This window comes from Rhipicephalus sanguineus, chromosome 2 (genome assembly GCF_013339695.2).
Source record: "Rhipicephalus sanguineus isolate Rsan-2018 chromosome 2, BIME_Rsan_1.4, whole genome shotgun sequence".
NCBI lineage: Eukaryota > Metazoa > Arthropoda > Arachnida > Ixodida > Ixodidae > Rhipicephalus > Rhipicephalus sanguineus.
Window position 1 is genome coordinate 196,510,201 of NC_051177.1, and position 68,538 is coordinate 196,578,738.

The 68,538-nt window shown below is 48.5% G+C and overlaps 1 protein-coding gene across 1 annotated transcript; it reads left to right on the forward strand.

Moving 5' to 3' along the window:
• Positions 1-24,062: 24,062 nt before the first annotated feature.
• LOC119383965 (26S proteasome regulatory subunit 4-like) lies at positions 24,063-44,739 on the forward strand. The gene is given in 8 exon segments (XM_037652248.2): positions 24,063-24,200; positions 25,580-25,708; positions 27,344-27,505; positions 30,188-30,340; positions 30,342-30,383; positions 34,211-34,311; positions 43,968-44,274; positions 44,559-44,739. Coding segments are annotated over 8 exon segments (1,104 nt in total). The 5' UTR covers positions 24,063-24,125; the 3' UTR covers positions 44,694-44,739.
• Positions 44,740-68,538: the final 23,799 nt, after the last annotated feature.

The window sequence follows — 68,538 nt, forward strand, 5'->3', positions numbered from 1 at the left end:
CTCGTGTGCGCTGATCCCTGTGCCTGTGCAAAACTTCCGTCCTATCAAAACTGGGATTACACCCCCTTTTTCGACAATGAAGAGCCAAATGAGAACCAGTGCCGTTTTTAACATTTTGCGCATGCTCTTGGATCCTAATGTTTATGCATCGACTAGTTTGCCCTATGTAAATCTTACCGCAGGAACATGGAATTTTATATACAACGTTAGTTTGACAATCTACAATTTTTGCCTATGTTTGACCGCGCACCTTAGCCGTTTGTCACTTTTTTCTCCATTTAACTTTCTGTGCACGGCTGGACATACCTGTCGCAACTTGTGACCGACACTGAAAACAACGTCAACATGGTACCGATTTGCCACATTTTTAATTCCATGTGATAACCTATGCACATAAGGAATCACTGCTAAATTTTTTCTTGAGGTAGCGCGATTACCATCAGCTGGTCTGTTCGGTCTAGCTTTTACTGTTTTCGCCACTTTTTCACAAGCTCTCGTGATAACCCAAGTGGGGTATCCTGCTTCTTGTAGTCTGGACACCTGTCTTGCAAAACTTTGTTGCATCAAGTGGTGACATGATTTGCGTTCGGAATGCGTTCGGACTGCGTTCGGAATGGTGGCGCCAAGTGCGTTACTACCAGGGCTGTCTACGGGTGTTGTGTGGTGACCAGAGGAATCCAAAGAACAGGAAAGCTATCGAGAGTGGTGTCTCACGTCAAGCAAGATGACTGAGTTTCTTTGGAACTCGGTGCGACCAGGTTTACCGAGAAGCACGAAGGACGTGAAGGGAAGTTACTGCTGCTTGGACAATGCGACTTGCCCGAACCAGCCAAAAGGGTATTGCGTCTTGGTCCTAAGCATGGCTTCGCGCCTTCGCTGGATCCGGCGGAAAAAGTAGCAATGGCAAGATCGGTCGCAAGGACAGTTACTGACGATGAAAAAGTTTGTTGTGTATCAGAATGACTAGATGTGTGTTCAAAAACGGAGCAAAGATTAAGTGTTAAGAATCCCATCGCTTATGTCGTGAGGTGTCTTGTTGCTAGTGGTCTAAATGCAGTGGTAGCCGACAAAGAGGGTTATTTTGTGATTTTGCGTCAAGGGATGTTTGCTGAAAAGGCCATGAATGCTGTAGAGAAAAACTTCAGACAAGTCAGTATGAATGACGCTAAAAAGAAAGACCGAGCTATAGCCTTTTTGGGTGATTTACACTTGGAGGCGTTAGTAGCGAAGGTCAAGAAGGCCAAGATTGGCACGCTTGAGGTTTTTTTCACGACGAAAACCTACAAACCTGATGTCCCTGTCAGAGCCATAGTTTCGGAAACGAGCACATGGCAGCATGAAGTTTCGAAGTGGCTTCAGCTTCATCTCTCGGCTCTTTCATACTATGACCCATTTGTTGTTCCGAATTCTGGTGCACTGGTGAAATTTTTGAATGAGTCTAATCCAGGGCAGGCGACTGGCTTTAGCATTGATGTACAAGATATGTATTATTCTTTACCTCATAACACGTTAATGCAGTGCATCAAGAGTTGTATAACTGATGACAATGATGAGCAGTCATTCATTAACAAATGTCTCGTTTCCGTAGATAGTTTCATGGAAATTTTGTCTTTTTATTTGAATTCCATGGTTGTTGCATGGGACGGGAAGCTTTTTCTACAAAAATCGGGAGTTTGCATTGGGTCAAGTGTTGCGCCAGTCCTTAGTAACATTTTTTTTAGCTTATGTGGACAAAAAATTGAAAAGAGCATCGGAGACCTGGCTGTAAAAGTTGTGCGTTACGTAGACGATTTTTTAGTTACTGTATGTAGTTGTGATGTACAAAGAAGAATTATTGATGTTTTAAAAGTGTTCAGAGAATACGGTAAGGGCTTTTCTTTTACGTGTGAATTGCCTGTCGAAAAACAGTTGCAGTTTCTAGATTTAAGGTTATTTTTTTGTACGGGCGATCACATTTGTTGGGAGTATTCCCCTAGGGCAGATAACCCTTTACTAGCGTTTTCATCTGAACACTCGAAAGTGGTCAAAAGCGGTATCAGCGTTGCATGCATTCAGTCGTCTTTGTTTAAATCATGTCACCACTTGATGCAACAAAGTTTTGCAAGACAGGTGTCCAGACTACAAGAAACAGGATACCCCACTTGGGTTATCACGAGAGCTTGCGAAAAAGTGGCGAAAGCAGTAAAAGCTAGACCGAACAGACCAGCGGATGGTAATCGCGCTACCACAAGAAAGAATTTAGCAGTGATTCCTTATGTGCATAGGTTATCACATGGAATTAAAAATGTGGCAAATCGGTACCATGTTGACGTTGTTTTCAGTGTTGGCCACAAGTTGCGACAGGTATGTCCAGCCGTGCACAGAAAGTTAAATGGAGAAAAAAGTGACAAACGGCTAAGGTGCACGGTCAAACATAGGAAAAAAACTGTAGATTGTCAAACTAACGTTGTATATAAAATTCCATGTTCCTGCGGTAAGATTTACATAGGGCAAACTAGTCGATGCATAAACATTAGGATCCAAGAGCATGCGCAAAATGTTAAAAACGGCACTGGTTCTCATTTGGCTCTTCATTGTCGAAAAAGGGGGTGTAATCCCAGTTTTGATAGGACGGAAGTTTTGCACAGGCACAGGGATCAGCGCACACGAGAAATAATGGAAGCTTTTTACATGTCATTGGAAAGTCACATATGCGTCAGCCAACCTTCGGTAGCCTTGTCACAGGCTGAAGTTTCTTATCTCAGCGATAACTTGCCTCATGTTCATGACTAATCACTCACGTACGTTATTTTGTTATTTTATTGTTGTTGTTACTTTTGTTGCCTTGTGCATACGTGATGGTCGTTTTGATATCCTTTCCCAGATGCTATTTGTTCTGTTCCTTGTGAAATAAAGTTTTAGTTGCGAGTCAGCGCCGTGGTCTGTTGTTTCTTCTGTTCGTCCTCGTTCTTTCGTGCGGTTTATTCATTCAAGATGGAATCACACCAACTTGCCCAGTTAAACGTTCTAATGCAACACGTAGTATCACAGAACGATAGGAGCGCTGCGGGCGCACGTCCGCATGCAGCGGCGGGGTAATACAGAGACGAAACGCCGCTCCCGAGCCGCCTCCATTTCCCCTCTTCCACGTTGCCACGGAGACTTATGGCGCATTTTCTCCAATAATCGGATGTCTTGGCCATGTTCCTTATCGCAGATGCATCCGCAGGGTGTGCCAGACTCCGCATATTTCTACCAATTGTCTACAGGCCGACCATGCAGAAGGCGACAAAGAGCGAACGCGGGTGCGCTAGCGTGACGATGATTGTAATGCTGTGGCCATAGAGTTTCCTGCTGTGGCTTGGGTGGCTACTCTGGCGGCAGCCTCGGGCTGCCCGACGCTTGCACGAGAATTTCGCCCCTCGTGACAGTGACGCATAACTGACGTCATTTCCTGTCAGAAAGGATCGAGTCCTAGGGCTGCCGTCGGGCTGCTCGAGCAGGTACTATAGTGCCTAGAATATACTTACTAGTGTGCCGACCGCCGAGCGTTTCCAATGGGAGACGCTGGCACCGACGGTGATGCCTTCCGCCAGACGCCACCAGACGGCGACACTCGTAGGGACCATGCTAACCGAGCGGCGCATGAAGCCAAGCGCGGGCGTTGCACGCGCGTCGCTCAATTGCGCTTCGGATGCCCGTTCGTAAGCGCAGTCGGTTGTGATCACGGAGTTAGGAAATATTCCGTTGCGGTAAACTTGTGGGGCGTTGTCGCTTTCGAGCCAGTAGCTTATGGTGTCTCCGCATGCATAGGCGTGCGCAAGGTTGTCAATGTACCGGCCACACTCTGCGCGCCACTCTTCCTAGGTGACTAGGGGGAGGGCGGCCGCCCCCCCCCCCCCTCTGCGCACGCCTATGTCCGCATGTCATTGCTAGGTTTCTCTTCTGTGCGCGCGCTCCGCACTTGTTTCTGTTCACAGAACCGCGATGTGGTCGCAGAAAACGAGGCGTAAAGACAGCACCTCTTTTTTCCCACATTGTACGAGTGGCTACCGCACAAACAACAAACGGGTCTCATTATTCAGCGCTCCTGTGGACACAAAAATTTCATTAAGTTTAGCGAAGTGGGAGAATAATATAAAGAGCACAAATCGAAGAATAACTCCGGCGGCCGTCGTTTGTGAGAAACAGTTCGATAATTATTACACTGAGTGTCGTTAGGTGTTTACAGAGATAATTAGTAAAATATGCGTCGTTAGCTGATTAAATAAATATTTAGTAAAATATGTGTCCTTAGGTAAATAAACAGATCATTAGTAAATGTATGGCAATTAGCTACAAATTGCCGTGAATTTAGCATTTGTGGTCATGTGTCGCATATAATAGTATTTTTCGAAGAAACAGCTGGTATCGCGCAGCGTATTAATGATACGTGGGCCTGGTGGGCTTGACAGTGGGCTTGGTAACACCGGTTGCAGACGGATGCTGATCCCGATTCTTTTTGTCCAGATCGCCTGGCGGGCGCATTTCGCCGTGGGATCAACTCATCCCACATTCGAGCGGACCTCAGACGAGCATGCGCCGACTGACTTGGCCATCATACCACCGCCATGGATTCTTCAAGAAACTACGCCCCACGTGGATCAAACGTACCAGCGTATCAGCACGGTGACATCATCGGATAGCGGCCATTTCAAGCATAAATACGGGAGCCCCTTGCAAGATTCTTTCAGTGGGCTTGGTGACACCGGTTGCAGACGGATGCTGATCCCGATTCTTTTTGTCCAGATCGCCTGGCGGGCGCATTTCGCCGTGGGATCAACTCATCCCACATTCGAGCGGACCTCAGACGAGCATGCGCCGACTGACTTGGCCATCATACCACCGCCATGGATTCTTCAAGAAACTACGCCCCACGTGGATCAAACGTACCAGCGTATCAGCACGGTGACATCATCGGATAGAGGCCATTTCAAGCATAAATACGGGAGCCCCTTGCAAGATTCTTTCAGTGGGCTTGGTGACACCGGTTGCAGACGGATGCTGATCCCGATTCTTTTTGTCCAGGTTGGTGACAAGTATCAAATTTCTTCTATTAGAGATGATTCGGTCACATTGACGGTGTTGCCAAGCCCACAGTGTTTGCTCGGTCTATTGTGTGACTGTCTGCATGTGATTAGGCTACTACTATTAACGTCCGGTGACATAGAGTTGAATCCTGGTCCCTCTTCTGACTCAGAGTCTGAGACACAGTTAAGCAGTCAGTTGCTTCAGAAAATTTTGAAAGAGCAAACAAAGACAAATAAGACTCTGGCTTCACTGACTACTAATTTAAAACAGGTAGAAACAGCAGTCGAAAATATTCAAACCAGGATTACCAATATAGAAAAAGAACTGTGCCGAATTGAAAAGTGTGAGCAAAAGTTGGAGAAAATGGATGAAGCTTGCAGTAGCACGAACCAACTAGTTCTCGAGCTAGCCGAGAAGGTAGATGACCTCGAAAATAGAAGTCGTCGCAATAACGTTGTAGTTTATGGAGTAAAGGAAGATCAAGGGGAGGACTCAAAAGAACTGTAGCGGAAAGTTAACGAAGAAATTTTCAGAAAAATTCTAGGTGTTGAAATAAACTCTATAGAGCGTATACACCGTATAGGACCAAAACACGAACAGCGACATCGTCCTATTATTTTGAGATTTTTCAACTACATAGACAAAACTAAGGTTATGTCAGCCTGCTTCAAATTAAAGGGCACAGAGATAGCCATATCGGAAGATTTTTCAAAAAAAGTTCGGGACATTCGATCAAAGTTATGGCGCTCCGCCGCTGAGGAAAGAAGCAATGGCTCTAAGGTTTCTCTTCGTTTTGATAAACTCAGAGTAGATGGCAAGCTGTACATATGGGATGAAATGCGCAATTGCAGAGTGGCGTTGTCCACTGCGCCTTCTCAACCCGAACAATCCTCTTATCGTTCCACACGTACGAACACACGCAAACGCGATAAAAAATGACGAGAATCCGTCAAGACGCTCCGGCTTGTTTCGCTAAATGCTCGCAGTGTACTGAATAAGTTACAGAGCCTTGAAGATATAATTTTGACTTATCAACCGCATGTCGTAGTGATCACTGAAACCTGGCTGCATTCAGATGTTCAAAATTCAGAAATAGTGCCTCCATCGTACACGCTCATACGTAGAGACAGAGGATCAAGGGGTGGCGGAGTTGCAATCGCAATTAAAAATAACGTTAAATTCACTCGCTTAAATGACATCAGTGATCACGAAAGCATATGGTGCAAGCTAAAGTTTTTTGGTAAAACTATATTACTGGGAGGTGTCTATCGTCCTCCAAATGCCCCTCCGGAATACTTAGATGCATTATATGATTATTTGCTGCAAAATACGAATTCGCGCTCGAACATTCTTGTAACCGGTGACTTCAACCTTCCCGGCATTAACTGGTGCAACCTTTCTCATGACGGCAAAGATGTCAAAAGTGCTGAATCCTTACTACAAACGGCATTTACGTTTTCCTTAACCCAGTTGGTTTCCGATGCTACAAGAATTTCCAGTTCTTCTTTTCTTGACCTTGTGTTTGCAAGTGGCTCGCTTCCAGATTGCTCCGTCAGTGTTAGGGATGGCATATCCGATCATCAGTTAATTGTGCTAGAGTGTCCTATTACTAGTTTACGGTCCTATGTTAAACCTTCCGACACATTAGTGAGGGACTATACGCATGCGGATGATGAGGGGGTCATTGGTTACATGGAATCCTTATTCCCTTCCTTTATTGAGTTAAATGATGTTAATGAGCTGTGGTCAAAGTTTAAAGACATTGTCATTCATTGTGAAAACACGTACGTTCCTTTAAAAAAAAAGCGTATCAACAGAGAGTACCCGTGGATGGATCGTAACCTTATACATATGAAACGCAAAATAAAACGAGTTCGAAAACGTGGCGATAGGGAGGTACTTCCAAGCCTAGTACGCACTTTTCAGGATAAAGTGCGTGCCGCAAGAGACCAGTTCTTTTCTTGCACCTTGACTTCATTCATGTCGGAGCAACCAAGAAAATTCTGGCGATATTTATCTAAAGATAAGAGCGGCATCACAGAGATCAGAACGTCTGGCATAAGCATTGACGATCCTTTTACTATTGCAAATGAATTCAACGCGTTCTTCCAATCTGTTTTTACTTTGAAAGCATCGCATGCACACTTACAACCTTACATGCTTCGTACTTCGATGTCCGAAGTAAATTTAAGCAAGAACGGCATTTTTAATCTCTTGCGTAATTTAGACATTAAAAAATCACCAGGTCCGGACAACATATCGAATGTTTTTCTCAACAGGTATGCAATCTGGGTAGCAGAGTACTTATATATAATTTACAAAAAGTCGTTAGAATCCTGTGTGATACCTGATGACTGGCGCTCTGCAAGAATAGTTCCGATTCACAAGTCTGGGTCCCCTTTAGAATTAAATAATTACAGACCAGTTTCTTTAACATCCACAGCTTGTAAACTGCTAGAACATATTTTATTTAAAGCGATTATGACACATCTGGAGGATAATAATTTACTTCATGCAAATCAACATGGCTTTAGGGCTGGTTTATTCACTATAACACAGTTGGCTGAGATAACGGATGATTTTCTAAGTGTAGTAAATATGAGGGGTCAAATTGATGCAGTATTTTTGGACTTTTCCAAAGCGTTTGATGTTGTTCCGCATGCTGATTTAGTAACCAAACTGCATTCTATGGGCATTGAACCCAATATCATTCGTTGGATAGCATGTTATTTGTCCTCAAGGAAACAGTATGTTGCGGTCAATGATTGTGTTTCCGATACACTGGATGTACACTCGGGAGTGCCACAAGGCTCGGTACTCGGCCCCTTAATGTTCTTAGTTTATATAAATGACATTTATTTATCTGTTCATTCGCCTGTGAAGATCCGACTGTTTGCCGACGATTGTGTGGTATATGCTAATGTGACTGACCATTCCGACCAAGTTCGACTCAATGATACGTTGCACTCAATTAGCGTATGGTGTGAAACATGGGGATTGAAGCTTAATACTTCGAAGACTGCGTGTATTACATTTAGCAACAAAAAAGAACCCTTGGAATTTTCTTATACTATTAATACTGCTTACATTAAAAAAACCAATCAAGTAAAGTATTTAGGTGTTACAATTACAAACAGTTTAACTTGGGAAACACATATAGAAAATGTGTGCACCAACGCGCTAAAAAAGCTCGCATTTTTGAAACGAAAATTGCGTCGTACGTCATCAACCGTAAAATTAACTGCATACAAGACTCTCGTCAGACCGAAATTAGAATATGCGGATCTGATATGGAGCCCGCATCAAAAGTACTTAATCGGGAAATTAGAAAGAGTGCAAAATCTGGCCTTGAGGTTTATATACACCACATACTCGCGTTTTTCAAGCGTGTCCGTTCTTCGCGACAGGGCAAAATTGAAAAAACTAGCTCATCGCAGAAATGTATCTCGTATGAAATTTTTATATCAGCTGTACCACGGTCACTATAAAATTCCTCGTGAAAGTTACTTAACTGAGCCCCCCATGCGGTCGGGTCGTACAAACCACAACAAAACCGTTAAACAGCCATTTAGTAATCTTAAAATACACCAGCATTCCCTTTTTCCGCATGCAATATCACTATGGAATAAATTACCCGAAGAAGTAGTTAACGCTAATACAACAGAATCGTTTGTTCAGTTTTTAAATAACCTTTCGTTTGACATGTAAAGCTATGTTATGCTGAACAGCTATGTTGGCAGTTGACTCCCACGTTCATTTTTTTATGTATAGAGAATTTACCTCATGTGTTGAATTGTTGTATGTGCATGTTTTATCACTGTTATAATGTTGTGTGTTTGGAATTGCGAAGCATATGTTGATTGTAGTTGGCGTTTGCTTTACCGGTAATTTAGCGACTGTTGTAATCAGTATTGTTGTTATTGTTTATGTTAATGCTGTTCCCACTCCTGCTTGGGCCCGAGTAGGGCCTGCAGTATTTGTAAATAAATAAATAAATAAATAAATAAATAATAACCGTGCGTATGATCGCTTGTTAGTGCTACGAAATCACATTCCTTCGATTACGCTTTGCACCCCAACCAACGTTCCGCAGCGCAAAACTGGCTGGGACAGCCCGTCGGCGTCTCTCACAGGCGCGCGCGTCGGCTGGAGACGCCGCTCGGCATAGCATGGTCCCTACGGCTATCGCCGTCTGGTGGCCGCCGGTGGAAGGCATCATTCTTCGTGCCACCGCGACGCCCGCGGTTGGCACACTAGTAAGTATATTCTAGGCACTATACAGGTACATCGAAGAGGCTCAGTGACATCAATCTGCCGTCGCCGAAATGGTGAGCAAGTCATCGTGAGCTTATTCAGGGTGTAATCGAGATGGTACACTTCACTGACGCGTGTTATGTCCTTAATATAACGGCGAACATTCTAAAGTGTAGCCAACGTGCAGGCGCACTAACGTTCAGATTATACCGGAATGATAAATGAAGTGTGGGACAACTGGTTACCAAGCTTGCCTCGAGCGCGGCCGCTACACAAAAAAAAAAAAAACCTTTGCGGCCTGCTGCGTGGCGCCGAAATGGCGTCTCGAGCCTAGTTCTCCTTGTGCCCGCTCTGGCGCCACCGCTCCTGTACAGCCGTTCACGAAGAAGCGCTTCTACTGTCGCGTTTGTACGCGCGACACTTACTCCAATCAGGCCGTAGATAACGCGTTTTATAGCCACGCATTACAGGTTGAATATTGAAGTCCTTATTAGAAGTGCCGATCACCCCACATATGTGAACAGTTTGCCCTAGGAGGACCAATATTTTGTAGAGTGGGTCTCAATACTCTCCATGAATGCTGCCCGTTTGACTCACATAACATGAAAAGTGTCACTGAATCACTGATCCCGATAATGGGCAGGCAGTCGCCGGGCAGATTTTAAGGGCTGACGTATCGGCCCACCGAAACGCACCACGAAAGCACGCACAATTTAAATGTAGGTCCATTCAGTGCCCCAACGAATGACGGTTGTGGTCCAAAGACCGAGTTAGAGCCAAGAGTTGACAACACAAACAAAATGTATTCTCAGTTAGGGCAGTACAAGCATAACACAAACTTGCACACTCGGCAGGTGTCAATTAGAACTCACAACATCACTTAAATGGTGTTTATAACAACTGGAACAAACTTACCGCGCTACAAATGCAATCTCATCCATTCGGAACTATCCAAGAACACCTAAAGGCCTAGGCTTGAATATTCACCAAAAGTGTGCAGCCCACAATTCTTCGAACGTTTCTCGAATCTTCCAGGAAACACTCAGGCGAACTCCAGCTCTGATCACCGTCGCTCGGCGACACTTTTCAAAGCAGTGCTCCCACGGCGTCATCACTCGATTCCTCAAGATCAACTGACCGCACTACACGACTCACTCGAACAAGATAACTTCTTCGCCGACTTCACCATACTGTCCTACCGAGCTCCGTCGTCTCTCGTTTGGATCAAGCTTCCCGGTTTCGCTAGCATTCTAAGTGATTGTTCGGCGCGTATCACAGCGACAGCTAGGGGAAAGGGATTCGTCTCGCCGGCTCGTCTGCGGAAACGGTCGCTTCCACTTTGATTTCTCGAATTCTCCCGATCTGCGCGGGCGTTAGGCTGTCGCGACGGCGTCTTCGGTGGAGAGGGTAAGGGCACGCCCTGGGTGCCCTGGGCGCCTTGTGATGCTTGTTCTTTTTTTTTTTCGTTACGCGCGCCCGTTGAGGGTTAACGGTCGACGCGGTGACTTGATGCTGTCGTCAGGTTGCGGCGGCGCGCGCCTGTTTTAGCGCTCGTTTATGACAAAAAGAAGTGCTCTTTTATGAATATTACGCTTCCCGCCACTGTAGATCGCACTGGAATACGTGGTACTTCACAGTAGCGTATTTTCACTGCGTTCGAGGTGCACAGCAGGACACAGAAGCTTCACAACATCATACCACTGGAGAGAGAGAGAGAGAGAGAGAAAAAAACTTTATTTTTAAAATCAGTCAATTACGTCAGGCATTGCCCGTCGCCCCTAGCCGTCGGCCGGAATCCCTTGAGACACGGCAGCAGCAAGGGCTTGACTGATGAAGTCCCGCTGGACGTTGGGGTCTGGGTTGCGGAGCAGGGCCTCCCAGGATTACTGGTAAATTTAACGTTGCGCAACGTACACGAGGACTAGAAAGGAACACTTAAACAGACAAGCGCAGTCTATCAACTGAAGTTTATTTCAGGAAACACTGATACTTATACATGTAAAAACCACACGTCACATCATCACATGCTCAGGCTCTATCGCGACATAAAGGTAATCTCTTTTTCTTGGAGTGCTACTGACGCGCAGCTGATGCAGTTGTCTCCGGCACGCGCAATGTAAAACGCTTCGAGGATCTCCCTCTCTAATCTATCACTGGATCGTGCTAAGAATTTTGTCTGATTCAAAACTGGTCGGCAGTTGCAGCGTTTACAGTGCTCCGACATATGCCCTCCCGCGTTGTTATTTACAGTCCCCATGTAAATTTTCAGTGCCCCATGTAAATTGTCCAAGATATGTCCAATGATAAACAAAGTGAGACCGGATCCCTGCACTAAGAAACACGCGATACAGTACACCCAATGCAAAAAAGATGTAGTCTATGAAGTGCCGCTGACATGGAACAAAGTATATATAGGTCAAACGGGACGCTGCTACAATGACAGGGCACGTGAGCACAACTGGACTGTAAATAACAACGCGGGAGGGCACATGTCGGAGCATTGTAAACGCTGCAACTGCCGACCAATTTTGAATCAGACAAGATTCTTAGCATGATCCAGTGATAGATTAGAGAGGGAGATCCTCGAAGCGTTTTACATTGCGCGTGCCGGAGACAATTGCATCAGCTGCGCGTCAGTAGCACTCCAAGAGATTACCTTTATGTCGCGATAGAGCCTGAGCATGTGATGATGTGACGTGTGGTTTTTACATGTATAAGTATCAGTGTTTCCTGAAATAAACATCAGTTGATAGATTGCGCTTGTCTGTTTAAGTGTTCCTTTCTAGTACTCGTATACGTTGCGCAACGTTAAATTTACCAGTATGCTTCACCAACTCGCGCACGTCAAGCTCCTTCTGCCTCCCAGGATTAAAAAACCGTCTGCCACACACGCGCACACCAAGGAACCGTGCTCAAGCACAGGAAACATGAGGCAAGCTGCCAACACACAAGAAAAACACGAAGAAGCACACGGACACGCATAAATCCTGAGGCGACCACATTGTAACGCGAACCGGGGTCTGCTTTGTACTGGAGTAGTGGCGCCCTCACCCAAAACAGCGGCCGCAACTGTCAACTCAGCCCAGACGCGCTCGTCCATTGACGGTGCCGCGTCGACACAGGTCGCAGCTTTACGGGAATGACTAAACAGAGCGCATTAGCGCACTTTATAGAAGTTTATTGTGAAAAAGATTTTAGTTTCTATTAGTGTGTACAGAGTGGTCAGAGTGCCTTGTTTTCAGTACCTCGTTCACCGCCTATGCGCAACGTTTATGGGTTTGAGTGGTTTACTGTATGACGCTGTAGGTGTGCTGAATATTTTGTCTTCATTTGCAGGGTCAGAACCAATCTCTAGGAGGCAGTGGTGGAAGCGGCTCGGGCGCAGACAGGAAGTATGATAAGGTATTACTACGGGTTTTACATTCAAGTGCATAATTACGCGTAACATGTAATTGCTTTGTAGCCGGTTTCTAAGGGGGATTGGGACCCGAAGTGTCACGTTCTGCCGGAGGTCTCACTGGTCTCACTGGTAACCAAGTCGAGTCAATAAATCAATCATACAACTATTTGCGATATCAGCAAAAGTTAGAGATGTCTTGAGTGCAGGCTAAAAGCTCGGAAGACTTCGCTTGAAGGTACCTACGCCCATTTCACTATGCATATTCTCGAAGGCATCATACATACAGCTTTAGACGCATCACGTACTGCAGTGAAAGAATACGGACAAACTACAGTATACAAAAGCTGACGCATATGATCCCTCAACTACTGAATGTACATCCCACAATTACCACCATCGTGCAAGAGAGCTGCTCAGTAATTGCGTTCAAAAAGAAAAAAAAAACACACGTATCTATTAATGCTCCAAAAGTGATTTTTTTTCTAGGTGCCATCTCTCTAGTTGTTAAAATGGACGTGCATCTGTCACGTTTTCATTTAGTGAATAGTAATAGCATGGTTTTGTATGCAACAAGTCTGGATATTTGCGCATATTCCCTGCTTTGCCTCTATCACAAAAATGTTATAATACGCTATTGTTATCAACTGAGTCTTGCAAACAGGCCTCGAAATAATGTTCTTCTAACGATGTTTCATGTACTGCTATCGAAAATTGAGTAACTGTGGCTGCTTGTTCGTTTCTAATTTTTTAACATGTATACATCACTGATCCTTGTGCACTTTATTGACTGGGACGGGGTACGGCACTTTGTCAGGCATTAAATTGCCTTTTTGCTAACCCTGCTCCTTACCTTACATGTGTGATCAATGTACAGTACACTGTACTCTGTCACTGATTGATGATTGAATGAATAAAAGAAAGGTGCGAACACTACTAGTCACGTAGGGCACGTGCTAGTCGGGCAATATAAGGCAGTGAACTTGAGGTTAAGGGAAACCTTCATGTATCATAAATCTCACAGGATGTATGTGCAACGAGGCAAAAGTGGATGCGTAAAAAGTAAACAACAAAATAAGCAGCTGTACGGACACTCTATGATGCCAACATTAATTGTTGCAATGCAAGTTGGTCTTGAATAATGACTTGGTAATTTGGCGCCTATACATGACTGTTTTGTTTTGTACATTTGAGCTTGCAGTGGTGTCACTGAAACCGCCGTGCTGAAGCACAAGCGCAGGGGGACACGACGTTTGCGATGTCACAGTAATGTTATCGAAACATCATATGCAGGTTCTTTTGTTATTCACGCACAGAGGCATTCCTGCCACGTCGTTATCACATTGAAGCAGTTTCACGACAACTTGTTTGTCATCAAAGACGCCATCATGAAATGCCAGTGCAATTAGAAGCTGCAGCCGTGGCGTCATGTGCAAGCTGTCCGTTCTGAGTTGGCCGTAAGCTACCATAGTTGGTTAGGTTGCGTGGTATACATAGGCGTGCGCAGGGTTCCCCATCACGGGGGGGGGGGGGGAGGGGAGGGCAAAGGTTCATCGCAGTGCCCCCCCCCACCCTACTAAGTCAATGTATGGGGCAGATTCCTCGCCCCCCCCCCCCTCTTAGGTGACTAGAAAGGTCAATGTACGGGGCAGATATTGCGCCCCCCTCTCAGGTGATTAGGGGGGCGGCCGCCTTCCCTTGCCCCCCTGTGCGCAGGCCTATGGTGGTATGAATGGCGCTGCTACAAATGTACGAGGAGGACTAACGACCCCAGACGGCCTGGGCAATCAGTAGGTGGACCTACCTTTGTCAAAGGGGCCTTGTCTTCTTTGGAGTGTGAGTTGCGCTGTAGTAACAAATTTTCATGATGACGCGAAAACGAAATGACACGCAGGAGTGGGAGTATGCAAAGTTGTTTGTTTATCCTGCTTTGCAGGACAAGAGGCGCAAACACGAACCACCGATTCCGAGCCGTGTGGGCAAACGTAAGCGGACTAGGGGACCGGAGGCTGCAAGCAAGCTCCCGCTCGGTGAGTTTTTCTTATTAAAGGGGCACTAAAGAGAAAAACAGCTTTTCTCGTATTAGTGAATTACTCTTTCACAATACAAAATCACCACGCTTGGTGAGCGAGAAAACGCGCAAAAAGAAAATGCAGCTGGTAACGCCACCTTGAAATTCCCACACTAATCACTATGAGGTCATAAGCTTTCACGGCATCTACCAGGGACTACGTAGTTCCTAATCAGTAAAAATGTAGTAAACAGACCTGTGAGGGGGCCAGTGACTTAATAAAGGGGCTGTCTACCGTCCTACATCACTTTTCTGTTTTGTATCGAAATAGGAAGCCTACCATCTGAATTGTCCAATCTGGCAGCGGTTTCTCTAGAAAGCATGTAGAAATTTTTAAAACGGGATTTATTGATCTGCGTTTGGTCTTCTTCCATTGGTAGGGGGACGCCCACAACTCTGGTTGGTGAACGCGATGATAATCGTAATGCCGGTGAAAGTCGAAAACCGGAACCACGTGCAGTTTTTGCAGGCTTCGTCAGGTTTTGTTTGATAATAAACAAATACCGTAGTGGTCTTTTAAAGCACGCAAACTGTCAAATGAAGTATTATTACCACAGCCTCTCCAGCTTTGTTTAGTCAGCCTGAAAAACCGTCGCAGTCGAGCGGAAAACTTAGTCTGTTCCAGCAACACTGGTACGCCAGCATTGTGACAAGCTGTAGTGGTTCCACCCGTGCCAAACCTGCAAACGAACATGAGACGTGCTTCACAGAAGTACAGAAGGTCCCTGCTGTTTTAAATACGAATGCATTTCTTAGTCGGGCTATGTGAGGCATCCGGCGTTGTCCGCGGCGCCCTCTCCCATAGCAACAGCTGCGGGCGCGCGCGCTTATTCCCGTGTGTAACGCCTTCTTCTTGTGTACGTGTTTTCAGTGTTTTCGCTGGTACCCCCTTTTTCAAGTTCATAATGCACCAACTGGCCCAACAGCTAGCGCTTCTTCTTCAGTGGTTATTCAGGAAAGGAAGAAGGCACCTAATTTCTGTCTGCCTATAGGCGACACGGCGCAGTGCCTTGTAGGGGTGGGGGGTGAGGAGGGAATAAAAGAATAGTAGGAGAATAGAGAGAAAAGTGAGAGGAGCACATCCATCCAACGAAGAGAACAGAGGACAGGAAAGATTGGGAAACGGTCACGGGAGTTCAGGGACGGGTCCGCGAAACACAGCTAGAGGCACAGTGCACAACATCGGCGAAACGGAGAAGGTCCCGACGATGAGCGGCGCACGGCATAGCGGGCGAGGAGCCTGTCACGGGGCGCCGGTCAGCGAGAGGTACGAGGAGTAATCCAGGACATCGCGGCCGGCACGTCCGTCTTGCTTGAAATCCAGCGAGCGAATCCCAGCTAGCGCTAATGCACCTTATTCTCGCCCCTAGCAACCGGAGCATGTGGTGCGAGAGAGTGTAGGAGAAGGTAGGCGCAGTGCTTCGCCGCTCCTTCTCTCACCGTTCGCTCTCTCTCCTCCCTGCGCCCCACTCTCCCGTCCGCTCGCGCCTCACTCTCGACCGTTCGCTGGCTGGGCGCCTCTCAAGAACATCCGGAAATGTGTGCTCGAGACGCCGCTGTGAAACGCCAACGCCGAGCCGAGAACGCTGGCGCCCCAGTCTGCCGTCCGCTCGCGCCTCACTCTCGACCGTTTGCTGGCTGGGCGCCTCTCAAGGCGATGGCAGAAGTCGGTGAAGGCGAATGTCTGAATGCCTCTTTGTCTGAATGTCTGAATGCCTCTTTGTCTGAATGCCTCTTTGAACGCGTGAGAAAAAAAAAAGCAAAAATTACTCTTTGACGCAAAGGAAAGCTGCGAAAAGTGAACGAAATACAATTTTAAGTTATATACGTATTTGTTTTCAACAAAATAAGTCTACCTGCGAGAGTATTTTGCTCCTGCCACTAGATTGAACCACATCGCTGTTTGGTGACGCTAGCGGTCGTACTTTCGCGACTTTCAGAGCGAAATTAAATATATAATTGATTTTATTGCGATAGCAATTATATGGACAGTCTCCGCTGGTTTTTGTCCGTCCCCACCGCCGCCGCCGTCATGCACTGTATATGTATAAGTATATATATATATATATATATATATATATATATATATATATATATATATATATATATATATATATATATATATATATAAAAGGTCCAAAAAAAGATGGTTGATCCCTCTGTCATAGGAATCGGTATAGCACGAAAGTGAAACGTGTCGTCAAAGAAGTTGATTGCTTTAGTGCATTGGTCTATCAGAGCTGTACAATGTCTATTGTTGTTTGGCAGGTGTAGCACCGCCTGATGTGGACGCACTCACGTTGACGCCTAGTGCACATCTCCGTACCGACGAATAACGCCCATGATCATGATTTAACCCTTGCGGTAGCTGAAGTTCTTAACATATACGTGGACACCACATATGGTGAATCCCGCGCAAATATGACACCTACAAGAACATAATAAACACTGTTACTCGATATGCACTCCTCCAAAGCGTCGTGAGACGCGAAGAGAAACGCTACGCGCGTTTTGTCTTCCCTCTAGCCTGGAAGTTAATTGTCACAGAGCGAGCGGGGAACGCGGTGCGACAGCCAGGCGAGCGTCGGAGAGCTGTTTTTCGATATGGATGGACGCTATGAGCGAGGCTATAGGGCTGAAGCCACCACCTCGCGGCGTGTTAAACGAAATTACACTTCTATTGGAAACGCGCCGAATGGGACGGTCGCAGCAACGGCGCGTTTTTTTTTTCGTTTTGTTGTTCGAGTCTGGTGGCACACATGTCACCACCCCGTTATAAAGAGGACGCTCATAGCATCCATCTATCCATCCATGCAAGAGCACTGCGAGAGGAAGGTGCGAAAGATAAAAGGTGCGTTCATGTAGCCTCTGTTATGTGTTTGGCGTAGCTCAGTGGGCTAAACGTCGACAGCCATCGTCGCGGACCGAGAGGTCATGGCTTCGACTCCTGATGACGGAACATTTTCTTATTGTTTTCTTTCTTTGCCATTTGATGGCATTCCTTTTGCTGACGTACTTCCGTGACGGAAATACGTCATGAAAATCTTGGTGGACCCCGGCCTAAAACACTTTCGTGTTAAAATAATTCAGAAAAATGCTTCCGAAGCGCGGAATCGAACCAGGGACCTGTCGCTCGGCAGCGTGTGGCGTTAGCCACTACGCCACGAAACGCAGATCGCCCACGTAGCTAACGGCGAGCGTTATATACACACCCTTTACCGCTGGCCGGACTCGGAGACGGCAGGCGCTTATAGGCGTTTCTTCAGTACCAGCGCGCTGGGCTTCGCCGCCCCGCTCCTGCGAACGCCGATGCTTTTCGCCCTACAGGTCGTGGTTGCCTTCGTGCGCTTATCTGAAGGAAAGAAGGAGGGCGGGCGGGGGGTAGAGCGGAGGGTTGTATGTCTTGTGCTTTCCCCGCGATGTCCGCGCTGAAGTCACAGAGCGTACGAAGGTCACTTCGCTCGCTATAGCGGCCGCGTTTGCGAAAGGAGCGCGCTGTTCAAACAGAAAAAAATTCGGCAGATCCCACGTACCGTGGGAATCGATGTTATGCGAAGCACGCGCATGATGGTGACTGGCGTAATTTTTCACATTGAGCAAAACGTTACAAAATAACGCTAGACAAATGAGGAAGTAGTATACGCACACTCATATGTTCAAGGGTTGCATATGTATTATATAACCAGTTGTTTACTGTTGGGTAACAATGCCAACATGGGTGTTACCAACATCAGACGCGGTAAGCTGATATGTAGTGCTTATATTCTTCAATACTGGATAGCGCGAATCCGAACAGGACAAAGAAGGGACAGAGATGCACAGGACAGCCGTTACTCGCAACTAAGCTTCATTCAGGAAAGTTTCCCCAGATATACACAGAGTCGAGTGGCACGCGCAGGCACACTGCACGTACGTTACAGTCACAGATACAGTTGTTGTGCTGATACTTGTCGGCTATGACGGACACGCACGCACGTTTCACGAACCCGTGTGTATGTGCAGAAGGGGTTCCTGACAGTTCTTGAACAAGGTCATCATCACCGTGACCAGTGAGCACCAGCAGCTGGACCGGACTTGTTAATCGGATCCTTTTGTGATCGCGGCTATGATGGGTCTAAGTGTAGTGAAGTGCGAGGTAAAGCACAGATGGTGGAAATCCTGGGTGCATTATACGATGAAATGATCTATGATGCCTCCTCTCCTGGACGTGGCAGCGAGGTTTCTTGATGCCCTGTCCACATTGAAGCCGTAGTCCATGCAGTATAAAGACCAGACCTTGTTGGGTCTTGATAAATCAATGCTGAAGTCAATGATGAGAGGCCTGGTTCTCTCGGCAGATTTATTGTAGCAAGCATTCACCCCGGTTTTTGCATAATCAACGTGGTCCACGTTGCGGACCACGTGAATGAGTGCATCGTAGTTGAGCGTCTTCCAGGAGTGTTATGTCTTAAGCTTCCTCACTTTGCTTTCGTCCGGCGCGGTCGTGTAGCGGTTACGGTGCTCGGCTGCTGACCCGAAGGTCGTGGGTTCGATCCCGGCCGCGGCGGTAGCATTTCGATGGAGGCAAAATACTAGATGCCCGTGTACTGTGCGATCCTGGTGCACGTTAAACAGATGGTCAAAATTTGCAGAGCCCTTTGCTACGGCGTCTTGCATAATCATATCGTAGTTTTGGGACGCAAAACCCCAACAATTATTAATATTATCACTTTCCTTGCGTATCAGTGTGTCTGTTCGCGGTCACTGTGTTAGTTGAGACTTTCTATCAGCTGTGGCACATACCCGCATAACATGAATTCTGGTATGCGGGTATGTGCCACACGTGACTGAGAGAAAGGGTTTCATGACGTACGCGACAGGTATTTTGCGTTATTTATGTCATAACCAGTGAATGGTGTTCGTCATACACTGATCCCCTGCTGCGCCAATTTTGGTATATTACAAGTTATGGAGAAGACCAGGAGAGCGCCCAGACGTAGGCGGCTAGATAGATAGATAGATGGATAGATACGTAGATAGAAACGCCCAATGTGCCTGAGGTTCGCTAAGAAATGCTTCGCATTTAATAAGTAACAACTGCGACGTTTAGTTTGCGGTCGTCCTGTGTATACCTGTTCGTTCGTTTCGTGCGTCCTGCTTTATGTTTCAGCAGTGCGCTTCAAGTATCGAGCTGTGACGCGTGATAGTTCGCGCTCGTCCTGTGTGCGTCCTTACCGTGCGTCCTTTGGGCTCGAGCGACGCGCTGGCAATTTCGAGCTGCTTTTCGTTCTTCGCGTTACATTCCAATTTGTTGCTATCGCATTCATTGCTTCGCCGTTGCGGCGAAACTGTGACTTCTTTTATTGGACAAAAGCATGCTCGTTACCGCCGGTGTGACAACAATCTTCTCATTTTCATCACAATCAAAAATTTTTTTCTGAGCGGTAGACAGTCCTTTTACCAAACTTCAGGAAACTTCGTTGAGTCAATGTCACCAAGTACAAAAAATAAACTTTGAAATTCATGGCATCGCGCGCAATTATGGAGGCGCGAGATTTAAAAACGAAACTTTGACCTGATTTTCTCCTTGACTGATAAAGCTAGGATGGCAATATTAACGCATTATGGTTCTCAGAGTACAACTTATAAATATAAACTATCTCATTCTTTCCCTTTCGTGTCCATTTAAACATCTTGCAGCGTAGTGCAGTGATTCCAAAGTGCGCTAACGCGAAAAAGTTCTACAAATGTTCATACAGTAAAAGCTCGTTAACTTGACCCTCTTTAATTTGGAAAATCGAGTAATTCGGACGCGTTCCCTGGTCCCGGCCAACACATGCATTGTTTAATGGCATCAAAATTTCGTTAATTTGGTCACATTGGGCCGCAACCCGATTAATTTGGACAATCAATGGAGCGCGCTAAACACAAAGCGCCTAAAACGTGCGGTGCAAAAGAGCGAAAACTGCGTTCGCAGACAACGGAAATGAGGCCGCGCTGTCCGCATCACTGTCTTCAACAGTTAGTGGCCACATTCTTGTTCACCTGCGGATCCGGCACTGAGCAACTTTTTTTTAACACGAAAGTGTTTTATGCCGGGGTCCACCAAGACTTCAGTGACGTATTTCCGTCACGGAGATGACGTTCAAAAAATATACACCATCAGATGGCAAAGAAAAAAAGTTCCGTCAACGGGCATCGAACCCATAACGGCTCGGTCCGCGAGAACAGATGCCGGGAACGCTATCCACTGCGCCACAGTCACAGACCCTAGATGCTTTACAAACGCGCCTTTCATACCTCACACTGTGCTCTCAAAGTGCTCTCGGTCGGCTACGGGCGGTGGGGTGGTGTTGCCCTCCATGAGCGGTAAAGTAAAGTAATTCTTCGTTACTGTGGCCTCCGCGATTAGCACCTGCAACGCTTGTTGCTAAATGTCCGTCCCATTCGGTGCGTTTTCAATAAATCTGGAATTTTGTCAATGCCTTAACACACTGTGAGGTGGCGATCTTAGCCCAAGTGTCGTAGAAGCGTCGGTCTCGCTCATAGCATCACGCTAATCCAAACCAAAAATACCTCTGCCACGCGCGCCTGCCTCACCTGGTTGTAGCACCGCGTTCCCGGCTGACGCTCCCCCCGAGAAAAATCGCGGCCGGGCTACAGGGGCGGCGCGACGCGCTTTGCGTTTCCCTCTAGTGTTCACACTTTAGCATGCCGCGGGATGGCGACCAAGTTCTATGTCCAATATGCGACGCTCTTCTGGCTATCACACCTCGTTCTCTGATTACACTTTCACCGTTATCTACTACAGCTACCACAAGAGCTTGTTTAATCAATGAACGTGTACGTTAGTCGTCGGGACTGGGCGTCGGAACGGTGCTATAGCTGCTAGACATCTATATACATTGTGCAAACTCTCTCATATAAATGTATAACAAACATTCAATAATTCTGTAAGGACCCGTTTTACTTTTGTGTTATTCCGATTCCTATGACGGAGGAATCAACCATGTTTTTTTTTAACTTGATGCAATGCGCCCGCAATAGCACGAAACTCAAACATGGCGGAAGCTGTCCAAGATGTCGAGATTTCAGTCGCGGTACAAATGCTGGCATAAAACTTGTTTGCTACATCGTGACGGACAAACAATCAGTTGCCGGCCATTTTACCTGCAAAAGAACTGCCGTCACATGTGCGTGGTGTCGGTACATAATCAGGAAGGAGCACGTTTCGGGCTAATCAAACACGGGAGTCTGGCGCCGTGGTCGCATTGAGAACGATGTCGCAGGACGACGAAAATGCTCTTATGCGGAATAAGTACAGTATTTACGTATTCTTTAAGAAAATAAAAGTGTATTGGTTTAACAGGAATTTGTTTATTGTTTTCTTGACACTTTCGATAATTCGGCTTCGGTTAATTCGGGCACTTCTTCTGGTCCTGTGAAATCCGAATTAACGAGCTTTTATGTACTCGTAGAACGCTACGTGAATGCGTTTGGACGCATTGTTAAGATCATATGACAGTGCAGAAATTATGCACCATGCACTATGGCAGATTTAAGGGCTCTCTTAAGAGCCCCATGATGGTCAGAATTAGTATGCAGTCCTCTATTGCACCATCTGGGGCAATCAAGTGGCTTTTGGCATGAGAATGATATATATATATATATATATATATATATATAATATATATATATATATATATATATATATATATATATATATATATATATATATATATATATTATATTAGTACACTAATATTCATAATGGTGGATGAAAGAGACGAAAGCTGCCACAGTTTCATTCAACTCAATCATTAGAATTACTTCCGGTGAAAAAAATGCCTAATAAGAAAGCAGGTGGACGGAAAAACGAGGGTCTTTCTGTCCACTTGCTTTCTTATATATATTGCTTTTTTTCGCTGAGAATTATTCTAACACAATTACGGAGTGGTGTCGCCACTTTTCGAAGGCGAATTTATTCTCCCATACAAATCTCTTTTATAGTGAGACGGTTTTGAGCAAGTGTGAATTATGTTCAGTAAATGCTGACATAATATTTAATTCGACATTAAAGTCAATTTTCGCATGGCGCACCTACTGACATCGGCACTATCGGGACGTCCTGCTACAATGTCAATTCCAGTGACTTCGCATACCAGCATTACTGGTTGTGATAAGAGGAACCATAACTTCAGTATGGTCGCTTGTACATCGCCAAGGGAGCCATGGAGCGGAGCGGCCGTGGAAACGCCACGATACCGAGTTGTGACATCAGGGTGCAGTAGGAACCGAAACTAGCCTTTAAAAACATACTCGAATTACTTTTCAGGGTGCACTCATGCTAAGCAGTACACTTTCCTAGGTTCTTGACAGTCTGGTCTTTGATTTGACAAACACACAGAGAAAAAGAAGACAACGGAAAATTTTCGTGTCAGCACCCTTTCAATACAGAGCCAACCAGACCAGTATCAAGTTCCGCATTCTCATCCTTTTTACAGTGTTTTTATTGCGATAGCAATTATATGGACAGTCTCGACAGGTTTTTGCCGTCGCCGTCATGTCCCTCCCGTCCAAATTGATAAGATCCCCCTGCGCATCATATGTTCTAGCGCGGGTAAATGCGCGCGAGCGGGGGCGACTAACGCGGCCGAAGCGGAGATCAAACGAGCCGGCCCATTTCCGTCGCTCGGAGGTTGCATGCGATAACATCACCCCGCTCGGGAGGCCCGCCGTCGAAGCAGACGGGAAACACCCCGCTCGTTTTTAACGAGCCTTAAAACAACCGAGGGGGGGGGGAGTGTCGCGCGAGCAGCAACTTTGAACTTTGAATTTAAGGCGTGGTCGCGATCGCTGGCGCGCGCGCGCTATCTCGACAGCCATCACAGCGGGCGGCTCGTATACCCTTCTACGTGCTGCGCTCACCACGCGAAGTGACTATGCGGAGAGCATCTCTCCCCGGAGCGGCCGTATTCTCTTACACCAGCGTTTTGTAGTTACGCGAGATCGGATACAAAACAGTTAGCTGCCAGCCTCACTTTGTATAACACTACTATTTGTTGCTATCGCATTCATTGCTTCGCCCTTGCGGTGAAACTGTGACATTTTTTTTTCTTTCTCCTGTTATTTCTTTTGTGTCATTGTTTGTTGGCCTCATGTGGCAGTGCCTTCAAAAGAGAAAAAAAAATTGAAACCCTCAGTTGCACTCGTTGTCGTTGCCATAGTACGGCCATCCAAACTTATTACGGGATTCAAGTGGGTGCTTGTGGACCACTGTGATCGACTTGCGACCTTCGGGATTGTGCAGTGACGCCGCACACACGGTGCCGGCTAAAGTTGCTGAAGCTGGAGCGCATCAAGGACTACCTCCTGATGGAGGAAGAGTTCCTGCGGAACCAGGAACGCCTCAAGCCACAGGAGGAGAAGCACGAGGAAGAACGCTCTAAGGTGAGAACACGTGCCACCTCTTCTATTCTGCTCTTTTTAACCCTTTCAGGCACGTTCTACGAACAACTGTCTCTAAATGCATCACATTTACACAATATTTAAAAGCACTCAATATTCTATTGCAAAAAAATAACGTCAGGACGTCGATCTGTGTGTTTTGTAGTAATGAATATTAATTTTAATTAAATTAGAAATTAATACCTATTTATCCTCAAGTCCTTCATGTTCTGCTTTTGCCTAAATAGTAGCAAATTCCAGGCTAGAAATGTGGTGCAATTTCGTTTTAGGTTATCTCTATTTCGAACAAAAAAATATTGTAGTTTTGACGTGGCTCGTGGAAACTGGCACCTCAGACGACTCGTCAGACATGGTAGTGCCTTCAGCAAAGTGATCATACGAAAAGTACACTCAAGAACGAAGTTAAATGAAGGCCCATTTATTACCCAGGCGTTGCAGTTCATCCAAACCTTAATGTATTTTGCTCTTTCTTAGCCATTAGTATACACACCTTACAAAAACTTGTGTGCACAAATGTGTACAAAGCGCCTCAATAGGTTAAACAAGTTGGGCTGTAAAAGACACTAGTTGGGCTCAAGGTGCATTAAAGAGAAATGCTTTAATGTGATAAATTGTTCTTTGAGAACTTTACTGTCGTTAATCTTGATATCATGGGTTCACTATTCACAGGAAGTTTCATTTCTTGAAGTTCTCGCCGATACTTCAGCAACTTCAGCAACATCACGGATTTCAATGTCTGTTATTAGAATTTTGACCACATAGGCTAAAAAAAATTCATTTACATTTGCTGTGTTGTGTGACTGGCTGTCTCACGATGCATTGAAATTCTTTTTCACGGCCAAAGAACTATACTGTCAAACCCAGATACTATGTCAAATCTGAAGGAAATCGCAAAAGAGTTCTGAATATGGGTAATTCGATATATGAAATACTTTACATATCAAGAACATATTTAAGGGAATTTTACAACTGTCTGATATCCACAATAATTTGTTATACAGTAGACGCTCGTTAAATGGAACTCGAAGGGACCAGGAAAACATGTTCCGCATTAACAGGAGTTTTGCTTACTGAAATATGAACAGGGGTGCGAAATTAAAGTGTGAAACCAATCATGGTATTGGAGTTGTTCGAGTTAAGCAGCGATTCCATTTAAGAGATTTCCGTTTACTGAGAGTATATTGTATGTGGGATCAATACATGTAGGGTTCGACTGTATAGGTCCTGGCAAACGCTGTCAGAATCAATGAGGTCAAGTAGTGGATGCGTTATCAAAGGTCCTGCTTGTACACCGGAAATTGTGGGGCTCGTGTGTTTGCCCATGAGTAATTTATTGTTTGGCACTCCTGTCTCCTATGGAGGTGGACGACCTGAGAGGCACTCCAATGTCGGTCGGCACTCTAGAGGAAATCATCGACGACAGCCACGCGATTGTCTCAACGTCCGTCGGCAGCGAGCACTACGTCAGCATGCTGTCCTTCGTTGACAAAGTGAGTGCGTTAATAGGTCTTCGAGTAGCCGCATTTCTTCCTCCTAGGGAGCTGAATGTTTGACAGCGAAAGCTGTTATGAGAGTGCGATGACAATCGATCTTGGTGGCGTAGTTGTCCGCCGCCACCAATGTCCATAACAGCTATCATGCACAATGAGAAAAAAAAAAACACAGGGTTTGAGTGGGACTTGAACCCAGGTACTGTGTGCATGGTCGTCGAGTACTCCGCCACAGAGCCACGCCAGTGCTTGAAACTCCTTGGCAAAAAGACCCTATGCATGTACCACGTCGGACTAGGCGCATCTTGTTAACAGATGTAATATAGCGTGGTAGAAGAGTAAAATGACTCCATGCATCCCGCAATGTGAATGGCATAACGAGTGGGTGGTTTAAAGCTTCCCACTCATTACAAAGAGCCCAGCGGTAATTCTTCGTCGTCATCACACACAACAACAGCGTGCACAACAACAACAACAACAAAGTGCACATACTGCCTCACAGATGTGTAGCAGGTACCTCGCTTCTCTGCAGAATGATGAATAAAATTGCGATGGTTTAGGGCATAGTGGGTCCCTTGTAACGGTACTTGCAGTAGTCGCACCAAGGGATTTTACAACACACTGTAGAAAGGTCACTCCTCGAGCTTTTGCTGTAACTCTGCTGTGTGTTCCATGCAGGCACCGCGTTTTTCCTTCTTTTCTGAACAAAGTACTTTTGCTTCTAGAAGGTTGCGCTTCTTGAAAAAAGGTTTCCAGCTGCGTAGCATGCGGCGGGTGGTCCTATCGATCAGACTGTGCCACTAAAAAGCATACTGTTTTTGTGCCCTAGGATCCCCAGTAGCAAAGCTTTGGTTTGAGCTAGTTGGTCATTCATACTTATGCAAACATCTACGCACGAAGCAGACAAGGACAAAGAACACTGTAGGCAGGACAGGCACCAACGTGGTACACGTTGGTGCCTGCCCTGCCTACAGTGTTCTTTGTCAGTGCCTGCCCTGCCTACAACGTGGTATACAAGTGACGTGGTACACGTCGCTGTGCGGCTGTGCTGCCCTCTGCCTGCGCGCGCGGAGTTGGCGGGGGTCTGGCCGTTGCCCAGGCGAGCGAGACCGGCGAGACGCGTAGACGTGCGGACACAACGCGGTACAAATACAGGGAAGGTGTATAATGCCACTTGTAACAGATTGTCATTTTGAAAAATAGTTGAAAAGCTATAAATAAAGGTTGTTAAGCATAGTTGCAGGAACTGCTGCGAAATCAGAACAACGATAGCTTTCACAAACCGCGAGAAGGGCTGGCGGCACGCTATCAATTCTCAGCGTTGCTGGAGGAAAGGTGCATCCGTGTTTAGAGCCTTTCAGGTCGAAAAATACTTCTTGTAAAATAACTAAGTGCTTTTGGGATTAACAACCGCAGCTACAAACACTGCGAAGGGCGAGCTTTCTGTCGCGCTGTAAAAAAATGGGTCGAGAAAAATCAGTTGTCGGTCCCTTTAACATTTGAGTCACAGTCATAGCATATGCGTCAAAACTTCACTGATGCAAAACTAACTTGAGGTGGCATGAATAAAAGTATGCATGCTAGTGAGGATTGCATTCTGCGAGAACGGCTCATTTCCCTTGCTCATTTTTGCAGGACCAACTGGAGCCTGGCTGTTCGGTGTTGCTCAACCACAAGCTCCACGCAGTGGTGGGCGTGCTGTCAGACGATGCAGACCCCATGGTGGCCGCCATGAAGCTAGAGAAAGCGCCCCAGGAGACGTACGCCGACATCGGCGGGCTTGACCAGCAAATTCAGGTAAGAAAGTCGGGAGCCCTTGCCCTATTGCGAAAATGAGGTTAAAGAAAAACCTGGCATTTGTGTGCCCGACATACTGCTTCTCCGTCTGTCTCTCTTTTTAGGGGCGTAGCTCCTCTTAGTCTAACCTTGTCACGTCTCCGTTGTCCGGCGTCACCGGCGCAAACGGCAGTATCTCCCGTTTAATGCAATAGGTGGCGCTGTCTTATAGAAGTACATACAAACTGCAGTTTGGGGGCAATATTCTAGATGGCGCTGTACACAACCTGTGTCGTCATCACCATTTCTCGTCTCATTTCCTAGATGGCGTTGGTCCAATAGAATTGTGTGCAATATGGCGCTTGTGTGAATCGACACTAGATGGCGCATAAGTGCCGCTGCTTTCCGATTGGCTGCTGCGCGGGCTGCGCGGGAATGCGCGGGGAGCGAGCGCCTCTCTCATTCTCCTGAATCGTCGCCGTACGTGTCGGATCGTTGGTGGAGCATGAACGAAGCGCAGCGGTGGGCGCGCGCTTGGCGGCGGCTTCGCGGGCGCGCACCGCCTCGAGATCCGCCTGGCGCCGCGCTCGCTTGCTTTGCGCTCGCTCGACGGCAGCCAGGCGGATCCCGCGACGGTGCGCGGCAAGGACGCCGCTGCGAAACGGGCTCAACGAGAAACGGATCCCGAGACCATGATTGCTTCAGGAGCTTCGCCCAAGCTCTTCATTATTCACCCATGGATATGCTGTAATGTTTTTTCTGTCGCATTGCGCACTGGTTCCTCTTAACTTTTCCCATCCTCCATGCGGAGAATTAGACCTTCATTCTCATGCTTGGCAGTGCAATACTTCAGTTGCTACCGGCAATAACGACGATCATGCGTCCAATACACCGAACAATGAAATGTCGCAATAAGAAATTACAAGTCACCTCGATAAAAGGTCAGACTGCCACATCAGCAATGGCTGATCGCCGACAAGCACACGATCGAGCGAGCATCGGTTATTGGTAAACGGCGCATTCAAGCACTCATGTGACTGGCATACCTTTGAGGGCCGCATTTCCTTGCGCTCGCGAGCACCGGGTTTATCGCGTGCAACACCGCATGACGCCACCGAAGCTTCGCTGGGAAAAAGAAGCAGCCTCGGGCAATTTGGTATCTTGTTTCTTACAAAAAATGCCCCCACCTCCCCGAAGGGAATAGTGAGGAAATGCGAATGCATTTCTTGCGCCGAGAGTACACGGCGTAGTAATTTTAATGGCGTAAAGCTGGACACATCGACGCGCTCAAGTGTCTCCCTTTTGGGCGCCTCTTTCAACGAACGCTTCTTACGTGCGTTCGTAATCACCTCAGAGATGTTGCCACTGCCTTTAATGCAGCACAAACGCGTTTAGAACGCGCTGTTTTCAGGCTGTGCCAAGGCAGCACAAACGCGTTTCAAACGCACTGCATTGAAGCGGTGGCGCAGGGAGGAGAGAGAGCGAATGGCGAGAGGAGCGGCGAAGCACTGCACCTACCCTCTCCTACACTCTCTCCACACACGCGGGAGCTCCGCCGAGCTCCCTAGATGCGAGCGCCCTCACACGCCAGAGCGCGCTCCTCCTCTCCACTCACTCTCCGCTACTCCTCCCGCACCACCTGCTCCGGTTGCTAGAGGCGATGATAAGTGCGCGCGCCCGCAGCTGTTGCTATGGGAGAGGGAGTTAGAGCGGAGAGGCGTGCGGACACCGACGCCTGACATAGCCCGACTAAGAAATGCATTCGCATTTAAAAGCAGATTGCGACGGCGTGTTCACAGCAGCAACGGCAGTGTGAGAAAGGGCAGGAAGCTGTCGAATAGGGATGTGTAAAGAGAGAAATTTCATCTCGAATCGAATCAAATAGTGGCCAAAAATATTGAATATCGAATAGAAAAGATGTTCTTGAAAAAATGAAAGAAAGAACAAAGAAATGAAATCTGCTCATGTCCTCAAGCACATAACGCGGTGAGTGACTGCTACCGAAAGACTACAAATTGTCATGCAGAAACACCAGCTGTTCCACATCACCCGGCTTCAGGCTCTCTCGCCGTGATGTTCGGTGTTTCCTGCAGTTGAAAACATGCACTCACTGGGCACCTCAGTAGTAGGGATGGGAAGGTATTGCAAAGCAATTTTGGTGATACCTGGATAAACTGCAGCTCCATGCTCTTTCCAGTATTTCAAAGGATCATCCTTTCTTGGTTTCAGGGGCTCATTGAAGTATTTTTGAACCTCTTGACTATAAGGTCTGAGCTCAGTGTGTTGGTTATTTTTTGATGTTAGCGGTTCGATCCTCCCAGACCCTGTGTTACGCAAATCTGCACCAAGGCATCCTTTGGTGCAGAGCAAAGTTTTATTGCCCTGGCCAGACTTAACGTTGCATTTTGTGTTTATTTAGAGGTATAACAAGCCTCATTTGATATCCCTTTTGTCTGGTATTGGTTAAAAATAAAGATTTTGAGCCTTATGACAGAGGTTGTAAACAAAGCAGGTCAAGGGAGTTAACCCAGAAAATGTTCGGGTGTCCGCCTTTGTACGTGGGGGAAAGGTTGACATGACTTGTATTGTTATGTTTAGTAGCTCCCTCATAATCTCAAAGCTGTGCTTTTTTCAGTGCTACTTTTCAGTGACGAACGAGCAAACTTGTCACGGCGTAAAATATTGCAATGTCTTTCCGTGCAGGAGATCAAGGAAAGTGTTGAGCTTCCTTTGACGCACCCCGAATACTACGAGGAGATGGGCATTCGACCACCGAAGGGAGTCATCCTGTACGGACCTCCGGGCACAGGAAAGACTCTGCTTGCCAAGGCGGTCGCCAACCAGACTTCGGCCACGTTTCCTACGTGTCGTCGGCTCCGAGCTTATCCAGAAGTACCTGGTACTGTGACGAGATTCCTCACGCGTCGTGCATGCACAGTTAGTTGAGAGCCGTTAATTGGAAAGTCATTAGTCCATGCTCACAACGAAACCAACGACGTCCCACTACCTGGTTCAGGAGTGAGCTCCTTTGTAGGCGAAGAAATGGTAGGCCACAATTACTTTGTAATTTTTAATGAAGGCCTGTCGGGCCGTTTGTTGTGGCATCCGCGCGTTTGCCGTGGAGTGTTTTTCGTGCCGCTCTGCTCCAGACTATGCGCGGGTGTGGCGAGTAGCCTGTTGTATCAATGTGGTGATGAGCATTCTGCAAGCGATGGACACTCCACATTTCCGCGATGTTCTAGTTATGGAGGTGCAGCGCACAGGTGGAGGTGCAGCGCATTTGTGTTGTCACCAATGAAAACACACAGTACGCCTGCAACAGCACTACGCTTGCCGTACTGTATGTGCGTTGGGTGTGATAGTGTCAGTGCAGTGATGTTTTCAGCGCCCACACTACGGCATTATAAAGTGGTCGCGCATCTGGCGGCAGTCAGTAGCGGCAAAGCGCACTTGGGTTGTCACCTGTTAAAAGCGTCCAATACGTTAAAAGAGCACTATGCCACACTTGCAGACAAGCAGATAGCTGCAGATGCTTATTGTGATAGGGTTTTCTCGGCGATAAGTCATACTGGCGGATTTGTCGATGGCCGCCATCTCTCCTTCTTTCTTTTCTGGTGCTTATACCCGTAAAGGCATCACTGCGGTCACCCGGAAGTTCAAATCATTGATCGACCTGTTTGCAGCTACTGCAAAGACAGAGTACCTTTTGTGACACACTGTGACGTCAATGTGGTGAGGGGTGCGGTTAACTTACCTGTGTCCAAATGTTTTCGCGGTACGCTCTGATTGATAGGAATAAGACGAGCCACTATGGGTAAGCAGTCAGCGAACATATTAGTCTCTATGAGACACGGTCAGGGATTTGTCGCAGCTACGTTTCAGCTGCTGATACATATTAAAGGGGTACCGAACAAAAAATTGGAAAAACTGACGAGAACATCGAAACTCTACTTGGAAGACGCAAATGATCCGATAAACAGAGCTTATTTCACGTGTTTTTAACAGTTGGCTGTATATTTGGTGGATTGTTAGCGCGCGGCAGCTGCACGCGAGCATGAGCTGTGACGTCACGTTCTCCGAGGCGAATGCTGGGTACACGTGTTCCTGTCCTCCTCTTCCCTTTCTCCACCTCTCATTTTATCCAGCTTTCCTCCTTCCACAAAGCCCTAATGCTTTACCCCAGCCGGGAACATTGATCGCTGCCGGTGCTGTTCGTAGTGGTTCTGGGAACATTAGCGGGAACTGAGTGGGTTGAGAGACAGGCTGGCATTGTTGTCATGCCCGTTTCAGGTGTATGTAACGTCACCAAATGTTACCTCCCCTAGTTCACGGCGCAGCCGCTGGATGCGGCAGTTATAAAGAACGCATTGAATTCATTATTTTCCTCTATTTTCTGCGTGAAATTAAAGTTGTGTCGGTCGATTTCAGCACCCAATCTTTCAAATTGGCTGAAAATTTTGGCGACAAAAATTTTTTTCAGTATCCCTTAAAGGAATGGTGACACAAAAATTCGGACTCAATTTGACTGTTGCATCACATTAGTGGGTGCTTACAGGTGCCATCTGTACAATATCAGCCACAAATACAGCCTAAAAAGTATTTTAATTGAGTTTTGAAGTTCGTGAAAGTGCCGAGTCGGAAAAAGAAGCAAAAAGCGATGATCTCATCGAGCGGGGCCTTTCTGTAAACAACGTACGTCGTGAGTTCTGGCCGGGTTACCGGAGGTGTGTACGAGACGGACAACGCTGGAGGCGACACTTGATGGCGTTTACCTAACCAGAGACATACAAAATAACCTCGCAGCGAATTACCCGCTCACTGACTCTTGTGTAAAGCATTAGCAGTGAGATAATTAGCAACTCACAGTATTCTGATCGCTTTTTTGGCGACAAGAACAGCAACGCGACGGAGAAAACAAAAAAATTGTTGTAGTTGGACAAAATTCCACAATACGTTGCTGCCGGCTCCACGGCTGCTGCTACTGCTGCAGCAGTCAACAGCTCCGGTAAACAGGTATCCGCAAATGTTAGGAAGTCTACAGACAAACTAAAGCTCTCTATTGCCGGGATCGTATTGCGTAGTGGACAGATAACTGCTTCGGCGTTACGACGTGCGTACGTGGGATTGGTATGACTTGACAATGCAGCGTTGCCCAATCTAAATACGAGTCAGTAATACGTACATCACGTCACTTGCATGTTACACATAAACACTGTTGCAAAGTGCCAATGTTGCGATTTCACTGCTTCCTTCGTCACTTCTCAACCTGCTACTTTACAAATGATCGAAGGGAAGATGTTTCAGCACGTCTAATGCTGCGACTGCTCCAAGCCTACCGAAAAAGGTCGCCTCAGTTGGACAACGACTACAAGAACAAAATCGCAGCCACCAGCGAGATTCACGAAGTGAATAGAACTTTTCTCACTGATTTTTACTCTGCTCCCAGCTCTTTCGTCCACCGCCGCACTAGGTGGTGGTGGTGAAAAACTTTATTATAAAAGAGAGTGTATGAGCCCCTGAAAGGGCCCTATAGACTAGGTGATATCCGCTGTATTTGCTCGCGCAATGACGGCTTGTTGGGCCCCTAGGTCAGAGCAGCTAAGCAGCGTCGCCTTCCAGTCCTCTCGCGTAGGGTTGGGGAGGGGTGGAATGGCTTTCTTCAGCTGGCAGGCCCATGCCATGTGGTAGACATCGGCTGTCTCCCCACAGTGCTTGCACCTCCCAGTGACTGCAATAGATAAGCAACGTTGTTTGACGATTGAGGAAACAAGCACTCGCAACGCTCAACACAGCAGACGAAGCAGCACCGCAGACAACATGGCAGAAGCTGGCCAGTGACGTCACGGGCTCTCGTGGTTACCTGATAGTATTTGTTAACGAGTAGGCCAATTGCGTCATGGGACCACCGAGTGCTCTTCAAAATCGAAACTGCCTCGTTGCCGCTATTAACTAGTCAGTAGCCATTGATTAAGAGCAAAAAACGGAGGTTTACAAATTTTCTGTCAACATTCATTTAAAGAGATTTCACTGTACAGCTGACTCTCGTTAAACGGAACCTCTAGGAACCAGGAAAATCTGTTCCGTTTACTGAGAGATGATCGTGAGTGCACAATTCAAGTACGAAAACAATTATATTAGGGGCAGTTGTTCTATTTAATTAAGCAGCAGTTCCGTTTACTGAAAGCCTATTGTAATTGTTTCTCTATGGCGTTGAAACCTCTAGTACAAATAGTCTATTGCTTTAAATGCCCCTTGCTGACATACTGAAAGACACGTGCTGTCATGGAAGACACCGGTCAAGCTTGAAGATTTAGTGCCACATCTCTTTTCTGAACAAACTTAAGTTGCTGATGCACAGCGACGTTAATAACATGGTTGAAAAACATCATACGGAAATTGTGGGGCAAAATCCGCACCTTGAGAAATGCACCTTCACCTCTTTTGATTAACGGTAGTAATCAGTGCTTTTGGTGACATAAAACTGTCACTTGGAGCATTTGGTGTGAAATAAGGAAATTTTCTTGCACCACCTAGATGTCAGGACGACTCCTTTAGGCTTATGTAACCACAGATATCAACTTCACTTGCATATTTTAATTTTTCTGTGCCGAGTCAAAATTCGGGAAACACATGACAACAAATTAGCGTTATGCAAGTGTGACAGTGCATTCTTCTTTGCTGCGCGTATGTAGCAGACACCTGGTTTCACTGTTTTTATGCATGCAGGGAGATGGCCCCAAGCTTGTTCGAGAGCTGTTCCGGGTCGCTGAAGAGCATGCACCAGCCATTGTGTTCATCGACGAGATCGACGCCGTAGGAACGAAACGGTGTGCATCTTTCCCTGGCTTGTGTTTCTTCATCGTCATGACTCACAAGCCTCACTCTCAACTGCTAATTCAGCAATTAACTAAGTTCATTAGGTCACCTGCTCAAGGCAAAATTGTGTGTGCCCATGTGTAAGTGAAAATGACAAGTGCGGTGCTGTTACCTTGGCTAGTGAAGTTGCGTGAGGATGGTTATTGCAGCTGGGCCGTTTGTATTTGTTCAAAAAGAACCGATTTGTATTTGTTTGAAAGATGCGGTCGCTTTCTATTCGTCAGCACTCATTGCGAGTCCGGCTAAATTAACGTACATTAATCATACCACTGGTTGTGAGAATATTATTTCGTCTATATCACTAACCAGCGTTTACATTCTACAGTCGTTGTCAATGGCAGAGCGCGGAAGAACGGAACCTATCTCGTCAATATGTCATGATGACTCATTACTATCCATAATTGTTTCGCACATCATAAGTCCCGTCACCGGTTTCGTGGTAAATAGTAGATCTTCAACAATTGCCGGTAACATTTGAACTTGATACTATCAAGATACTAGTTACGTGCTTTTTAAAGTCTCAAGGTTCTCATTTATCAGTTTCTCAACGAACTCGGTTTCTCTTTGTTGTCATTTCCTTCGCCTATCTGCGGGTTAGTCATTGCGCTGCTATGCTCAAGGTTCCGGGATCAATGCGCTGCCACTGTGGCCACATTTCAGAAGGGGCAAAATGACAGAGCCCCCCTTTACTTAGATTTATCGTGAAATATATAACAGCGCAACAGGGTTAGAATACAGTAAGAAGAAAGGGACTTTCTTTGTGAGGAAAAGTTGCGTGTTTTGGTCGCTGACAAGGAAGGTTATTTTGTAACTATGGAAGGAAGTGTGTACAGTGAGTGATAAGGTAGCCGCCGTGTTGGAAACAAAATTTCAAGCGTGTTGATGTAAAAAGTGGGCAGCTGAAGGAACAGGTGCCTTCCTTGTTACTATAGTTTAATCTGGAGCGCTTTGCCGCTAGTGTGAAGAAGGCAAAAATGAAAGAACTGTCTGTTTTCTTTTCAGTAAAGACACTCAAGGTCGGGATGCCACTTAGAGCAATTGTCTGTGAAAAAGACACTTGGCAGATAAATGTTTTACGCTATATTCAGAGAAATTTGGAGTGTTTGAAAATTGTGGATCTGCTAAGAGTTTCTAATTCGGAATCTGAAATCACATCACTAAAAGAACCGTCTCTGTACCGCTATGCACTAAGCATAGACGTAGAAGATTTGTACTATTCTATGGCCCAACGTGAAGTGTTGAAGGGACTGTCTACCTCTCAGAAAAAGTTTGATTGTGGTGAAAATGAGAAGATTGTTTGTCCAATCGGCGGTAACGAGCATGCTTTTGTCTAATAAAAAATGAATTATATTTTTCATTTGGCTCTGAAAGTCATGAAAGTATCACCGCTAGCGTCGCCCAACAGTCATGTGGCCAGTCTAGTGATAAGAGCAAAAAACTCTCGCACGTAGACTTATTTTGTTCAAAACAAATATGCATAACCTATAATTGCATTACTTTTTGGCAGCTTTCCTTTGCGTCAGGGAGCAATTTTTACTTTTTTCCTCACGTGTTCAAAGAGGCGCCCGGTGGCGCGGCCGGTGACGCGTTCGCCTGCCTATCTACGGTGGATAAACGAGAGTTCTACATTGGAGACAATTTTGCCTTCATGTTCCGCTTCACCAAGGCGTCTGTGTTGGCTATCATGTCGCATATGCAACATATAATACCTAAACATAACTGAGAAACAGCAAAAACATTCTCTTCTGTGAAGCACCTCTCGTGTTTAGTCGCACGTTTGGTACGAGTGGAACCACTACAGTTTGTTTCACAACGCCGGCATACGAGTGTTGCTGGAACAGACCAAATTTTCTGCTCGACTGCGGCGGTTTTTCAGGCTGGCTAAACAAAACTAGAGAGACTGTGGTAATAGTACTTTATTTGACGCTTTAAACCACCACTACGACATTTGTTTTATTATTAAACAAAAGCTAATGAAGCCTGCAAAAACTCCATGGCACTACAGTTGTCATAGCGTCCACAAACCAATGTTGTGGGCATCCCCATACCAATAAAAGAAGACCGAACGCAGATAGCAAAATTCTGTTTTTAAAATTTCTACCCACCTTCTAGAGAAACCGCTGCAATGTTGGACAGTTCAGACTGTATGCTTTGTATTTCGATACGAAACAGAAAAGCGACGAAGGACGCTAGACAGTCCCTTGGAAGTGCATCAAGCTTTGCATAACAGATGATAACGACGAGTTGCTGTTTCAGAGCCGGTGCGGCACCTCCGTTGAGTCTTTTCTAGAGCTTGTGCAGGCGTACCTGGATTCAACCGTTGTGTCTTGGGAGGGAGATATGTTTGTTCAAAAATCCGGCATCTGCATAGGGTCATGTGTGGCACCTGTAATCTGCAATATCTTTCACGGTTTTGTAGACAGGCAGTTGCATAAGCACTTGTATGGGTTAGCGTCACATCCTTTTCGATACGTTGATGATTTTTTGGTTCTACTGGATTTTTGTACTGTAATTGTTGATAACATTACAGAGGTCTTTAAGGAATATGGAATGGGTCTGAATTTTACTGCGGAGCTGCCCAAAAATGATGAGCTGCAGTTCCTCTAAGACTAGCTTGTGTCAAGGATCATGTTTGTTGGCAATACCAACCAATATCCATCAAGGCAATCCTAAACTATAATTCAGGCCACTCAAAAATTGTAAAGAGAGACATCGCGTCTACTGTGCTAGGTTCCGCCCTGAAAAAGTCATGCAAGCATCTCATGACGCGTGCTTTTCGTACACAGGTTGCTTGCCTTGCAAATTCTGGCTTTCCGAGTAACGTGATTTGCTCTGGCTCAGAAGAACTGATGACTAAAATGAAGAACCGAAGTCGCTGTGACCCCCATGCCCCAGAAAATAGCAGGAAAAAAAGGCATGCAGTCACTCCATACCTACAGCGAACTGCGCATGGCTTGAAAAACGTTTGTTTATGGTATGGCGCAAACGTGCTGTTTTCAGCGCATAATAAAGTGGGCAAGGTGTGCGCTTTGGTTGATAGAGCGTTGTGTCGGAAGCCAGGAAAAGGCAACAAGTGTGTAGCCAGTCACGTACACAAATATGTACCTTGTGCTACTGGCGTGGTTTACGCTATTTCACTCTCATGCGGTAGTGAATGCATAGGCCAGACAGGACATTGCCTAAACGTACTCCTGCGTGAGCATGAGTTGACTCTTTTGGGTGTTGCTTTTACGTCTCATTTGGTAGTTCATTGCAGATCATGTGGTTGTGTACCTTATGTTAAGAACACCATTATAAAATACAGACATGCTGATCAGCGCACGCATGAAATAGCCAAAGCCTTTTTTTATAAGATACAGCGTAAGTTGTGTCAGTCAACTGCCATTCACTCTTCTAGATGAAGAGTACAGTTATTTGTTGGAGGAGACATGATTTATATTGTTTTGCGAAGCGTGTGCAGAGTTTTGAAGACTTGTTACCTATATATTGCCGCATGGTTGTGTGAGCACCAACGGGTAGAAGAGGACAAAGAAGTTCGCTCTGGGCCGCTTCTTGGCCTAACCAGCCCAACGTGCAGAACAACACAAGGTTCTCGTCATAAGTGTGACAAGATTGGTGGAGGAGCTGGGTACGACGACTCACGACTCACCCCATGCACAAGACCCCGCCCGGTAGCCGGAACACAAGCCCTGTGCCCGTGAACACTCCAGTTCACAGAGCAAGCCGCCGCCAACGAGGCTTACCACCGGAGGCACCGGAACAGCCTACTGACACAGTGACTATGACTTCACCTCAAGCCGCCATGGAAGTTCCTACGTCTTCTACGCCGATCTACTGCACCGTTCAGAATCCGCTGATGCCTAGTCCCTTTCACGGAGAGCTGTTTGAAGATGTGGATGACTGGCTGAGTGAGTTTGAACGTGTCGCAGCAATCAATTACTGGGATGACGCCGCAAAGCTCCGCAACGTCTATTCCTGCTTAAAGGACGGCGCCCGAACATGGTTATGCATGTTCGAAATGGGCGGCGCAAAAACAAGGGACAAAGGAAAGACTACACACCACAGAGCGCCACAGAGCGCCTGGTGTGTAGTCTTTCCTTTGTCCCTTGTTTTTGCGCCGCCCATTTCGAACATGCATAACCAATTCCAACTTGCCCAGGCATCAATTCTTCTGCGAACATGGTTCTTGAACAGAGATGATGTCTTGACATCCTGGCGCGAGTTCCAGCATCGCCCCTTGGAGACCTACAGGAGCCCCGACCGCCGCGAACGTGCTGAACGTGCACTGCAAGCACGCATTCAGATGCCAAACGAGACCGTCACGATGTACGTGGAGGACAATGACACGGCTTTTCAAGCGAGCGGATCCTGCAATGCCAGAAGAAAAAAAGCTGCGCTATCTTATGCGAGGTGTGAAGGAGCAGCTTTTTGCTGGTCTGGTGCGGAGTCCTCCAAAGAGCGTAGCCGAGTTTCTGACTGAAGCCGCAACGATGGAGAAAGTACTTCATCAGCGGTCTGCCCTATTCGACCGGCAAGTGAATACCGCATCGTCTCCCGAATTTCGCGCCACCCTTGGGAGCAACAGCATTGAATGGATTCGCGAAATCGTTCGCTCTGTCGTCCGCGAAGAAATTCAGAAGCTGTACGGGCCGAGACAACCAGAGGTAGGCTCCATCGTCAGTGTTATCCGGGACGAGGTCCAGCAGGTGCTGCACAACCGGCACTATCAACCGATGCCTACCAATGTGGAACCGGCTCCTGTGTCCACTGATATTCGGAGCCGTACGTATGCCGAAGCCTTGCGCATGCCGGTCTCTTCCTTGTCGGTCGCTAGCCCCGCAGTCCCGATTCAGATGATGCCGCCGGTTGCGATTCAATCAGCACACGCTGGTTTGGACATCGACGGTCGCCGTGCACCAACGCGGAAGTCTGATCTCTGGCGTACGTCGGACAGAAGACCTCTCTGCTACCATTGCGGTGAGGCCGGTCACATCTACCGCGAATGCCCGTACCGACAGCTGGGACTGCGCGGTTTCGCCATTAATTCGCCTCGTCTCCAAGTTGGTCAGAGGCCAAGGGAAATTGAAGAATACCTCGCCCAGCAACGTGTACCATTCGCACGACGTCAATCACGGTCACCATCTCCACGGCGACCCGCAGCCATTGGGCCACGTTTCGGGGCGATGGCACGGGGACGCTCCCCAAGCCCTCGTCGGGAAAACTGAAGGCAGCGACCTTCGGGGGCGAGGTCGCTGGGACTCAAAGTGCGGAAGACCTCCCATCGACGCTTGCGCGAAACGCCGAGGACCCGTTTGAGTGTAGTGCCAGAGAAACGCCGGAATCTACATCTGAACACAGTGACCGAGTCTCGCTCGACATTCCTGTGCTGATAGACGGTCTTCAGGTCAGCGCATTGGTGGATACGGGTGCAGACTATTCAATTATTAGCGGAAAACTGGCCACTAGTCTTAAGAAAGTTATGACGCCTTGGAATGGAACGCGTATTCGCACAGCTGGAGGACATGTTGTTACACCATTGGGTCGCTGTACCGCAAGAGTGAAAATCCGTGCGTCAACATTTGTGGTAACCTGCCTCGTCCTCCGCGACTGTTCTCGTCAGCTCATCCTCGGCATGGACTTCCTTCGCGAGAACGGCGCGATTATAAATCTCCGCGAACGAATGGTAACCTTCTCGACGCAACGCGCAACAGAACGAGACGCCGATAGCTGTTGTAGACCTGCGCTGCCTGTTGCTGACGAAAGCGTGACGCTGCCACCACGAGCGACTGCTTTTATAGAGGTCACTTGTGAAGATCTCCGAGACGGTGACGCGGTCGCCGAGAGCAACCTATCACTCTTGCTACTTCAAGGTGTGTGTGCAGCCCGAAGTCTTGTGCGTGTTCGTGACGGACGGTCACAGGTACTTTTGATGAATTTCAACTTCGAGCACAGGCATCTTTTCCGCGGCACCACCGTGGCCTATGGAGACCCTGTAGCTGACGTCACGGAGTGCTTCGCGTCCGAGGAAATGAATGATGGTGACAGGTTTCTGAACCACATCGACGTCAATTCGAAGCTTTCGGACGAGAGGAAGGCCGCACTTCACAATCTTTTGAAGGAATTTCAATCTTGCTTCGCCTCTCCGTCTCGAGTCGGTCAAACGCCCCTCACGAAGCACCGAATTATTACCGACGATGACGTTCGCCCAATCAGACAGCAACCTTACCGTGTTTCTGCTAAAGAACGCGAAGCCATACAGACACAGGTAAAGGAGATGCTCGACGATGGTGTTATTCAGCCGTCCAGCAGCCCGTGGTCCTCGCCAGTCGTTTTAGTTAAGAAGAAAGACGGAACGCTCCGATTCTGCATTGATTACAGGAAACTCAATAGCGTCACAAAGAAAGACGTTTACCCGCTTCCACGGGTCGACGACTCTCTCGACAGGTTGCGACACGCCAAGTATTTTTCATCGATCGATTTAAAGAGCGGCTATTGGCAGAAAGAGGTTGATGAGCGAGACCGAGAAAAGACAGCGTTTGTAACTCCAGATGGGCTTTATGAATTCAGAGTTCTTCCTTTCGGCCTCTGTTCTGCTCCAGCCACTTTCCAGCGGATGATGGATACCGTTCTCGCTGGCTTGAAGTGGCAAACCTGCCTTGTATACCTCGACGATGTGGTCATCTTCTCTGAGAGCTTCGAAGAACATCTCAAGCGCCTAAGAATGGTTCTGGAAGCCATTCGTTCTGCTGAACTCACGCTAAAACCTCAGAAGTGCCATTTCGGGTATGAAGAGCGGGAATTCCTGGGACATGTCGTGAGTGCGGATGGAGTTCGGCCCGATCCAGAGAAAACTGCAGCCGTCGCCGCCTTCCCTGTTCCGTCAGACAAGAGAGCAGTGCGACGTTTCCTCGGCTTGTGCGCGTATTATCGTCGGTTCATTGCCAACTTCTCGAAGATAGCCGAACCGCTCACGCGACTCACCCGAGATGATGTACCCTTTGCCTGGACTACAGAACAAGAGGCAGCTTTCGCAGAGTTACGGCAGCGAATGCAAACAGCACCTGTTCTAGCCCATTTTGACAAGGACGCTGCTACTGAGGTACACACAGATGCCAGCAACGTCGGACTTGGCGCCGTCCTTGTACAACGACACGGCGGCGCTGAGTATGTCATCGCTTACGCCAGTCGTACACTCTCCCGAGCCGAGGCCAACTACTCTACTTCAGAAAAGGAATGCCTCGCAGTCGTGTGGGCGACGGCAAAGTTCCGACCTTACCTCTACGGCCGTCCCTTCAAAGTGGTGACTGATCACCACTCGCTGTGCTGGCTGGCCAACCTCAGAGATCCGTCTGGCCGTCTCGCTCGATGGAGCTTGCGCTCTGCAGGAGTTTGACATCACGATTGTGTACAGGTCTGGGCGCAAACACGAAGATGCTGACGCGCTTTCTCGAGCACCTGTGGGGCATCCCGATATGGACTTAGAGGAGGCCGATGCTTTCCTTGGAGCAGTCAGTGATTCTGACTTCATGTCAAGACAGCGAGCAGATCAAGAATTGCGCCCTGTCATCGATTCCTTACAAGGCCGAAACTCCCACGTTCCTCGACACATTGCTCGCGGGCTGTCATCATTTTGTCTTAGAAGGGGCATCCTTTACAAGAAGAACGCGCGAGATAGCGACAAAGCCTTTCTCCTCGTTGTCCCAGCCGACATGCGTGATGACGTCCTCCTTGCGTGCCACGACGAGCCCACGTCAGGGCACTTGGGACTACTCGCGGACTCTCGCCAGGGTGCGCCAGCAGTACTACTGGCCACGACTATCGGCTAGCGTACACCGCTACGTGCAAGGCTGCCGCGAGTGCCAGCGTCGCAAGACGCCCCCTGTGAAACCCGCGGGCCTTCTCCACCCGATTGCACCACCGCGGACTCCATTCGACCTTGTGGGAATGGACCTTCTAGGACCCTTCCCTTTGTCGTCCACCGGAAACAAGTGGATTATAGTGGCGACCGATTACTTGACCCGTTATGCCGAGACAAAGGCGTTACCCCGCGGCACGGCGTCTGAAGTCGCGAAGTTCTTCGTGCACCACATCATCCTGCGGCATGGCGCGCCGTCATGTGTGATTACGGACAGAGGGACGTCATTTACGGCACAAATGATGGAAGACATTTTTAAACTGAGCTGCACAAGTCACCGAAAAACAACAGCTTACCATCCACAAACAAATGGACTGACGGAAAGACTTAACAAGACCATAGCAGACATGCTCTCAATGTACGTGGACGTACACCACAAAACCTGGGACGAGATCTTGCCATACATCACGTTTGCGTATAATACGGCGACGCAGGAAACAACGCGATTTTCACCTTTCCGCCTTGTTTACGGACGCAACGTGCAAACCATGCTCGATGCTATGCTTCCGTGCGATAACAGCGATGAACTTGCTCCAGACGCCGAGCAATACACCCAGTACGCCGAAGAAGCTCGTCAAGTGGCTCGCGTAAACATCAGTCACCAACAAGACGCAGATGCACGACGTTACAACCTTCGCCGTCGAAACGTCGCCTATCACCCTGGCGACCGAGTGTGGGTGTGGACACCTGTCCGACGACCAGGCTTGTCTGAAAAACTTCTGAGCCGCTATTTCGGACCATACAAGGTTGTCCGACGTGTCAGTGACCTCACCTATGAAGTATTTCCGGACGGCGCAGTGTCTTCACGTCGACAACTTCGGCCCGAAACCGTGCACGCCGTACGACTCAAGCCGTACTACACACAGTAGCCCTTGTGCTTTCGCGCTACTTCTGTTACAATGTGACTCCTGTGGTTGTTTTCTTTGTATTTTCCTGTTTGCACGTGGCGCAAGTGTCGGTGCGTCATCTTATTTTGCCTGCGGTTACTGGTACTCAGGATCTGGTTCTCTGCGTCTGCGCGTGTTGTAGTTATTCTTTTTCTTTTACAAGCATCGAGTCGATGCTTTTCAAAGGGGGGACTAATGCCGCATGGTTGTGTGAGCACCAACGGGTAGAAGAGGACAAAGAAGTTCGCTCTGAGCCGCTTCTTGGCCTAACCAGCCCAACGTGCAGAACAACACAAGGTTCTCGTCATAAGTGTGACAAGATGTTCTTTCTTTTTCAATAAGAAATCAGCGCTGTGTCCATTTCTTCATTTCTTCTTTCTATCCGTATTCTAACCCTGTTGTGCTGTTATATATTTCATGATGAACATCCACCAACTAACCCAACTCGCGATTTTACTAAGATTTAGATGAACGTTAAAGCAACATAAAGGTTAAAAATGAATCCGGTTGTACAATGTACACACTACGGTGTTTCTTGTAATCACATTGTGTTTTTGACAGCTTATGGCAGCATACATCAAAAACAAGGACGAAGTGGACACATAAAGATATGCATAGTCGTAAGCGCTGGCATATAGACAGATTCAGTGCTTACGTCTATGTCTATCTATGTCTTCTATCTATGCCCTTGTTTTTGACGCGCTCTGCCATAAGATGGGATGAACGAACTAGCCCACCAGTACGTCTTAAGTGTTCCTAGCACGTAAAAGCATAGGGCGCAGTTTAAGTTATTTTTTTTCTCCAGGTATGAGTCCAACTCTGGTGGTGAGCGAGAGATCCAGCGGACCATGCTGGAGCTGCTGAACCAGTTGGACGGCTTCGACTCGCGGGGTGACGTCAAGGTAGTCATGGCAACCAACTGCATCGAGAGCCTCGACCCAGCCCTGATTCGGCCCGGTCGCATCGACCGCAAGATCGAGTTCCCCTTGCCGGACGAGCGCACCCGGCGGCGCATCTTCCAGATCCACACGGCACGCATGACACTGGCCGGCGACGTCAACTGCGACGATCTGGTGGCCGCCAAGGACGACCTGTCTGGTGCAGACATCAAGGTCAGTGGAAACTTGGTTTGGTAGAACTTGCTGTAGGCTGGTTGGTAATTCATCATGGTGAAGTATATTGAGTGCAAATTAGCACATACTCAGCCACGTGCGCATCCGCACACGTATATGCTCAAGACCACTACCAACTGTTTGCCAACAAGATGCACTTATAAAAAATGTGCAGTCTATGCAAATTCTTGCATAGATTGCGCATCCGTGCGAAGCGGTGCATAAGTAATGCTCTGCTAGAACTGCGTATTTATACTCACGTCAAATGTGTTCTGTGTATGCAGGCCATCTGCACCGAGGCCGGGCTCATGGCTCTACGGGAAAGGCGCATGAAGGTGACCAGCGACGACTTCGAAAAGTCGAAAGAAAACGTCCTGTACCGCAAGAAGGAAGGAAGCCCAGAGGGCCTATACCTCTGACTTCATCAGAAGACCGACAGCTGCATTGAAGATGTAGCTAATAAAATTTATTTATTTATTTATTTATTTATTTATTTATTTATTTATTTATTTATTTATTTATTTATTTATTTATTTCACTATACCGGAGGCGCTTCTCTGGCCCATGCAGGAGTGGGTTGAACCTAAATACAGTTCACAAAAGCTGAAAAAAAAATGAAACCATGTATACAGAGCAAAGAGTATGAGCAAGGAGTACGCACATGATGTATGTCAAAACGATGCCGGATGTGGAAAAGTTCTTGCACGATTTTCTCAGGCTATAGAAACAATCGCCCTTCAAAGCGCCGCGCGTCGGCGGCCGGGAGACACTAGCGAGGCGGACGAGCTGGCCCATTTATGTGGCGAAGCCGCCAAAAACACGCGGCGGCGAGGAGAAAAGGAATGCGCAGTGGCGTAAATCATGGGGGGGGGGGGGTCAGGGGGGTCCTGAACCTCTTGTGTTCAGGCTGGGGGGACACTCCTTGGAAGTGTCCCCCCTGGAGATTCATCTTTCGAACGTTATATTTGAATTTCTTGAGCTTAATATTTGAATTAAGGATAGCGCGCTTTCCGCAAAACCAACTGAAGTATAAAGACCGTTCCAATAAACAGAAACGAAGTACAAAAGTGAAAGAGCTTGTAGGTTCATAAAGTGCTGCAGAGAGAGAGAGAATAAAACGTTTATTTCATGTTCTTGAGAAGATCGGTGAGTGGGATCCTTAGTCCGGGATCCCATTGGCGCGAGCCGCTGTCCTCGCACGTTTCACGAGGGCCTCTTGGGACTTCGGGTCCGAGCTGGACAGAGCTGCCTCCCACCCTTGTATGTTTAGTTGTGTCCTGGGTTGCATGGGTGGATTGTGTGGACATTCCCATACCATGTGGTACAGGGTGGCTGTTTTATTGTCGCAGAACCTGCACTGTGGTTTGTGTGCGTCGGGATCTATCTTAGATAATACGTATGGATTTGGGTAGGACAGTGTCTGCAGGCGACGCCACGCAACCTGCGATTCCTTACTGAGGTTCGGCCCCGGAGGCGGAAGTTTCCGTCTTTCGAGTCTTTGGTGTTGTAGAATTTCTGCGTATGTGAGAAGCGGGTCCATACGCATAGCCGAGGGCGTGTGCGATATGCCGGGGTCGGAGGTCCGGAAGAGTGATTCTCGGGCCGAGGACGGTGGGCGAGCTCATTGCGTCGACGTAAATAAACGTAGACGATAGGGGATCCTTTATTATCAATTTCAAACTTCAGCGTAATAAACGTTTGAGGCACGTCTGAAGTAATCGTAGCATTCCAGAAAGCTCATGCTCTGCAGTAATAAGTACTGCGGAGCATGAGCTTTCTGGAATGCTACGATTACTTCAGACGTGCCTCAAACGTTTATTACTCTGAAGTTTGAAATTGATATTAAAGGATCTTCTATCATCTACGTTTATTTACATCGACGATTTGTTGGAAGCCGTTCACAATGAAGTATAAATGCGATGGCTGGACTATGATTGTGTTATTTTATAAAAATTGCCGGTGAACATAAAATTGCTTTACAAGAAGGTGTTCTGGGGCAAAACGTGGGAGGCCTTTTCTAACAGGTTTACACGACGGGGATTGGAGAAGGAAGAAAGAAAAGCTGTAGCTCTACGCGTTATCACAAAAAAAGTGCCAGCATTTGACTTTCATGGTTTAAACCGAATTAAATGGCTGGAAGGAAGGAAGTAACAGGGCAGGGAGGAACAGCAAGGATGACAAAGGGAAAATGGACAACCACCTGCTTGTAGCCCGAAGCCACAAGGATATTCATACGAATTTCTTAGAAAAAAAAAGATTTTCAGTTGCCGAAAAATTTATCCTGGTTCGCGGTTCGAACCCGGGTCCAACGCCTTTCCGGGGTGGTCGCTCTACCAGCTTTTTACTTGACGAAAAATTCGTCCTCTTCCCGGGTTCGCACCCCGGACCAAGACGAATTTTTCAGCAACAAAAATACTTTCTTACTGAAAAAACCATATCGTGGTTTTGGGACGTTAAACCCCAGATATTATTATTACTGAAAAAACCGTAGGATTTCTTTGGGGCTTCGTGCTACAAACACTGCAGGTGGTTATCTATTTTTCCTTGGTGAACCTTTCGGCCACCTTGCGGGATTCCACAGAACTCATTTGCAAAAGCAGGTATGTTAACCAGTCTACGAAAACTGGTGTGCTGCCCTACGCTGGGAAAAGCGATGGGGGAGTTTCAAAGATCGAGGTAGAGAGGAAGAGAGGAAAATATGCTATAGTTACGCTTAGAAACTAACATTTTTTTAAATATTTCATTTGAAAGTGTGATTTCAATTTTGATATAATAAAAAGAAAACATTTTTTTGTATAAACAAAGTGGTCGCCATCGTACGACGCGTGTCCCCCCTCGTAATTTTTCTTGATTTACTCCACTGGGAGTACGATACTTCTCCCGTTCTAGTGACTCGATGTCCGACTGCCTGGCAGAGGTTCGTTTTTCTCGGGTAGCGCCGAAGCTCCGCCCACCTGCCCGAACGCTGCCGTAAACGCGTTCTTTTCCCTCTCCCGCAGATGGCGGGCTGTCCGTGGGCTCGCTCTCCTGCCGGAACGATTTTGCGCTGGCAGTGACGAGAGTTTTGCCCCTCGTGACAGTGACGCAAAATGACGTCATTTCCTGTCAGAAAGGAGTCCTCGCGCTGCCGTCGGGCTGTCCGAACCAGGAAAATTGAAGAGGTTCAATGTGGACCTCAGTCAGCGCCACAGTGAAGGAACTAGAATGGAACTGCGCTCGTGTTTGTTGCCTCCAAGGAAGGCCTTTAAATAAAACTTTACTTTAACCTCCTTGGCTACCTCCCGCCCTCATGAAGGAAATGGAAGAGAGAGGGGATGCCAGTTTGAACGCGGGGGCAGATCCACGCTTCTTTCGAAGGAGTCATTGAGAAGATGATCATAATGAAGGCGCTTTTACGATATCTATGATGATGTAATAATAATAGTGATAAGTACAATAATAATTACTATTCATCAGCCCCCCCCCCCTTTAAAACGTCTTATCCCGATGATCCCTAGCACACCAGCCCTGCGCGATCAAATTTCATGCCTGCAAAATTCTTAATTTCGTCGCTAATCTAGTTGATCGATGTGCACCTTAACATGACCGATAATTTTGGTGGATGATCAAGCCCGTAGACAAGAATGTTTTTCGGAAGGGGAGGGGGGGGGGTGGCACATGCGGAAGGCCTTGAGTACTTAAAAAAACACCTTTTTTCATTATTTCTTTACGGTAAAATACTCGTCTCCATCAGATTTTCAGAGGGTAAACGAGAGAGTCAGCGCGCGCCGTTCTCTCTCTCTTGCCACACGGCGAGCGCTGAGGCGGTGGCACCCTCTCTTGCGCTCAAGGAAATGGACCGTCCCGACAGGAGACGACGATGCAGGCGGACACGCCGAGACCCTAAAGCTGTTATGAGACCACAACGGCCGTTTTTTGGTGCCATAGTTGTCCGCCGCCACCGGTGTCCGTAACCACTATCGCGCGCAATAGGAGAAAATAACCAAATTAGCAAAAAAATATCCAGGATGCAACAGGGTTCAAACCTGGGCCTTCTGCGTGGGAGCCCAGTATTCTACCACAAAACCACGCCGGTGCTTACTCCTTTGCGAAAAGACCCTATAATATGCTACATGTCGGGAAGGAACCACATTAACATATGTAATATAGCGGGGTAGAAGAGTAAAATAACCAGCCGTCACACAATGCGAATTGCGCAACGAATGGGTCGTTGTGTGCTTCCAACCCATGACAAAGGGCTCTGCCATAATTGTTCATCGTCATCAGGCACAGCATCAACAAAATGCACATAATGCCTCACAGGTGCTTACCGGGTACCACGGTTCTCCGCAGAATGACGAAAAATGGCATAGTGGCTGCTTGCTTACTTCACAAAAATTATGATTTATGGCGCAGTGGGTTCCTCGCAAGTGCATTTGCATTAGTTGCCGAGGCAGCCCATAATGCCCCCATGCATGATCCATTTCCTGAGCGTCTCAGTAAAGTTCTTTCCCTCTCTCTCTCTTATGTTATCTCTCCTATGTGATCTCGTATGTTATATAGCGTGATGGGAGAGTGAAATAATGACCGGGAGTCACACAATGCTAATTACGTAACTAGTGGGTCGTTTAAAGCTTCCAATCCATTACAAAGGACTCAGCCATAATTCTTTATCGTCATCAGCCGTCGCATCAACAAACTGGTACTTCGCTACTCCGCAGCATGACGAATAATGGCGTAGTGAGTGCTTCCAAGCTTCGCAAAAATTATGATTTGTGGCGTAGTGGGTACCTTGCTTGTGTACTTGTATTAGTAACCCCAAGAGAGTTTACAACGGGCTCTAGAAATGCCGCTCTTCCAGCTTTCGCTGTGACTGTGCTGCGCTTTCCGCGAGGTCCTGACGTTTTTCACGTGCAACAGTTTGCTGCGTTAATTGCCTTTTATGCGATAATAATTATATGGACACTCTCGACAGCTATTGCCGTCGCCGTCACAGTCATGTTCCGTATAAAGTCCAAATCGATAATATCACCGCGCGCACCGTGCGTTCTACCCGCGGGAAAAGCGCGCTGGCAGGTGCGACAAACGCGGCTGAAGCAGAGATGAAACGATCCGGCCCATCTCCGTCGCTCGGAGGACGCATGCGATAACATTGGAATCACAGACGTTAACCTGATATGACGGCTCTATCGTAGAGGTACATATGCGGTGTTTATTGCTTTCTTGTAAAACTATATAGCCAGCACCACAACCACAATTGGCGTTGCACCGACATTATACGCCTGCATAGGCTTTTTCCAAACCAGTTTATAAGACCTGGCGCGGCTCTGTGGTAGAATACCTGATTGCCACGCAGAATGCTTGGGTTCGATTTCTGCTTGGATCTTAATTTTTATTCTTTCCATTCGTCGGGTCAATGCAGTCGATGTCGGTTTTTCTTAACGCTCTCGCATTTAAATTACCAACGTCTGTTCTCGCCGCACCCGTGGCGCGTGCCCCTACACCGCGGCCCGTGGTAAACGGGTATGTGCCACACGTATCTGGAGGAAAGGCTTTGACGACGTACGCGACAGGATTTTCGCGTTTTTCATGTAATGACCCGGCAGTCATATTCGTGAAATCCTCTTATCTTCCCATGCCAGTTTTGGTCTAACAAGTTAAGGAGGCGAACATGAGAGCACCCAGACGTAGGCGGATAGATAGATAGATAGATAGATAGATAGATAGATAGATAGATAGATAGATAGATAGATAGATAGATAGATAAAAACGCTCAAAAGTGCCAAAGGTTCGCTAAGAAATGCTTCGCATTTAAAAAGTTAAAGCCAGTTCCTCGCCTGTGAAATCTGAGTAAACAGTGCAGCTGGCAAGGGAGCGCCACCGCCTGTCGAACGCAGACTGAGTTCCTTTGTTCATCATCATCTTCTTCTTTCTTTAAAATTTCTTTCTTTCTTTGTCTCTTTCTACATCTCCTCCTTCTTAGTATTCTTTCTTCTTTCTTTAAATTTTCTTTCTTTATCTATTCCTGCATGTTCTTCTTTCTTTCATTTTTAATCCTTTATCTCTTTCTGCATCTTCTACTTTTTTTAAAAACTTTCTTTCGATATGTACTTCTACATCTCCTCTTTCTTAGTATTCTTTCTTCTTTCTTCAAGTTTTCTTTCTTTATCTGTTTCGGCATGTTCTTCTTTCTTTCATTTTTAATTATCTCTTTCTGCATCTTCTACTTTTTTAAAACTTTCTTTCTTTGTCTCTTCCTACATCTCCTCCTTTTTAGTATTCTTTCTTCTTTCTTTAAATTTTCTTTCTTTATCTCTTTCTGCATATTCTACTTTCTTTCGTCTTTCGTTATCTCTGTCTACATCATCTCCTTCTTTCTTTAAACTTTCTTTCTTTGTCTATTTCTACATCTTCCTTTCCTCCTTCCTTACATCTTTCAATTTTGCCCTTTCTCCTCATTTCCCTCCTTTCCATCCCTTGTTATACTACGGGAGACCAGCGCTGGATAGCTGGTGCGCCGAAAAAGGGCGCCTGGCGGGGAGTTGCGACATAACTCAGCCGCTCGCATGGCCTCCGCGCCGCCGGCTAATCTCGGAGGCAATGCCGCTCGCGCTCAGACGACCGGCCGCACTGTACCGCGGTGAGCGCACGCGCGTGCGCCGTTCCCGTTCGTCATTTTGGCGCGGACAAGCTCGAGCAGCCGTTGCGCCAGTAATACTGCTCTATGGTTTAGAAAAAAATAACTTTATCTGAAGGCTACTTTCTCAGGGAAGCACTGGAAAACGGAGAGAAGCCCTGAAAAGCAGACTACGTACGGCGTCGAAGAGACAATGCGGTGCCGTGGTGGCGACTCCGTCGTCAACATTTTCTGGTGGCGTCCTGGGATTAGTGTCAAGCTAGTGCAGGCTCACAAGCCTCCATTGATAAGTACGTGCTGCGTCGATACCAGCTGCCCACTACTCCAGTAAAAAAAAAAAGAAGAGGCAAGGGGTAGCTGCGTCAGTTTTTCTGCCGTGGTATGTATGCACGTGGACGTTGATCAAGCAAACCACCGTGCTAGCATAGCATGTATGGTGTCGCGCCTGTTATGCTCGAGGGCGCGGGATAGATTCCCGGCAGTGGCTATATATTGTGAGGCAACGTTTAGGACTCTCAAGACTCTTCTTTATTGTCCCGAGTATGAGCCCCACAACACAAACACAGTTGGTGATGATGAGTATGTACATATGAGAACATGAAGGGCATAAACAATGCTCCACACTAATCTCCCCGCGCGCGCGTGCGGCTGGCCCGGCCGCGATTTAGGCGGGAAAGGTACGCCGAACGAATGGCTTGAGACGCGATACGTGCACTATCTCAGAAGCACGGTAACGACGGTCCGAAGAGACCTCGACGGGGTTGACAAGATAGTTCACTGGGGATGTTTGTTCACGAACAACGTAAGGTCCAAGGAAGTGTGATTGAAACTTCTCACACAATCCAGTAGTACGAACAGGCGTCCAAAGTAGTACTTCATCGCCAGGATTGAAGGTGACGTCGCGATGAAAGCTGTCATAACGCTGCTTACGGTCTTGTTGACTGGCCTCTGTGTTGAGGCGAGCACGTTGCCGACATTCGTCAAGCCTAGAGACGAAGTGTTCTGGTGTTGTTGTTGAGATTTTTGTTGTTGCATTGAAGAAAGAGGCGTCGATGGCGAATGTCGGCGCACGACCGTAGACCAGGTAAAAAGGTGAATATCCGGTAGTTCGTTGGACAGCGGTGTTGTGTGCAAACGTCACGAACGGTAAGATTGTGTCCCAGTTATCGTGGTGTGGTCCGATGTACATTGATATCGTGTCGGTTAGCGTACGATGGAAGCGTTCCGTTAGGCCATTTGTTTGAGGGTGGTAGGCTGATGTCTTCTTATGAACTGTGCCACACGTTTTCAGCACTTCGTCAAGAATTGTCGACAAAAAGGTCTTGCCGCGGTCACTCAACAGCACGCGAGGTGCACCATGACGCAACACTATGGCTTCCAAAAAGAAGGCGACCACGTCGGACGCAGAACTAGTGCGTAGAGGGGCGGTCTCCGCATACCGTGTGAGGTGATCGACCACTGTCACAATCCACCGATGACCTGCTGGCGTTATGGGAAGTGGCCCGACCAGGTCTATTCCGACTACGGCAAAGGGTGTTTCGGGACATAGCATGGGTTGTAACAGGCCAGCAGGAGGGGAAGTTGGTCGTTTCCCGCGTTGACAAAGTATGCAAGAAGCGACATACTTGGCCACAAAGGTAGAAAGGCCAGGCGAGAAGAAACGGCTCCTAACGCGGTTGTACGTCTTGTGAAACCCCAAGTGGCCAGAGGACGGGTCGTCGCGCAGTGCTATGAGAACTTGTGTACGCAGCGAACGGGGAAGTACTGGCAGTGTTGTAACCGGCAATACAAGGATCCGGCCTGCAAGGGACGCTCATCAGCGTACCTGCCATACGCTGTCCGCGTTCCACAGGAACGCGAGAAATCACCTGGTGCGCTGCGAGGAACGCGCATCGGCAGGCCTGTTATACGCAGTCGGCGTCTAGCGCGTGCACGGGCCGAGATAAAAGGAGCGCGTCGGGAGTGCGCTGGGGACTCACTGGCCTTCGCTCGCCCTCTCGTCTCGCTCTGGGCCCTGGTGATGTTATGGCGCTTCTCTACGCCCTGGGTTCTTAAACCTCCTCTAAATATGTAAATTAAACAAGTCTTCTTCTTGTACGTGTGAAGCGTCCCAAGAGTCCTTCTTCGCCGGAGCCCGGGTGGCAGCCTCAACCCCTCCTCGGTCACATCAGCACCCACCTATGCCCATCGGTATTGTAAGTATAGCGATGCAGCACATTGTTTTCCAGCTTGAATTGCCTTAGTTGACGACGTAGTCTGGCATTAGGAGGTGAAGACGTTCCACTGAGGTATCCGATGATGCGGTTACAATAGGGGTCATCACGTTGATACGAGGCGAACTGAGTGCAGCGGATGGAAGATAGCGACTCAGGAACTGCCAGGGGCGATAACGTCAGTGAAGATGAAGGCTCAGGATCACCTGATGAGCAACGAGGGTGCGTGGACGGAGAAGAAAGTGGCAGAGGGCAGCGAGAGAGAGCGTCGGCATCTTGATGCTGTTTGCCAGACTTGTACACAACGTCAAAAGTGTATTCTTGCAAACGAAGTATCCAGCGACCGAGGCGTCCAGACAAATTTTTAAGTGAGGACAACCAGCATAGAGCGTGATGGTCGGTAATCACAGTGAAGTGGCGTCCATAAAGATACGGTCGAAATTTTAGGGGCGAAGCTACTAAGGCAGACATCCTGCTCTGTCCTCGTAGTCGTCGTCGTCGTCGTCGTAGTAGTAGTAGTCGTCGATCGTAGTCCGTAACAAGTCTTACGCTTTGACCTCCAAGGTGGTGCCGGTGGGAGATTTTTCCTGTGCGTTGTTGAACAATAAAAAATTCGCAGCGTGCGCGTTAACTAAAAGCCGAATTCTTCTGTCTCTCATTCCCCATTAGCAGCCATTGGCATGTTCCAGTAGGAAACGTTAGTAGAAGTAGAAGTGTAAGCGTTAGCTAAAAGCCGACTTCTTCTGTCTCTCATTCCCATTAGCAGCCATTGTTTACCTCCAAGGTAGTGCCTGGTGAGATTTCTCCTGTGCGTGATTAAACAATAAAAATTTTGTTCAAAACGCCGTTGATTGATGAAATAAACCAATGAAAGACGCCAGATATTTTGTAAAAGCAAAACGAAAGAACGCCAGATGTTTCTAAAGCAAAACGAAAAGACGCCAGCTGCTTAACGAAAGACGCCAGATTTTTCTAAAGCAATGGCTTTCTAAACAATGAAAATTCACAGCGTACATGTAAAATTAAAGTGAGCTGCAAGTCGTCATAACTCATCGAACCTTTAGTATAAACGCGCCCGATCTCACGTCGGTGATGATGTACTGGGCAGAATTCACGGAAGATTCACGGTTTACCGATGAACCTCCGCAGCTTCGCCCACTCATCATCATTCACTCCGTGGATATGCTGTGATTTTTGTTGTTGCATTTACAATGAAAGAAACAAAATGCTGCTTTATTGCACTTTTTTGTATTTCAGGACCCCTTTACGTCACGTTGCGTAAGAAATTGATGTGTTTGCGTCACCATTGTGTAGGCGTCACGCCTACGTCAAATTATACAGAAAAAGGCGAAAGTGCCGGAGAGCACCCCAAGATGCTTGGGAAAAGTCAACACCAGGTGGCCAGAGAATTGTTGGAGGCATTTTGCATAAGTAAGAACGGTGCCCAGTGTGTTAGTGTGCCGTCTTTGAATTTACGTCGCAACGAATTGCACTTCTAGGGGCGAAGCTCCTTAGGGTGTGGGTCGTTCCCTCATCTGTAGTTGTAGTAGTAGTGTGTAGCCACCTCGCCCGAGCGGCAACGGGCGAGGTGGATCGGCAACGGGCGAGCGCCGATTGGTAAAGTCCCCCTCCCCCTCTCTCGCCTCGCGACGCCGACGCTCCGCACTCGCTGCGTTGCAGATGCGTACTCTAGTCTCCCCCCCCCCCCTCTGTCGCCTCGCGAGGCCGACGCAGGCAGCGTCTGCTAGCGAGTTTCGGGATTGAAAAAACCGACTGCTCGCGCTGCCCAATCATTAACTGACCACCCCGTATATATAGGCACTGGATTTTGACCTCTAAGGTAGTGCCTGTGTGAGATCTCTCCTGTGCGTGAATAAACAATAAAAATTCACAGCGTACATGAAAATTAAAGTGAGCTGCAAGTCGCCATGACTCTCATCAACCCTTTAGTATAAACGCGCCGATCTCACGTCGTTGATGATGTACTGGGCAGAAATCACGGGAGATTCACATAAGCCGCGTGTCATTGGTGGAAGGCAATCGTTCGATTTACTGCGGCGACGTACGCTAGGAGGACCGTTGTAATAAAATCCCCTCGCTGTTGGCGCCCTTTCACTTTTATTCGGAGTATTCACGGTTTACCGATGATTTCCTCCGCAGCTTCGCCCCAGTCATCATCATTCAAACCGTGGATATGCTGTGGATTTTTTTGTATGGCCCAAACTACAGCAAGACATTCCTGCTCTGTTATCGAGTAGTTCTGCTCCGCAGGTGTTGGGGCGCGACTGGCATATGCAACAACTCTCTCTCGTGAAGTGTCGTCGCGCTGTAGGAGGAGAGCACCGATCCCATGGCCGCTTGCATCCGTGTGCAGAAAAGTGGGGGCACTCTCGTCGAAGTGACGGAGGACGGGGTCTGATGTTAACGCACGTTTAAGGGCTTGGAAAGCGCACTCGCAGTCATCAGTCCAAGCGAAGGCCGTTCCCGACGTGAGAAGCTTGTGTAATGGTCCCGCAATGGCAGCAAAGTGACTGATGAAGCGGCGGAAGTAAGAAGCCAGGCCAAGAAAACTTCGCAACTGTTTTTGATTTTCGGGGCGAGGGAAACGAATCACGGCAGCAATCTTGTCCGGATCTGGTCGAACGCCATCTTTACTGACAAGGTGGCCCAGCACTTTGATACTTTTGCTGGCGAAGTGGCATTTCTTTGTATTGAGCTGAAGTCCAGCATTTGAAATGCATGTTAAAACTTCGTCCAAACGCTCAAGGTGCTGCGAAAAAGTGGAAGAAAAAATGACGATATCGTCTAGATAACATAAACAGGTTTTCCACTTGAGGCCACGTAAAACATTGTCCATCATGCGCTCGAATGTTGCAGGAGCGTTGCATAATCCGAAGGGCATTACGCTGAACTCATAAAGCCCGTCCGGCGTTACAAAAGCTGTTTTGTCCTTGTCCGCTTCGTGCATAGGTATTTGCCAATACCCGGACCGGAGGTCGAGACTGTAGAAATACTCTGCGCCTTGAAGGGAGTCGAGGGCATCGTCGATTCTTGGGAACGGATATACGTCTTTTCTGGTGATATTGTTAAGTGCTCTGTAATCGACACAAAATCGTACAGAGCCATCCTTTTTCCGGACCAACACCACAGGAGATGACCAAGAGCTGGATGAAGGTCGGATGATGTCGCGTTTGAGCATGTCGTTGACGTTGTCCTCGATGATTTTGCGTTCCGCCGAAGACACGCGATATGGGCGGCGGCGCACAATGGAGCTGCCATCGGTCTCGATGCGATGCACTGCGAAGGAATTGCGGCCCAGAACCTTAGAGTGTACGTCAAACGAAACGCTATGCTTTTGAAGAAGGTCTAAAAGGTCTGTTTTTTGCTCAGCAGTGAGGTGGGGACTTATGGTCGCATTTAAAGCAGCGGTCGCAGCGTTATGATCAGTTGAGGCAGACAAAGGTGGCGATTCTGCGCAAAGGGAAACCAGAGAAAAAGGCTCGGTGTCGGCGAAACAACTCACGGCAGTGCACTGGGGCAGCATCATTGGCGAAGAAGTTGGATTAAGTGCGGCGACCAACGCTCTACCATCGTTAAACCGCACAAGGCCAGGCGCGATGGTAAGCTCCGTGGGTATGCAGCGACCACATGGAGCAATGAACACGTCACCATTAACGACGGTGTCAGAAGCCAGTGTAATAATATTCTCATCTCCCGGCGATATACAACAGTCAGAGGCTGTGACTAAACGGAAGCTGTGAGGAGCGACATCGGATGGAAACTCAGTGTCTGTCATATGGATGACTCGCTGACGACAAGATATGAAAGCTGACGCTGAAGAAAGGTAGTCCCATCCCAAGATGAGTGCGTGAGTACACGAGGGCAGCACAAGAAACTGAATATGATGAAGGATGCCATCAATGGAAACGCGCACCGTACAAACACTGGAGGGCCGAATAAGAACTCCGTCAGCACAGCGAAGGGGAGGGCCATCGTATGGCGTCTTCACTTTTTTCAAGCGGGAACAGAAGTGTGCACTAATTACGGAAAGCGATGCACCTGTGTCCACCAATGCCTCAGTCCGTATACCTTCAACATACACCAACAATATATTTGACGGGCGATCCGGAGGAGTTTGATACAGTCCGTAATATGCAGCTTTCCCTCCCGAAGCTGCACTATTTAGTTTTCCAGTCGGTGATCAGGAGTCAAGGTAGCTGGTCGAAGTGGGGAAGAAGAGCGCCGCAGCGGTGAAGGCGAGCGACGACGCAGAAATCGGGAACTGCCAACTGCGCCGAAGTTCTGCAGGGACTGCGATCGACGTGGGCTGTTCTAGTATGGGCGGCGATATTGCGATCCATTGGTGTAAAAGTAGTCCCGCTCAAAGTCGTCGTAGCCTCGTCTTTCGTCTTGCTGACGGCGTCGGCAAAATCTTGAAATATGGCCACGGATGCCGCAGTAGAAACAAATCGGCCGAGGGGTGCGCCAGGTGTTGTAAGGCTGGACCGGCACTCGTGGTGTGAGAGAGTTGAGCGAGACGTGCACTCCAGGCGCCTGTAGTGGTATCTGCTGGGGCTGTGGTGTTATGGCAGCAATCTGGGCATAAGTTGGGGTTGGCATGGGATGCGGGGTTGGCATGGGATGGGGGCTCGGAACTTGCGTGCCGGTCATGGAAGCCAATTCCTCCCTCACGACGTCGCGTAGATTGACACCAGGTAGCGTCGTATAAACCTCAAGATGACACGGCGGAGTTTGTGCGTGGACTTCCTCTCGGATAATCGAGCGGATCAATGCACGCAGCTCGATGTCGTTGGTTGGCCTATGGTCAGACATGTCAGGTTGCAGGCGTGTGGTCTGAAGTTCGTCGAGGCGCTGACATGTAGCGTCAATATCGGCTACAGTCGTGGGGTTCTGCACTGCAAGCGCATTGAAAGCGACGGTCCCAATACCTTTCAGCAGGTGGCGCACACGGTCATGCTCCGCCATGGAGCTGTCGACGCGGCGGCAGAGGGCGAGCACGTCTTCGATGTAAGAAGTGTATGACTCGCCCGTGTGTTGAACACGCCCAGCAAGCCTCTTCTTCGAGATATCTGAACGCACAGATGGGTTGGCAAAAATCTGGCGTAGTTGAATAGTAAAAGTGGTCCAATTCGGGAAATCTGTAGCATGGTTGAAGAACCATGTCTTTGCGACGCCTGTGAGGTGAAACGCAACGTGGGTGAGTTTCGCAGGCTCATCCCAGTGGTTGATGGCACTCACGCGGTCATACTCCTCCAGCCAGTCCTCAACGTCCTCGCCGCGAAGCCCAGCGAACATCGGTGGGTCCTTCTGAGGGCTGGTGACCATCCAAGAAGGGGTTGCCGCAGGGGCAAGCATTGGGGTTGCTGCCGAGCTGGGCTGCTCGTCTTGCGACATCACCGAACGCAGGGGGTGTAAGCGGCGTCCCGAACGGAGCTCCAGAGATGTGTTCGCGGTGAAGCGGGAGAGGATCTGTTAGCGAGATAGGATTCAGGGACTGGACAGCACGCTCCACCACTTGGATGATGATGATGCTACGGAGCAGAAACCTGGAGACTTACAAAGAGGGTTCAACTAAAATTGAGGACGACGCAGCGAGCGATGGAAAGGAAAATGATAGGTGTAACCTTAAGAGACAGGAAGAGAGCAGAGTGGGTCAGGGAACAAACGGGGGGTTAAGGATATCATAGTTGAAATTAAGAAGAAGAAATGGATAGGGGCCGGCCACGTAGCACGTCGGCAGGATAACCGGTGGTCATAAGGGTAACTGACTGGATTCCAGAGAGGGCAAACGCGTGAGGGGAAGACAGAAAATTAGGTGGGTAGATGAGATTAAGAAGTTTGCAGGTATAACGTGGCAACAGAAAGCACAGGACCGGGTTGATTGGCGGAACATGGGAGAGGCCTTTGCCCTGCAGTGGGCGTAGACAGGCTGATGATGATGATGATGATGATGATGATGATGCATGGCTTATGCATCATCATCATCATTAGCCCTTATGCATGGCTCACACCCACTCTGGGGGATTGGCCAAGAAACGATTAATTAAGATTAAGAAACGACTCTCAAGACTCTTCTTTATTGTCCCGAGTATGAGCCCCACGACACAAACACAGTTGGTGATGATGAGTATGTACATATGAAAACATGAAGGGCATAAACAATGCTCACAATACATATATATATACACAGCAGGTTGTTTCAAGAAATATGTCCAACCTTCTCAAAAAACCAGGAAAATGCGGTATTTGCTCGGGGCTTTCAGAATTGCTTTTTCTGTAGCGGCAGGAATCTTAAGGTGGTTAAGGACATCATTTAGGACAGTAATTAAGAAAGTTACATTAATTAACTTTTTAATTAGTGGAGTTAGGTGCTTGTGTCAAAAGGGAGAATTGAAGTTCTTCATGCGAGGAACCCATCCGAGCTTTTATATTTCGAAAAAGCGTCCTCTAGTAATTGTTGTGGCGTGATGAAATTCAACGAAATGCAACGGCTTTCAACAGCGAAAGCCATCGAATTCAGTTGAACTATGTAATAATTACTAGAGGCCGCTTTTTCGAAATCTCAATGTTGGGATGGGTTTCTGGCATGAAGAACTTCAATTCCCCAATTTGACTCAGTCACCTAACTCTCATAATGAAAAAGCTAATTAATTTAACTTTCTTAATTACTGTCTCAAGTCATGTCTCTAACCATCTTAAGATACCTAGCGCTACAGAAAAAGTCATTCACTCATTTTGGATATCTGAGAAAAATATGATAGTTGCGTTCTTCCATGTTTCTGTTTAAGTTTCGCCATCGAATTTGGTTGAATTTTATTACTTCGTAATTATTACTAGATGCCACTTTCTGAAATCTCAAAGTTAGGGTTGGGTTTCTGGCATGAAAAACTTCAATTCTCCCATTTGACACAACCACCTAACTCTACTGATTAAAAATTTAATTATTTTAACTTTTTTAATTACAGTCCCAAATAATTTATTTAACCACCTCAAAATCCCTGCCACTACAGAAAAACCAATTCTGAAGGCAGCAATCAAATATCACATTTTCCTGATTTTTTGCGGTTGGACACATTTCTTGAAACACCCTGTGTGTGTGTGTGTGTGTGTGTGTGTGTGTGTGTGTGTGTGTGCGTGTGTGTGTGTGTGTGTGTGTGTGTGTGTGTGCGCGCGCGCGTGTGCGTGTGTGTGCGTGTGTGTGTGTGTGTGTGTGTGTGTGTGTGTGTGTGTGTGTGTGTGTGTGTGTGTGTGTGTGTGTGTGTGTGTGTGTGTGTGTGTGTGTGTGTGTGTGTGTGTGTGTGTATAGCGTGTGTGTGTCAGCGCTCCGGTCGCAATTCGCCAACAGTTCGAAAGCATATGCTTAACCGTGGCTAACAATAACACAAGTTAAAAAGTAAACAAAAGCTAGCGTGCGATGAACCAAGGAGTCGAGCAGTCTGCAAGAGTGCTGGCGAGTCTTGCGTCGGATGGAATTGCAGAGCAGATTTTCTCGGGAGTCTAGTTTCGCCACCTATGCAGGTGGCATTCTCAGTATATATACACTGGCAACAAATGAGCGGAGATCGACCAGTGTCGCATACGTCCTTGTAAACGTCCAGTAAGGAAGCCGCGGCTGTTGTTGCAAGCCGATGGTTTAAGACGAATGAACCACGATGCCAGTAGTTCTCCTTTGCCCCACTTTCGTTCACGAGCCACCGTCGTCGCATCGTTTGAGTCGAAGCTATGTCCTGTGCAGGGGTGTGCATGGGTGCATACGTGGCGAAACGTGAATGTCATTTTCTTAATAATTGTTTTGTTAAATTGGAGTAAACCTTTTACAATAACGAATTCACCCGTATTTTAGAACATTTTTGCATCCAAAGAGATGTGTACATCCTGCACCTGTGATTGTCTCATGGAAACGGAGCAGCTTTCTTCGTTCCCAGCCCGCGCGGCACACGGCCATTTCATTGTTTTATAGCCCTGACACAAGGGCACTCTAAAGTCCTTTACGTGAGGGGACATCTTCTGGAAAATCCTTAATGTGCGATGACACTGTTACAAGTTGCCACTCTAGCGTCGCCAGCGCGAAGTCGGCAGATTAGGTCTTGCCGTACGCAAGCAAACACAACGAAGAGATGAGAGACGTGTTTGGAAAACAAAACAACAACTTTAATCTAGCGGTGTCGCAGCTGAAGGAATTTCAGGAGTATAACACTTAAAGCAAACTAACATACGTATTTTTGAGTCATAAAACCCAACATAAAGAACATACGTATAAAATCGATCAATCAGGTTACAAGAGGCAAGTATCACACAATTAAGAAACATGAGTAGATATTAACGCAGTCTGTACACCTAGGTTAACAGCGGACGTCAATCGAGTTAACAGTAGGTAAAGATTTTCTAGAGTATAAACAAGATGAAGGCATACGTGCGATGACCGGAAGCGTTGATTCCCCGACGATCGGAGGAGAGAAGTGACAGAGAGGTCTGGCAGGACTGCGATATCGGCGGAGTTTCAACGTTGATCTTTCCGGGGGCTGGTGCTTGAAAGTGATCTCAAGCAAGTTGAGCTAACTTGAGATTGAAGTTCTGATGCCTACGTTGCAGATATTAATTACGCGTATCAACTAGACGAACGGCTAAGTTTAGGTGGCCAGCCGACACAGAGCCACACTAAAAACTTTCAAAAGGGATATTTGCTTATTTGCTTCTGAACCATGTTATACAAACAACTAGGCTGATTAGCAGGGCGATATCTCTTCGTGTTCCCCGCTTCTCTTACTGGGGCAAAAGGGACCTCCACATGGGTCCAAGTTCATATTGTGACCTGCAGTTTTCACCGTGGGCATGATCCATTTCCTTGGCTCTAAGCCGGTGCGTCTTGCAGTCTATGCCTGGTTCGGGGTACATCGCGGCCTTCAAAGACCCTGCCGTCGCCGCCAGTACAGGTACAAAGGATCAAACGTCAGTGGCGAACGTTCGAATAAGAATACCCCTTCGCCTCTAAATACAACCCTCTCATGGTCAAGCGGTCCCGCCGGTCAGCGGGGCAGCGCGGCTTCTATTGTGGCGCTGCTCACCCTGCTACCGAGCCCCGCTGCCCTCGTTGGCAGGAAGAGCGGCGCTTGTTGGAAGTGCGCGCCGAATCGTCGCTCCCAATCTCGCGCCGTGAGGCGCTCGCTATCGCGCGTGGACAGAATACAGGAGACCCAGCAACACCCGGCTCTACCACCATGTCCCGTGCCCACCCCCTGGTTTCCGAGAACTTTTCGTACGCGGCGGCCGCTGGTCTTCCGTCTGCAAAGAACTCACAAACCGCCACAGACAAGAGAAACTCTGTGATCGCTGTGCTCTCGGCAGCGCTGACAGCCGCTATGGATTTTCTCCCTCTCGGCTGCCCCGTTCGCCCGCTCTGTGCTGCAGCGCTGGCCACCCACCTTGCGTTAACAAATGATGGCGAGTGATCGACACGTCTAGTGCCACGCATACTGCAGTGGAACTGCCGTTCACTGCGTCGCCGACAAGCAGAGCTCGCAGCGATCCTTCCCCTGCGCGACTACGACGTCCTTGCTTTGCAGGAGACGTATGTTCGCGTGGAGGATGTTTCGCTGCCCGGCTACATCGGCTACAGCAGTTCCACGCAGTGTGCGCTGGCTGAGTGCAATAATGCGCCGTGCTGTGACACCGCCCACCCGCCCGGGAAGCCGCGCGCCGGTTTGTACATTCGTGACACACTCGCTCATGCGCTTGTCCCCACAGAACATTTATGCTGTGCGACGAGTGAGTGCGTTGCTGCCACGGTCCGTGTGGACGGCGTGGACACTTCTGTCGCGAGTGTTTATGTGCGCCCAGTCGTCGCGGCCAGCTGCGGGTTTGTGCCGCGCCTTGTCGCCGTGCTCGCGCGTGACCACGTACTGTGTGGAGACTTCAACGCGCACCACGTCAGCTGGGGTTGCCGTACCACGGATGCGCGCGGTAGGGACCTATGCGACGCGATCAGTTCGGTGGGACTCCTCGTACTAAACTCTGGGGAACCCACCTTCATCCGTCGCAGTGCGGCCTCGACAGTGATTGACCTGGCGCTGGTGTCAGAACGCTGCTCCTACGAGTGGAAACGCCACGCTGACACTGCTGGTTCTGATCACTACCCGATCACACTCCTCCCGCGCCACCCCAGCCGTGGTGCTGTTCGTGAATACAGTGTTGTACGGTGGCCACTTTTCCGTGACCTGTGCGCGAGCGTGCAGAGCAGTGATGATTTCTTTTCGCGCATCGCGGACTGTGCTGAGCGTGCCACAACGCGCTGTGTTGTTCCCGCCGGCACGCCCTGCCCTGACATCAAGCTGCTGAACCTCCGCGCAGTGCGCCAACGAGCACAGCGGCGGGCGCTGCGCTCCTCGGTCCCCGGCGCATGGACAGAGTACAACCGACTCGACGCTGTGTGCCGGCGGCACGCCCAGCGGCTACGCGACCGCAGCTGGACGGGCGTCTGTTCCTCTCTGAGTGATCCACGAGGACGTCGCCGCGGCTGGCACATCATGCGCGTCCTGATAAACCCGAAAGTGTCGCGCTACCCAGTGCTCGCCATAGCCGTTGCGCAGGGCATCACTGAAAGGGAGCTTGCTGAACTGCTTGCCGCCTCTTTCGCGCCTCCTTCCCTCCTAGAGCGGGGAGCGCTGGCGGTGTCACGACAAACGCCGCACCTCCGCTCCCTCCCGTGGATCCCATCACCTCAGCTGACATTCGCTCTCTCTGCAAGGAGGACTTCTCCCTCTACGAACTGAAACGGGTTCTCCTCAGAAAGCGCAAGCGCAGCGCCCCTGGAGCGGACAAAATCACTCATCAGCTGTTGAGAAACCTGGATGCCTCCCAGCGCCCACTCTTGTTGGATGCATTCAACAGAGCTTTCTCCAGTGCTGTCCTCCCGGAAGAATGGCGTTCCGCGACTGTGATCCCTGTCCTCAAACAAGGCAAACCTCCGCGATCGGTGACGTCATACAGGCCCATCTCTCTCACTTCTGTGGCGGGCAAAACTATGGAGGAGATGGCTCTTTACCGGCTACAGTGGATCGTGGAGGTGCGAACCGCTTTCCCACCAGAGCAGTGTGGATTCCGGCCACATCGCGCGACCATCGACTGCATTGCTGCAGTCGTGAGCACCCTCGAGCAGGCCCTTCACGATGGAGAAATGGCCATCCTACTGCTCCTTGACATAAAGTCGGCGTTCGACTCGCTCCCCCACTCGTCTATCTCAGTGCTGTGCGCGCGCTAGGTGTTGAGGTCAAACTCTTGAACTACGTTCAGGCCTTCCTCACTGACCGAACGTTTACTGTGCGCGTGGGCGGGGCGACAAGTGCGCCGCGATCTGTCAGCTGTGGCGTCCCCACAGGGCATCGTCCTCAGCCCGTTTTTGTTTAATCTGGTACTCGCGCCGCTCGTCAAGTGCCTACCAGAAACGGCTGTGTTCCCTGTTCGCGCAGTGGTGTACGCTGATGACGTCGCATTGTATGTGCGTGGTACCGACCCGAAAGTGCTCGGTGGTGCGCGCTTGCATGCAGGAGGCCCTCCAATGTGTGGCCGCCTTCGTGAGAAACATCGGCCTCACGATCTCGGCGCCGGAAAACCGAGGCCCTCGTCCGTCCACCCTCGTGCTGAAGCCCGACGACGTCTTCCGTGCCTTCAGCTGGATGGTGCAACCAATAGTTTGGAGTAGCAACGTCCGCTACCTCGGCCTGACGATAGACAATCGCCTCCGATGGTTTCCCGGCGGTGCGAAGTGTACGACAGACCGCGTGACGCCGTCGCGTGGAATCGGCCGTGCGCCAACTACTCGCAGGCGGCAACGGCTGCCCCGCTGCCTTCGCCTGCACCATCTACGAGGCGATGGCTCTGTCTGACCATCCACTACGCACTGCCGATCTGCAAACTCCAGGTACCACTGTGGCGACTGATCGACCAGGACCACCGCCGAGTCATCCGCATGTGTCACGGAATGCCTCGTGGCTCTCGTGTGGCCGAGACCCTCGCGGAGGCTCGTGCGTGGCCTGCGTCGCTCACGGCGGACCTGCGCGCATTGTGCCAGCTTGCAGCGTCTCCACCGAGCGCCTGATACAGGTCCCCTCCTCTCGCGGTTACGTGCTGTGCCAACTCACGTGTCGGTCAACTTATCGACGTGTACGACGGTGTTGTGGCTGACGACCCGCACGCCTTTCGCGCTGGCCACCCCCTCACCGGCGAGTGCCCCTTCGAGTGAACTTGCACCTGCCGGCATTCGATCCAAACGCCACACCCCATCAGTGCCATTGCTCAGGAGGCCGCGGCGCGGATGTGATGAGGAGCTGGCCGGGAGGACGCAGGTGTTCATCGATGGGTCCGTCCTGCAGAATCGCTCAGCCGCGGCCGCCTGCATAGCCCCTCAGCTCAGCTCGGAACGACAGTGCCGCTTGCGATACTGTGCATCCTCAACAACAGCTGAGCTAGTCGGGCTCCAGCTGGCTGCAGACCTCCTGCGAAATAGACCGATCCCACCAGACCATCTGCGCATGCGCGAGTTTCCGACAGTGGCACTGTCGCCATCTTAGTTGTAGTTCTCGGAGCGCTGCTGGTGCGGCTGCTTGCTGCGTGTTTCAGGTATATTGGCGTTTTGCACCAATCCTCGACACGCAAGACGATTGAACGCGGTGGAAAACTGTGTCCGCACCTCCAACGTATGTTATTTTATTTCAGGTTAACTGCATCCTAGCGCTAAAAGAAAAAAAGAACAGTTGATAGTGCTTACGTGTGACGAGGTGGTCTCGTCGGGTTGATGAGCTTGCCTCGTTTTACTGAATAAATATTAGTAATAAAAAAAGAGAAATCACGTTCCCGTCGTCATGAGAGCAAATATCTTCTTCAGTGAACGGAAGCACGCAAGCGACACAAGCTACAGTATCCGGAAAATAACTTGCCCAAACTGCGCAGAGCTCTCCGCTATACGACAACAGGAGAAAAAAAAAAAAGCCGAAGGGGACCAAAAAAAGAAGCTTATTGCGCTTTTTTTTTTGTCGAAACGACACTTTCCATGTAGACTGTGTTGTCAACGCTGTACTTCGATCACAGTAATAAGTTAAACGTGAATGAAGATAAAACGGTCGCCGTGAAGCAGGTTAGAGGCGCGTCCCGCTGAACAGTGACTGGCCGCTCATGCCGTTTGGCAAAGGTTAACATCACGAAAATCTCGTGAATGGCATAATATTTCCTGCTGTACAAGGGATGGATGAGTCAGTAAGAGATTTTGGCGGCACACGCAATGCGGCGGATAAGCAGTAGCTAGCTCCGGCTGGCGGCGGCGGCCTCAGCCGGTGGCTCGGCGCCGGTATCGTCGCTAGGCCTACCGCTTCGAAACGGCAGTGTACGGTTAATAGCCTACGCTCATAAAGAAGTCCAGCTTTGCTACCGCTGTTGCCCGCTTTACGATGCGTTCACAATAATATCGCATATTGAAAGGAACAGGGAAATCCCGGCGGCGGAGTTGGCTGCGATACCGGCACGGCCGAGTTTTCGCCGTGCGCTCCACGGCGCGAGCTGTACACAGCATGCAGTTATAATCTTGGCTTGTATCACAGGTCTCGTTCATGCTAGACGCTTGACAGTCGTCATCGCATTTGGTGAGAGGCCGGTTTAGGTCTTCCTATATATTAAAGCGATATCTGTTGAGCCCGGAAAGGACGTTGTATCCAACCTGTCGCCGCTGGCGGCTGATCGGCCCGGCAAGGGGATCCAGCTCGCGTTATATGAACTTTTGCTGTCGCTGATCGGTCCATCGTTCGCGCATCAAGGTTGTTATGACGCAATAGGTCACTGCTAAACCACGATGCATCATGCACAGGGAGTTCACAAACACGTTGAACAAGAAAGTGCGCGGTAGTTGCCTCTCTGTCCGACTTCGTTGACTGTCGCACACATTCCTGTCGGAGCTTGAAATCCCTTGAGAACACGCAAAATCCGAGTCATTTTGCTTCAGGCTCCTGTTGTAGCATTCCAGTACACAGCACGTCAACCCAACCATCGCAATTCCTCCAAATAAGGCCGCTAAAGCTCGTTAATGCAGCTCGCCAATGCACCAGCTGTAGGCAGCTGAAGAGCTAACGTACAGTACTACAAGTACCGGCATGCACTGCGGCAGCGGTGGCGTAGTGAAACTCGCGGTGAGATCGGTCTATTCGACGGCCGTCACGAGCGCAGCAATCTTCTGCGACTCGAAACCTGCCCTCCGCCAGCTCGCGGGGAGGAACGAGGCCCCCTTCTTGCTCAGCGTGCCGCTCTCAGCCTGCTGGCCCTCCAGGAACGAGGCTGTGATGTGGTCCTTCAGTGGCTCCCTTCACACGTCGGCATCGCGGGCAACGAGGCTGCAGACGAACTCGCAAAACGAGCACACTCCGCCGAGACTTCGCTGACGGATTACGCCAGCTCGTTCGACTCGGCACGCAACAACCTTCGCCGGGAGCTGTGCGCGAGCATCCTGACGACGGGTCGCCTCCGGACACCCCCCTCCTCCCATCCCAGCCACTGGTTTCACTCCGCGAGCGCGCGCTTCTTCTTGCCTGAGGACCGGTTCTGTGTGGCCCGCGGAACGCAGGCGTCGTCTTCGCGGCGCCGCTGCAACGAACTGCACCGATTGCGGCGCGATCGAAACCCTGTGCCACCTATTGTTTGACTGTCCTTCTCTCAACACTGCGCGGAAGCGGCTCGCCATGAAGTACCGCCTCGTCGGACTGCCGTGTGCGACCCTACAGGACTTGCTCCATCCACCGGCCACGTGCACCGTCACCGATCAGCCCTTGCGGCCCTACTCGCTTTTCTCGAGGATGCGGCCTAGTCGAACGAATTTTCTAGCCGCTCACCACGGTGACTCGGACGCCCGTTCTCTGCCCCCCCCCCACCCCCTCACTGTTTTTTTCCACTAATACTTGTCTTTTTCTTCTTTTACCATACTCTTTTCACTCTCACGTCCCTTTAATCCCCAATCCCCCGTGAGTGTATCGGTTGAGGTGTCCTCACTTGAGAGACAGTTATCGTGCACTCCACACCCAATTTCCATTTTCATTTCCTTCTTCCTTTTAAGAGTCAACCCCCCCCCCCCCCAGCGCGGCGTCCGTTAATCGGCGTGGCGCCGAGTAGCAAAATGCCAATCCGTGACGACACACGACTTTTCTGCAAAGGGTCCTTCAGAGCAACGAAATGGGCCTACTGTGACGTACTGCACTTTCACCCGAAAGACGAAGAAGACGGTCGAAAACGACTCCCCGCTCTCCGTACAGGGGCAAGAGAACGAAACGTCCCTGGACTGCTGTCAAAGAGGACCACGCCCTTTTGGGCCCTCCGAAGCAAGATAATCTTGCAGTTTGAGACGTCCCACCGCAACGGTGTATTCTAAATGGTCAACAATTA